Below are 72,089 nucleotides of genomic sequence, written 5' to 3'. Positions count from 1 at the left end.
AATGACAATGAATTGCTACTGTGAATTACAGTTGTCTCTGTGCCAGGAAAAGAGAGTCAGAATTACTCTATAGACTGTTAGGGCACTTACCTAGGATGTGAGGGACCCAAGTTAAAGTCCCTACTCCAATTACTATTTATAAAGAGTGGAACAGTTCAACAGGCGAGATTGAGAGACACCCAAATAATACATGTTTAAAAGTCTCTGCTCAAAGTTGTATATTGGCACACAGCTACTCTTATTTGAACCTTTTGTAAACATAAATTATCACTTTGTTCTTTGGTAGTGGCTTGTAGCTTAAGTATTAATAAAACTAATGGATTTTAATATTGGGAATTTTCTGAAAGGCATGTTTGTACGTTGTATTCAAAATTTTTCACAGTTGTATAATTTAATTCCTTTAACTTTGTATTCACAAAAGTTAAAACATTAATTATCTTCTGTAAAAATTTTGCAGACAACTTTATGCTATAATTATAAACAATTGTATTTTGCCAGTATTAATAGTTCAAGGGAAACATCTTGTAATTCATCTAAGCAGGTCAGGTTGTTTGTAAAACGAAGATTAGAGTACTTCCATTTTCAGTCTTGTTCTTCTAGGAAAGCTTTTATTTTAATATTCTTGACCAATCCTTATGCCAAGCAAGTAAATTAGATTTTCTTGTTAACATTGGTAGTCTGCCCTTTCAGTGACTACTTATTAGGTATGCATTTGCGTAACATCTTAATATTTTCTGCTTAGATTAAAGAAGTGTCTTATGTTATAGATAAGGAAATAACAAAAATGAACAGCCCACTGCTGCTTTATTGGTCATCCCTGGAGGAAAAGGACTTATTGTCAAAGTAATTTTCATGTCAAGATTTGCAGATTTCTTAATCATCTGATTACAGAAGAATCCTTGCCAATGTAGACAATAGAAACAAACAGCATGTTGTCTTTGAAGGAGCAACATAATTTAAATTTGACATGGCCCACATTTATTTAGAGAACTTAATATTTTCTTTTAATAACAAAAATGGATCATAGTTAATTTACTTTTTTTAATCTTACCTCATCATGTATTCTTAGTGCTAAAAGTCAGTGGTTGGTTTAGAGATTTAGAATACCTGCTCCCGTAAAGTCATCCCATATATAATGGACAGAAATGATTATAAAAATCAATGTACTGTATTTGTACAGATTTCATTATAACAAGCGTTTATTAGGTGGAGGTCACTATAGCTATTGAATATAGCTTGCATGGCTTAGATTACAAACAAAATTATTTCTCAAATTTATGCAGTCTGTTCCAGATAAAAGACTTGTAAAAGTAATTCAAACAAAGGCCTGCTTTCACAAATTGACTTCTGACACAGTGATGGTAAAAAGAAAACTGAGGGTTGGGGGCACAGAGGAAACATTGGATGAAAAGTTCACTAATCTTACTTAGCATGTATACAGTTTGTGTCACATTCAAAGTTTTATTTAGGCTTGGAAGGATTAGATTTTTTTTAGGTAAATCTCTGTAAATGACAATTTTACACACACACCCCACATCCTCCTCCCTCTCCCCCTCACCCAAACTGGTGAAAAAATATTTCCATCAATGATGATCGAAATTTCCATATAGGCTAAGTGAGAACTGCTGCTTGAGAACTTATTGCAGTTTGATTTAAGCATTTGTATATTTTGAGATGATTTGTGTTTTAATAGCTATAAAGCTTTAACTGTTCAAATCTCAACATCTGCTGTCATTAAATAATTGTCACCTCTTTTGCCTGATCATAATTTCCCTCAACTGTGAACACTTAAACAGATTAAAAATAAAAATGCTTTAAAAATAAACACTGATATTATCTCTCAAAATTATTTTTAAAAAAATCAAATTCTGCCAAGCCTAGTTATTTTTCTGATTGATGAAGAGGAAAAATAAAGATTGAGAGTTGTTTGTAGGGCCACTTTGGCTAGTGTTGTTAACAGTGGCTGGCAGAAGAAAAATGGCTTCAAAGGGTAAATCCCTTTTTCTCATGTACATTTTGAATTGTGTTCAGAATGGGAACTTATTTTTGGCAAATACCAAAAGTCATGCAGTAACTTATGACTGACAATATTTTGCTTATTGTGAAGTAAATCTCCTGGTAAATCTCCTGGAATTATCCGTTCTAAATTTGAAATTTAACCAGGAAGAGCAGACTGTAACTATTCTTAACTCACTTTTTCTTTAATAGCTTTTAAACAGAGTAATGTGGAGAGAGATACGTCTTGTGTTAAGATATTATTTTATCTTTTTGCGAGAGACCTGAAATGAAAAGGGAATTCCTGGGTTTTGTCATTTAAGAAGGCTAGTGGAGAAGAAGAGTAGAATTCTTGAAAAGCTGTACCAAGGAGAAATATACCTAATAATGAATGAAAGTCTACCATGTTGTATTGGTTGGGGTTTTTTGTTTTTTGTTTTTTGTTTTTTTTTTCCCCTGAGCCTCATAAAGAAACAGGATAGTAACCAAATTCAAGAAACAGATGAAAATCTAATTGTCAACTCATGAAAAGAAGAATATTTCCATTTTAGTAACTGAAAGAAACAAATAGATTTTTAGGCTAGTCACATCTAAATATTATAACAGTATGGTTAGTAATTAAATAACTTGAGTGCTTCTTATTAACTCAGTACTGGTTATGTCTGGGGTAAAACTGAGATGAGTGTTAGCCCAGGATATACAGTACTGATCAAGTTAAGAATCCTCCCCACTAAATGATCTAAATACACTTTACTGCAATCACAATGAAGGGAGAAACCCCTAGTGAGCTGTGGTTTAACAATACATACACTACTACAATCAAAACCACTCACAGAATCTGAGTGATAAACAGTATATTTGTGGTGTAGTGCTTGTAGATATGTATGATGCATTGTCCTGTTACCTTTTGGATACTTATACTTTTTCCCCTTACAGAATTGCAAAAATAAAAAGACTGATCTTGAAATTATAGTTTAACGATGTGACTGGTAATTAATGCAAAAGTTAAGGGTTGTTTAACGTTTTAATTTGTATTATAACTATTAATTATAATTACTTAAATTAACCATTACATTTATAGATGATCAAACACTGGCAGCAAAACTTGATTTTTGCTTTCACCTCTAGCTCTTACAAGGAACATAATCCTATTCTGAATTTTAAAGAATATATAAAAATGGTTTAACAGTCTTTCTAGTGTAATTATACGCATTGGTAACTGCAGTACAACAATGGTAAACGTCCAAGCGAGATGACTTGAGTTTTTTTTAGATAGAAGTTGAGTCACAGGCCATTGGATGAAGAGTTAAGGCTTTACAGTCAGATAGTTGTCAAACTGTTTTGTCTGAACAAAATGTAAAGTTTAAAGTAAATTAAATCCAAGATATAAATTTTGATTATTCTGTTTAATAATGAAGGGATTAACATTCACATGATAAATGTTTTAGCTGTAGACTTTAATCCTCTTTGCAACTGAAAAGAAGCATCACAATAGGGAAAAATTATATGAACATATTGATAGAGGAGCATGTATGTTTTCTTCATTGATTAGTTTATATTAGTTATGGAGTTTCAACTTTTTGTGGATTTAATTTGATTTGTTGTAACAACAAAATGAATTCATGTGAACACAGTATTAAGTATTACAGCAGTGTATATGGGGAAATGAGTTTCTCATGTGAAAGGTAATCATGGAACATGAATGGCCCTAAATCTTTTCTTATCCCTAAAGCCTCTTCTTTATTTCTTACATGACTGCATTATTATTTTTTTTTTTTTTTGGAACAGCTTTTAGTTTCCTTAAAAGATAGCATTATACCATGTTTATCCTAAAGCCTTGGTCAGATCCACAGATTCAAAACATTTCTTTGAGACTTCATCAAAAAATAAGCAAAGCAGATGCTTAGCAAAAGAATATTCACCATAGAGCTGATTTTGCTTTTACTGTAACTTTGGGACATGTTGCACTCTACAAAATTATGATTCTTCTGCTCAATGCAAGTTTAAAAATAGGTATTTTGAAAAACAAAGTGCTTCACAGGTATTCATGGAAGCTATAAAAAAAAAAGTGTCCTACCTTTTGTTTGTAAGATGTTAAATTGAAACTAATCTTAATAGGTTATAAATATAGCATGTATGCAAGAGGGAATTTTTCAGGAACTGCCTTATGCTGAAACAAGTCGTCTTTTTGTTTTCAGAAATTCCATGGGTGACACTCTGAGGTTGGTCAGTGGAGTTCAGCACCCTGGCTCTGCCGGAGGACTCTATGAAACAACTCAGCACTTCAATGACATCAAAGAGCATCTTCATATAGTAAAGAGGGACATCGAGCATTTAGTACAGCGAAATATGGTAATTTGTGTACTACTAGTGTAAAGAATGGCTGCAGAAATTCAGCATATGGCTTAGTGAAATGTTGGGAAAAGTCAGCATGTAATTTACTGAACAATTAATCTTTCATTAAGCTGCTCTACTGAAACTGTTTTGCCTTAACTACATGATCAGTGTTTTGATCAGATAGGCATAAAAAGCATGATATTTTTAACTGCCTTAACTTGAAATCACGTTTATTATGTGTATGCAAATCTTGTATTAATATAAATGGCCAGTTAAATGCACAACTGCCCCTTTGAGCATGCACAGTTCTCAATGTTTGCTGTTGTGGTAAATGCACACTCAAACACAAACGTTCAGAATCTGATCAAAAATAAATGTGTGACCATTCAGAAGATAATTCCTCAGACTGAAAAAAATAAAAATTCTAGTGTAAATTGCATGAAGAGGACCTACGGCAATTGTCATAGCTAATACTTATTAGACTTATAATAATTAGAAAACCCTTTTTATTATAGAGGTACCTGTATGTGCATGGGGGGCACATACACTATTTTTATCATATTTACAAAGCAAGGGCTGCCATCGTTTAAAAACCCCGGCTGTAAGAAGCTATGTGGGAATTGCCTTCAAATACTGCATGTTAGTTGCTTTAATATGGTCGTTTGAATATTTACCTATACAATAGCCTGGAATTTGTTACCTGTGGAATCACTCAGTCTTGGTGGGGTGCGTGCGTGTGTGGTGGTGGTGGTGGTGGTGTTTTTGTTTTTTTGAATTATGCAATGTTTTCTTTGTAAGCTGGGAACATTGATTCAAATGACTTCCTATTTGTCCATCTAATGTATTTTTAGCAGAGCTCCATCCGTAATAGGCCTGTTCTGTCTTTGGTAACAGGCCTGAGATGCATTCAGAGTATGAATACATCTCAGATATTTTTTGGCCATGCCATATTTCATTTCTGTATTTACAAAGCAAAAACACTTGGACTTTCTGGAAAACTGAAAGAAAAGGTTAGCACCTTTTGTCCCACAACCTGATGTGTTCCCCTAACAGTGGCACATTATTTTTCTTTTCACCAGTTTCTAAGACCATAAGTAACTGGCTTCAGCATGTCCTTCAGTATTAACATCATTTGCAGACTTCCCAGCTGCCTCTATTGCTGCAAGGAAAGTCTAAGCATGATGTGCTTTAACTTGGAGAGTGTCTATTTTGCATAGAGCTCAGGCCATCGGAACTTCCCAACTACGATCCAGATTTGATAATTCAAGGCCCCTTCACCACTGTTGCGCTCAAATGGCTTACAAGACCTGCAAGAAATTATTTTTTAATTATTATGTCTGAGGTGCTTAACTAAACATATCCTTGTACTCCCAGCCTCCAAGTAACTTCAATCTGCTCAGCTCTTGTACACAAAAATAAAAATTAAAATAAAGTTACATCTTGAGTCTCCTACCCACACACTCCTTCACTTTCCCCTGTTCTTTCTGTAAACACATATGTGCAACTTTCTTTTGAAAATGTTGTTGTTTTTTAAAATAGCAGTCTTAAAAATTCAGTTGGCATCTTTCTGCATTATCTTAACAAATTTTTGCTTTCTAGCCATCAAATGAGAAACCAAAGTGTCCAGAATTGCCACCATTTCCATCATGCCTATCTACAACTCACTTCTTCATTTTTGTAGCAGTTCAAACAGTGTTATTCATCGGTTATATCATGTATAGGTAAGTTACTCTTTAAAAGATTGCTAAATATCTTTATTTAAAAGTTCTAATTTTAAGTACAGTTAAAGTGACACGATCATATTAATCATTGTAGTCAAAACAAACTTGTATTATTAAGTTAGATTTTTTAAAAAATTTTTATTATATATTTGCACACACTATCGATTTTTTTCCAGGCTGACAAGTTAAAATAGCATAGTCAGCTTTCCTCTTTTGATGTGTATATCCCTTAGCACAGTGCTACATTGTTAGATTCCTCTGCCATGTTTGAGTTTTTTTAACTATTTCAGTTAAACTTTCTCAAAATACGCTAATTAAAACTTTTTTTATGTATTGGGCTTGGTTTTCTAAAACGTTTTGTTTTGTTTTTGGCAGAGGAAGTTGGGTTGTTTTTTTTTTGTTTTTTTTTTTAATAAAACCTAAATTTTGGGTTGAATATTCTGTTAACCAGTCTGATTAATGTCCCTGATCGTGCCATGCTTGCAATGTAATTGAAGCTTTATTGGAAAAAAAAAACAAAACAAAACAATATTGCTTATATGAGTAGCCTTCTCACCTAATGAAATGTACTAAGTTTTTTGCATCATCTCCTGCTTTTTTTCTTTTTACCTTTTTAGGAGTCAGCAAGAAGCAGCAGCTAAAAAGTTCTTTTGATGATCTGTTCCTTTTGTGTGTATATGCCTGCTGTATGTATACACAGAATATTACATAAGTCTGTAAATGAGGGAAATTCTAGTGTTTAAAATGCTTCAATATTGTAAATTATTGAATTTTTGCTAAACAATAAGTTCTTGTTTAAAACGTTAATACTGTGGTTAAAAACAGCCTTTAGAGCAATGGAGCAAGTACAAAGGAAAACTGTGGATCTTTTTCTTTTTTTTTTTTTTTAAACGTTTCTGGTAGATACTGGGACTTGACCATGGTATTCCTATTGTTTTATCAATATGTTTCCAAGGTAGAGAATTGGGGCATAGAGGGCCAGTCGCTGTTGCTGAGTATTTCACGTCCAATGATTTGTGCAGAAAAATATATTTAAGCATCCTGACGTGAGATTTCTTTTAAATAAAAAAAAATTGCATTCCTCTAATTTTGAGAAAAAAACATTGTTATAAATATTTTATTTGCCATTTGGATTTCAGTTTGGCAATGGTTTAGTGGCTTGTAGATCTAAATTTCACAAGAGTTTGTAGAAATAACTTGGTAATTTGTGAACCCTCAAAGCCAAAGGCCTTTAATCACAGTCTGACTATTAGCTGCTGAAGTGTAGAACAAAGGCTCTCTCTATGCAGAACAAGCAAACAAAGACTTGTGTCTTACGAGACAATGAGAGAAAACAATACATTCTAATAGAGTAGAGGTCCTTTAAGCAGTTGTGTGGGGATTGTTAAGGTTATAGTAGTTTCATGACTGACCGTAATTCTGTAAAATAGTTAATGGAACCTTTCTGACAAAGAGATAATATTGCTGATATTTCTTAAACTCCAATTGAGATGAGGGCATATTTAAATTGACAAATGCTTTTATTTTTGTAAGTTGTTTCATGAATCTAATAGAAATATCGCAGTGGAGACTCTGGTTAATATTTTACATAGTAAGTGTTGAAAACTAGAAGTTTTGTGTACACGTTTCCTACTTCCTCACAAGCCGTAGTCGCAGATGTGTTTTGCTGTTAGTCCAGCAACTCTTACTGAACCAGTATTGTGTGAGTTAACTAAGTGTTCAGTCTGATGGATTTGAAGATTGTTTAACATTGCTTATCATGTGAACATTTTGCTTCAGAGACAAAGTGGAACAGATGCTCAAATTAGTAATAAGAAAAGGATTCACGCTACTTTGTTTACATATCCATAGTAATCTGTTCTTGAGTAGCTCTCCTACAGAGTTAAGGTATTTCTAAGTTTCTGCAAGGCACATGATGAAAACTGAATGTTGGGACTGTTCTTTTTTTAATTACAGAATGTGTTTGTCTCAATACCTGCAGAAATTGTCAAGAACTTAATGTATGTAATTTTGACTCCTTTGGAGGAGGCTACACATGCTGTCAATTTCAATGTCATGAAAAGCTATTGGTTAGTATTGTCCCTGAGAATTTGAGAAATAATAAATCTATGCAATATATTTTTGTTACTTTAAAAATTAAACTATCATATAAATGTGGATATCTATGCTATACCAATAAAGTGTGATTAGATCCATTCCACACCTATTTGTATAGCTAAAGTATGTGATACACAAGTAAATTTATCAAACTATGCCATTTATAAATTATGGGAAGGCTTTGTTTGCATCAGTGATAGGAGAAACTACTGCCCCGCACTGATCTACATAGATAAAGACAAGTCAGTGGCAGAACCCTTGCTACAGCCTAGAATAACACAAGGCAGCAATTAATCTGCTCTCTTCTCTCACACCAGTAAGTATTTACAGATGCCTTGGACTAAACTAAATTAATGAAGAAAATGCCAGTGTTTTATCAGATCGTTGTACTGTAGTTCATTATCTTTACAACAATGCACAGTATTATTTCTTTCACCTCTGGCGCTGGAACATGGTCAAACAAACAATCTACCACTTTCATGATAGATAAATAGTTTGTATGTTCTGCTGAAAGAATAGATCTCATATGGTCCTACATTTGGTAAAATAATGTACAGTTCTTAAAGATATCTTCCAATTAATACCTTCTTGTTTCTCCATTTTGTGAATCTCTCAACTATGATTTATTCAATTTGAAAATTAAAATGTTGAAGCAACCAATGGTATTGTATCTTGTGTTGGGAAGAGGAAAACACTGGGGGAAACTTTTGCAGTTTCTGAATTAGCTCACTATCTAAAATTATCTACACTCTCATGTTAAATTAAAATGCATTGATGCTGCGGATGGACCTGATCCCACAGGAAACAATAGCAGTTTGCCATTGACTTCTGTGGAAACAGAAGGCCCAAAATGTGCACCTTTCAAAAGGTGATCGCATCTAATTCTGGCAATGAAACAATTCATGGGTTATCCTTGCTACTTGCTGGAGAGATGGAAAGTATAAAACATCTTGGTAGTTACTTGACTTTACTCTCATTCCTACCATGACTTTAAACTGTGGCTTTTTCGTCAGACTATCTTGTTAGCTAAAATACTGTTTCATTAGTGCCACTAAGTACTGCAATGTTGTGTACAAACACACTTGCTTTTTTCAAACAGGAATTGAATCTTAGAGAGATGAAAAAACTTGGAATCTAATTTTAACAGTTTAAGGGGCAAATTAGCCTGGTCTGAGTCTTAAAATTGAGTGTAGCATGATAAATGGCACATGGAAATGGAAAGAGAATCTCAGCACAAGACATCTGAGCCCTTTAAGCAAAATGCAAAATAACGGTTATTTAAATTGACTGTTTCCTATTTGAGAGACTTTGACTTGTATTGATGTATAATTACTGTAACACTGAAAAGGTTGTCCACCTGTTTTGAAAGTGAAGAACATAACCTTATTTGAATAAAGATACATATTTTAGTAAATGTTTTCCCTCTGAATTTGGTACAGTAACTCCTCACTTAACGTCGTAGTTGAGTTCCTGAAAAATGCTACTTTCAGCAAAATCCAATTTCCCCATAATAATTTATGTAAATTGTAGGGGAGGGGTAAAGTTCTAGGGAAATTTTTTTCACCAGGCAAAAGACATTATATATATATATACACACACACACACACACACACACTATATGTTTTAAACAAACAATTTAATATTATACACAGCTATGATGACTGAGTTGGTGGAGTCAGAAGGTGGGATATTTCCCAGAGAATGCCTTGCTGCTAAATGATGAATTAGCACTCAGCTGAGTTCTCAAGGGTTAACATGTTGTTAATGTAGCCTCACACTCTACAAGGCAGCAGGAATGGAGGAAGAAGACCCAATGGAGGCATGGCAGTGGCCGCAAACATTCCTTGCAGAAACTGAACCCAGGCAGATGTACCCACACTGTCCGCTGGAGCGCACCACTCCCTCTACTTTCCAAAGTGCTGAGGGTGGGAGGGTGTGTGTGTGTTGGGGGACGGAGGGGGAGCATCTCTACACATACCTCTGGAGCGATCGATCCAGCGGGGTTGATTATCATGTCTAGTGAAGACACGATAAATCGACTGGTGAGCACTCTCCCGTTGACTCCAGTACTCCACCGGAGTGAGAAGCGTAGGTGGAGTCGACGTGGGAGCGGCAACAGTCAACCTACCAGTGAAGACACCACGGTAAGTAGATCTAAATACATCAACTTCAGCTACACTATTTTCATAGCTGAAGTTGTGTAACTTAGACCAACTTAGCTCGCCCCGCACTCAGTGTAGACCAGGCCTCTATGTGTGAGACAAAAAGAGACATGCATTGCCCCTCTAAGTAGGCCAGCCCCACTCTTAAGTACACTGCCTTCTTAAGTAGATCAACAAGTTGAGACAGCAGCGGCTGCCAGAAAGCTCCCTCCGTCCTGAGCCCTGTCCTGTCCCGCGCGTGGAGATGGGGTACAGGAGTGGGGGGGAGAGGGACACCCTGACATCAGCACCCCTTTTCCCCCACTCCCACCCCCTGAACAGCAAGCAGGAGGCTCCCAGGAGCAGCTCCACGGCGGAGGACAGGAGCAGCACATGGCAGTGGAGTGTGGGACACCTGAATGGCCAGTCAGTTGATAGCCTGTTGGGTGGCTGTGGCACAGGAACTTATGGGGGCTGCCAGCTCACCCTGGTTCCAACCCCCCCGTCCAAGCTTGCTCCAATGGGCCGTTCTTCCTGCAAGCGGTGGACAAAGCAGGCGGCTGCCAAACAAGGGAGCATTGCGCAGCTTTAAACAAGCATGTTCTCTAATTGATCAGCGACGTAACAATGGGATGACGTTAAGTGAGGAGTTACGGTATAGCAGTCAATGAAGTCGCTTCAAAAAAATGTTCATTCTATTCCTCATGGTGTCACGTGGCATAACTTGTTGGAAAATTTCCTGGGCAGGCAAACTGTAAAAATTCTCTAACTGCTGTTGCTGCTTGGCAGAGATTGGATGCTGTCTGGGATTAGGGGCTCAGTGTTTTTAATTTACAGTGAAATGCTGATCATGAGTGTATCAAGTCCTTAGTGCCCATTGGTCTGGGCACTGAAATTCCACCAATTTGTCTCTTGGTTTAATAATACAAAATGCTTACAATGAGGATTAACTACACTAATTCTAGTATCAATTCATTCTGTGGAAAGGAACTAATATCCTTTTTATCATGTTCTGTTAGCTATAGCTACAAATCTTAGCATTTGACTACTCTCAATCTACTTCAGATCTGCCATTGATTACAGTAGTAGAGTTACACAGAAATTTAGGATTGAATATGGCCTTTCTGTATCAGCTAAACATTTAGTTCCTGATTTCTGCTTTCACTTAAACCAGTGTAACTCCACTGCCATGACAGTATAAGTGAGATAGGAGTTACTTGTCTGTCTCATTTAAGATATGCAGTAAGAAGAACAATGCAGGGTGGTGTTAGGGTGCCGAGTGGTATTACTGCCTGTTAGGTAGAATAAATAAGATTAATGACTATGTTTAATTCACACACAATCATGCATCTAAGTTGACAGTTTTGGCCCAATAAGTGTTTTCATTGAGCTTCATAACAAACATCTTTTAAAGAGAAGCTGGAATAGTTCACACCTCTCTGCTGTTTCATTCTGTCAAAGACGAAGACCTCTTCTGCACTAGAAAGTCGTACTACTTCCTCTTTACATGTATAATTAGATGGCTATGGATAAAATGGTACAAACCTCCCTAGTGTGGATGTAGTTATTGGTCTAAATGTGCTTTATACCAATATAGCTATTCCTGTATGGGAAAGGGGATAGCTACTAGTAGGAGGCTTTATATATATAATATACTGGTATAGCAGTGTCCAATCTTGTACTGGGACTGGTATGACTATTGGTTTTAAAAAAATCCAACCGCTAACAGATAGTTATATTAGTACCACTTTGAATATAGACTGCTCCAAGGTCTACATTGGTTTGCAACAGGGCTGTCAAGTGATTGAAAAAATTGTTAAACAATAATAGAATACCATTTATTTAAATATTTTTGATGTTTTCTACATTTTCAAATGTATTTCCGTTATAACAGAGAATAAAAAATGTACAGAGCTCACTTTATATTTTTTATTACAAATATTTGCACTGTCATAAAGGAAATAGTATTCACCTAATACAAGTACTGTAGTGCAATCTCCTTATCGTGAAAGTTGAACTTACAAATGTAGAATTATGTAAAAAAAAATGCATTCAAAAATAAAACACTATAAAACTTTAGCGCTCACAAGTCCAATCAGTCCTATTTCGTGTGTCTGCCAATCGTTCAGACAAACAAGTTTGTTTACATTGGCAGGAGATAATGCTGCCCGCTTCTTGTTCACAGTGTCACCTGAAAGCGAGAACAAGTGTTCTCATGGCACTGTTGTAGATGGAGTCACAAGATATTTCTGTGCCAGATGCACTAAAGATTCATATGTTCCTTCATGCTTCAACCACCATTCCAGAGCACATGCTTCTATGCTGATGACAGGTTCTACTTGATAACGATCCAAAGCAATTCGGACTGACACATGTTCGTTTTCATCGTCTGAGTCAGATGCCACCTTCAGAAGGTTGATTTTCTTTTTTGGTGGATCGTGTTCTGTAGTTTCCACATTGGAGTGTTGCTTTTTTAAGACTTCTGAAAGCATGCTCCACAGATCATCCCTCTCAGATTTTGGAAGGCAAAAATGTTAGAGAGTTAATACTACTTAATCTTCCAGTGCATCAAAGCTTTTAAGGATGGATGAGGAAACTATATATACCACAACTACATATACCAAACCACAAGATGGTAAACCACTTTAGATAGTAGGTGATCAGGCTCTTTCCAATGAGGAAACAATCTATTACCACTTCCTGAAAATGCTTCGCTTTGACAGCATAATTCTTCTTATCCAGAGCTTTCTTAAACCACACCTATGGCTTGCTGTCTCTCTGCTAGATGTTTGGTAAGGTAAGGCACCACCTGGGTCTTAAAGGACTTGAAACAATTGTCGTCCAACATGTTGATGATTGTTTGTTTCATGTTTACAAAGCAAGCTAAGACTGATAATTTTGCACCCTGTTCAACTCCACAGCCAAGGACCTTGAAGAGAAAAGGCAGTATCCTGTTAGCTCTCTCTAGGATGTGACTGGAATGATAAGAAACAATGATTATCTTCATCCATTCTAACTCCTGCTAGCCTTAACAACTGGCCAGTCATAGTTGGTAATACTGAAGACTATTGAAAGATCTAGCAGTGTTAGCAAGGGCAGCTGTCCTGATTGGCTACTGTCCGTAACTTCAGGATGCCAATTCGGCATGCTCTTTCTCAAATAGTAGGGAGTGGTTGCATCCCACATTTGATGCCCTGACACCTAAGTGGCTCTTCCACATCCTAGAGAGAGTATGTTGCTTTTACTACAGTAGAGCATATTCAAGTGCTGGTGTTAGAAAACATCTAAGACTTTGAACAAGCTATAGAATAAGGAGTTTTGCGTTACAGCTATAGAAGAAGCCAAGAGATCCTTCTTCAGTGCGCTTGTGACCACAGTGCAGAGCCAGCAGAGGACAAAATTGGGAAGGCCAATGGAGAGCAAGGTTTCTGAGAAGAGTAAATGCTAATTTATATCAAGTAGGTCCCAAAATATTTCTCTTCCCTTACCTTAAAAATATTAATTCCTTTAAAGTCTGTGAATGAAGATTACAGAGGTTTAAAATGTTGCAATAGAATTGATGTTCTGTGTGCAGTGGAATGTAAGAACTTAAGGGGTGACATGATTACAGTCCGTAAGTATCTCTGTGGGGAACAAATTTGATAACAGGCTCTTGAATGTAGCAGAGAGAAGTATAACCTGATCCAATGGCTGGAAGTTGAGAGACACAAACTGGAAATAAGGTAACTTTTTAATGGTGAGAGTAATTGACCATGAGTATAATTTACTAATGGTCATGGTGGATTCTTCATCACTGACTATTTTGAAATCAAGATTGGATGTTTTTTTCTTAAAGCTACAGTGTAGGAATTTTTTGGGGGAAACTTCTTCGGCAGGTGTTATACAGAAGGTCAGACTAGATCATCACAATGGTCCCTTGTGGCCTTGGACACTCTGAATCTAAGTTTGTTTACTTGCTGCACCACTTAGGTTTTTGTTCCTGTTTGACACTCATCTCCACTCATTAAATGGAGTATCTATGTCTGGATGTAGTGCTTTGTTAGCATGCTGTGGGTGAAGCCTACATCTGGATCAAATACACCTCCCATTTTAACACACAAGTAAGTCTTTAAGATTATAAGAGAAGGTTTCAGAAGTTTCACTCCTTGGTATTATACTGTACTTTGTTTTAGAATATATTTTCTGTTTACTCTGAGTTCTGTTTCCACTTGTAAGAATGATGAGGAATCTAACTCTTCTAAAATTCAAGTGTAATTAAGTATTTAACTCTTCACCTGTTCCTCACCTCTTGGCAACAGAGAGCTACAGTGGGATTTCTTCACATCTGATGTATATTAGCTATGGTGTTTTCCAGTTCTGGTTAAGTATGAAGGTTTATTTAAGACAAGATAGGCTGTTTGTTCATGCCTGAATCTAGGTCTATCAAGTGCTTAGACTAAAATTAGGGAGTAGGGATTGTGACACACTAGTATGGGAAGACAAGGGGGTAAAGTAAACTTCCATATTTATGTTCTTTAAGTTTCCTTATCCTGCCCACTGCTTTGTATATACTGCCAGAATTAAAGTTAAGAATATGTCCCTTGAATCATTTTCACTATATGTTTGCTCCACTTCTGTGGAACCTAAACTTGGGCAAGCAGCATTAACTTCTCACTGACTTAACCCATGAAAAGGCCTGGTGATCACCCTTTACTGTTAGAATCGCTTGAGCATAACTGCTAGTTTTAAAGGGCTCTTAAGTTTTTGAGTTATGAGCATTAATTACCCCTAAACATTTTTATGGTCCGTCCAGTCCTGCAAAGGTCATGCCTCTCCAGACCCCAGGGCTTATGGAGGGGTCCTCAGGAAGTCACCGTTCTATCAGTCTTCCTCATTTCTTGTGCTGAGACCCCTTTATGGGCCTGGAACAGGGGTGAGGATATTGCTCTGTGTGCCAACCCCTGCTTCCCTCTCTCTGGTCTCATCTGACTATGGTGATTAAATTGCCAAAATGCCCTCTCTCAACCTCCATTTGCATAGCTGTCCTTTGCCTCTGCTTTGCTGCTTGCTCTATGCAGGGCTTGGGGGCATTGTTAGCAGAAATCGCTGACAAAGTGATGTGTGAGGGATATGGGTGTTAGAGGCACCTAGGAAGCAGAGTTTGGAGGGAGCTAGAGTAGGGCTTTGTTGAACCAAAGACCTCTGCTGGTTTAGTGTTTCCTCCCTGTATCAGTTACCAATGAATCGGGGTAACTTTCTAACAGGCCTCAGAAGTGGCTTGTTGCCTTTATACGTGGAAACTAAGGGAAAATGGTACTTCACAGTATTTAGCAAAAAGGCAGTTGGGGAGCAACGCTGTAGGCCACCGTGGTGAGTGTTGAAGAAGGAGACTAGAGAACCTTACATTTCCCATTCCTCACTCCTCCCCGTGCAGCATGCACTTCTGTTCTCCACAGCCCAGCTGCAGAGGCAATGTTTCATGTTTCTGAAAGCCAGTCTTGTCAGGTGCTTGAGCAGTGATGGTCAGCATGCGTATAATCTAGAGAGGAATAGCTGGGCAGAAATTTTCAGCAGTAGAAAAATGTTAGGAACGAATACAATCAGAGATGGTCTCTTACTTCCGTCCTCATGCCCATCTACTAAATGGCATTGTGCCCGTTCATGCATTTTTGACTGGTTTATTACAGCACAGGCTCCAGGGACTTAGACAAGCAGCCTACATAAAATTAAATGACTTTTTGTGTCCCACAGGAAGCTCCTTCTCCACACTGAACTGGCTAGTGTTACATGTCTCTTCTATATTTTGATGTTTACTTTTATTGCTTTAGGGATCAGTATGGCTCTTTCTTGTTCTCTTGCAAATCCAAGGTGTCTTTCACTCCAGGCATCCCTTCCCCAATTTAATATATTGTTACCTCTTAACGTCTGAGCTGCAAGCTGCATCACTACTACAAAACAGCATGACATTAACGGCAAAAAGACACTTAAGTTTTGAAGCACCTCTGTTCTGCTATAGGGGTAATCAAAGGCTATATAATAGAAACCCTCCTCCCTGGCTAGGCTAGGAACATTATTCTTGTAGACCTCCCAGCCTTTTTCTTGTCTAGTGAAGGCTCAGATCAAGAACTGGAAGTTGAAGCTAAATGTATTCAGACTTGAAATAAAGTGCAAAATTCTTACAGGGTAATTGATTGTTAGAACAGCTTACTTAGGGATGTGGTAGATTGAAATCAAAACTGGATGTCTTTCTAAAAGATATGCTCTAGCTCAATGAAATTATGGGCTTGATGCAGGGAATACTGCGTGAAATTCTGTGGCCTGTGTTATGCAAGGAGGTCAGACTAATGATCATAATGGTCACTTCTGGCCTTAAAAATCTATGAATCTCCTACCTGGCTGCAAGTGTGGTCACCAGCTAAGCCATGGCTAAACAGAGTAAAAAAGCAGAGACCAAAAGACATCCTTTAAAAATTGAAAGTCAAATCTTACTGAGGAAAATAGAAAGGAACATAAACTCTGGAAGTCAAGTGTAAAAGGACAGCATCAGATCGAGGTACAGGTGTATAATTAGGCAGGCCAAAAAAAAGAATTTGAAGAGCAACTAGCAAAAGACACAAAACTAACAGGAAAAAAATTAAGTACGTTAGGCACAGGAAGCCTGCCAAACAATCATTGGAACCACTGGATAATTGAGGTGCTAAAGGAGCACTCAAGGAGGACACGGCCATTGTGGAGAAGCTAAATTAATTCTTTGCATCGGTCTTCACTGCAGAGGATGGTGGGGAGATTCCCACACCTGAGCCATTCTTTTTAGGGGACAAATCTGCAGAACTGTCCCAGATTGAGGTGTCAAAAGAGAAGGTATTGGAGCAAATTGATAAAATCAAGTATGAGTGGTACATCCACTCCTGTACTAGATGACTGAGGAATAGCTAATGTGATGCCATTTTTTAAAAAAGGCTCCAGAGGCGATCCTGGCGATTCCAGGCCAGTAAGCATAACTTCAGTACCAGGCAAATTGGTTGAAACTATAGTAAAGAACAGAATTACCAGATGCACAGATGAACACAATTTGTTGAGGAAGAGTCAACACAGCTTTTGTAAAAGAAAATCATGTCTCGCCCATTGATTAGAATTCCTTAAAGCAGTCGACAAATGTGTGGACAAGAATATTCCAATGAACATAGTGTACTTGGACTTTCAGAAAGCCTTTGGCAAGGTCCCTCCTTCAAAGGCTCTGAAGTCATAGGATAAGAGGGAAGGTCCTCTCATGGATCAGTAACTAGTTTAAAAGGAAAGAGAGTAGGAACAAATGATCAATTTTCAGAATGGAGAGGGGTAAATGGTGGTGGCCCCCAAGGATCTAGTACGGGTGCCAGTGTTGTCAATATATTCATAAGTAGTCTTGGTAAATGATGATATGGCAAAATTTGGAGAAGATAGAAAATTACTCAAGATAATCAAGTCCAAAACGCACTGTGAAGATTTACAAAGTTTCTCATGAAACTGGGTGACTGAGCAAGAAAATGGATTTATCAACATTAAATTTCATCTGCCAAAGTAATGCACATGGGGAAAAACATCCCAATTATACATAAAAAATGATGAGGTCTAAATTAGCTGTTGCCACTCAGGAAAGATCTTGGAGTCATTGTAGCCAGTTCTGAAAATATCTGCTCAGTAGACAGCAGAAGGCCAAAAAGTTTAGGAATCATTAGGAAAGGGATAGATAATAAGACAGTAGGTACACCTCCACCCTGATATAATGCTGTCCTCGGGAGCCAAAAAATCTTACCGCATTATATGTGAAACCGTGTTATATCGAACTTGCTTTGATCCACTGGAGAGCGCAGCCCCACCCCTCCGGAGCACTGCTTTACCGCATTATATCCGAATTCATGTTATATCGTGTCACGTTATATCGAAGTAGAGGTGTATAATACCACTATATAAATCCATGCTATGCCCACATCTTGAATGCTGCATGCAGTTCTAGTCATCCTATCTCAAAAAAGATGTTAGAAATGGGAGGGAACAAAAAATGTTTTAAAGGTATGGAATTAGCTTCTATCTATGGGAATAAAAAGACCATCGGAACTGGTCATTCTTGAAAAGAAATGATTGAGGGGGGGTATGACCGAGGTTGTTAAACAGGGGTGCAATGGTGTGAGAAGTGGTATAGAAGAAGTTTTGATTTTAATGCTCTACAGTAAAACACAGACACCAGGGGTTCACCCAAAGATCAATAGAGCAGGTTGAAAAAAACAAAGGAAACCTTTCTTCACCACAGTTGCACAGTCAACCTGTGACTCATTGCCAGAGCGATATGTGAGGCCTAAAAATTAAACTGGTGTCAGAAAAGAATGTAGATAAGTTCATGGAAGTGTAGCGTGCATCAAGGGCTATTGACGATGAACGTCAGGGATCAATCCCATGTTCTGGATCCCTAAACTCTGACTGCCAGAGGCTTGGGACTTGACAGCACGGGATAGAAATCATAGATCACTAGGGTTGGAAGAGACGCTCCAGGAGGCATTGGTCCAAACCTCTGCTTCCAACACAGGACCAATCCCAAGACAAGATTTTTTGCCCCAGATCCCTAAATGCTTTCCTCCAAGGAATTAAACTCACAACCCCTGGGTTGCAGGCCAATGTGCAACCATGAGCTATACCTCCCCCCACCCTCAATCTTTTCCCTACTGGAAATTGAACCGAGGCCGTTCGGCAGTGAATTAGTGCCAAATCTAAACCACATAGCACCAGGGCTAGATCACTATTAATTACTCTGTTCTGATCATTTCTTCTGAAGTCTTGGCATTGGCCACTGTCAGAAAACGATTACTGGCTGCTGGACCAGTGGTGTCTACCCAGTATTAGTATTGCTTGTTCTGAACATAACTAGAAGACTTCCCTCCCTGAATGAGTAACGTCTCAAAGGTGCTTATTTGTACTCCTAGGTTAGGAGGTCTATGCTCCAATCAATCAACTGCTGGCCTGTTAGATAGGTGGGATGCAGGAATCTAATTCTAATCTGCCTCTGCCACCAACTCAGCTGAATAGCCTGGGGGTTAGCCAACCTTAAAACGATGTTGACGACATTGAGACTTTTGTATCCTGCCATCCCTTATCTTTTCCCGCACCTAAAAGTAGTGAGAATGGTAACTATGCAATTGTCTGAGACTGCTGACATGTGACCAACAGAGCTATGAGATGGCTACACATGCTCATGTAAGTGTTATATTTTGTTAGATGCTGTTCATTAGCTTCCTACTCAGATTTGGAACCTTACGTATATGAACCTGAAAGCTAGATGAACCCTCTAAGCTGAGTACCAGCTTAAGATTATAGGCTGCCACCACCCAGAATTTCGTCCTGTCACTTGGTCCCAAACTCCCTGGGGGACCCCAAGGACTCAGTTGCCCTGATCTCCTAAAAGGAGAAATAAACATTCTCCCCCACCTCTCTCCCCCAGAATTTCCTCCTGGGCCTAACTTGGGAGTTACTGATGCACCTCTTATACAATACAGATACACAGAAGCAGGTCACTCCTCTCTTCCACATCAAGAGACAAACCGAGACAAGGAAACAGAAATTCTATCTCTCTTCCCCCTTAGCTTCTTCCCGCCCTGGGACACTAGGAGAGTGAAACACAGAGAGCAGTTTTTCCCCTCCCCTCTGTCTTTCCTTTTTCCCACCAATTTCCTGGTGGGTCAACTAGAAAAAAAAATCAACAGGTCTTAAAAAGCAAAACTTTTAATAAAAAAAGAAAGAAAGAATAGAATAACAGTTCTCTGTAATCTAGATGGTAAGATACAGGGTTTTCAACTTATAAAAAATGAATAAACAATAGAAAAGGGATAAACAGCCTTATCCAAAAACAATACAATTTAAAGTACTTATAGCCAAATACACATGAAGACTCCACCAGCCAGAGAGGTTGTGTTATGTTCAACAGCAGCTCCTTTAGGTCTTTGAGGAGTGATACTACCGAACGCAGAAGGACAGTGACCAAAAAGAGATTTGAAACAAAAAAAATGGGAAGAAGTCTGTATCTTTAGGGTTTTAAATATAGATGTGGCAGCGAAGTCACTGGTGGGAAGGAAACATCCATCACATGGCTCATAGTCTCAAGTGGTCTTCGTACATAATTGGATTGCTATCACTGTGCACCAGAGCCCGCAAATGCTTCTTCCCTAAGAGGAAGATGGGCTGCAGAGTGTTGACAGCCTGCTTCTGAGAGGTCATCTCCTGTCTTGACTCTCATGATATGCTCTTATGTACATTAATAAACAGAGGACAGGTCTTACTTGATCTTAACAAAGAGAAAGGGAGTGCTTTCTAGGGCTGCTCTTCCAGAAGCAGCGTGGTGAGATTTTTCTTGTACCAATACATCTGAATTTGCTCTATCACAGTAAGCTACTCCAAGCAAAACTAGAGAACTCCAGGTTCTTAGCTTCAGAGTACATCAGCTAACTGCCTGAAGAATAAAATGCCCTATTCAGGTTAAGATGCACTAGTCATCATGGTATTTGAGTACCCAAATCCCTGCAGAGCTGCCAGACCAGAGAAAACTTGTGCAAGGGATTCAGAACACCAACTCTGTTGCAGCAATCTGGGCACTTTGCAGGGGTGGGACAAAGATCTTCTAGCCAGATGTTCTGCAAAGTGTACAGAACCATAGGCCTATGAACCCACTTATGCAGGACCTAGTAAAACTGATATTTCTGCTGTGTCCTGCTGAAACATGCCACCTGCTGTAGATTGGGGATGAAGACCATTCCTCAGCTCCATATGCATTTGTCTGGACTGTGCACTCTACCGGGATTTTACCCTTTAACAGCAGCCATGATCCATTTTGGAAGCAACTTCCCTTCTGTGATGGGCATTGTGATGCCTATCTATAGAATCTGTAAAGGTGCTATGTAAATGTAAGACATTAATTACTATTTTTGCTTATTGCTACTCTCTTCTGTGTAATGTGGGCTCATAATAATTTAGAGATTTGCAACTGTATCAGTGCAAGTTCTTAAGTCCTTTGTCAAAGCAAAAGTGATGTTTCCTATCCTGCATGTATCTGTACTCTGGCCAATGAACAGAGCAGGTTGGTTCTCCTCCCTCCCCCCACCCCCATTTGCAAACTGTGACTAAATAATGAGTTTTATTCATTATTTGGCAAACAGTTTGTGCATCAGTTTCACATCAGTTTCAGTCTGTGGCTTCCTCCTGAGCTGCAACTGGTCCAAATTTTCTATTCAAACTGTGATAGGTCACCTAATTTGCATGTTGTTGTTTCTTGGTCCCTGATTGGATGACTAAAACTTTTGGAAAGTACTTGGGACACAGTTTTGCAAGGGGCTGAATAAACCAGCCAAGCAGAAGGCAATTCTTACTCCCAAAGAATTCAGTTATGCAGGACCTTAAAGGGGAGCATAATGTTTACAAAATGATTTCAGGCTTTAAAAAGCAAGTTTCGTAAATCTTTTCAGTAGATCAAATGTATTTTGTTTGATTTTAAATTCTCCTAAGTAATATTTATCTGTTTTCAAAAGGAAAGTTAAAGTCTGATTAATCACAGATAATCCAGGATAACTAGACATCCTGCACTTTTTTTTTTTAGTAGCAGGGAGCGCTTTAATTAGAAAGGTACTAATGTAGATTAGGGCATTAACTGAACTGGACTCCTCCCATATTGCCAATGAAATGACGACTGCATTGGGAGAGCCATTTTGATAATCAGAGCTCAAAAATATTTCATTAAACAGTACCCAATAATCCTCGGTGTGATTGTTAAAATACACCCACAGTATGCAAGACATTTGAGAGACACACATAATTTCCTGTCCCCAAAGAATTTGCAATCTTAAGTGCCAGCTCCTGAAAACCCTTCTATGAGTATATCCAACTCACACAACTAATTCCACTGAAGTCAATGGGCTCATTCAGGTGAGTAAGAGTGTGCAAGACCAGTCCTAAAGCGACAATTTTCAGACAAAGGATAGCAATGCTGTAATCTAGCTGAACAAAATACATTTCATTTTACCTGGCTAAGAAACTTCAGCACTAAATATTCCATCCAGTGCCAATCAAAATGATAGTATATATAGAGAAAGTATAGTGCCATAAGCAAATCAGAATGGTGGAGAAAAATGGGAAGAAATCTTTTTTTTTTTTTTTTTAAGGGAAGAAATTATGATCACACTAAGGATTCGTTCATCTGTCACAGAAACCAACCATTTAAAAGGCTTGAAAAAGCAGATGAAGAAAACCCCTATTGTACTGTACTTTCTGTCCCATGGGATAAAAATATTAATGGATAAAAGGATTGATTTTTGTTTAATGACGAATCCTAGTTTTCAAATCTCATTGGACTGTGTACATCCAACAGGATTTGCTGCTCAGTAGCCTGAATTTTACAATTCTGCTGTGATCATGGAATCAACCAAGTCTTATTTTAATTCAGATACTGTGTGTTCTGATGAAGGCTCTTTGGTCTCAATATAATTGAGGGTTTCAAGACTAAAGAAATCAAAATGCTATTGTGAACTATGTGAATTTTTCTGTATTTACAATTAGCTTAAGGTATTAATATTAAAAGTAGGGAGCTGCATCTAATGACTTTTTGGAGTAATCTGAACCATCTGCCTCTCAATACTAAGGAGTTCACCACTTTAATCCAGATTATGGCTGACGAACTGTTTTTGGCATCCACTTCTCACTAGCATTGTGCCCTTGAAGAGCTGCTGAGGCTGTAGAAATTCCCTTGGTGATAAACGTATTGTTGTCTTTCGGGAGCCTTTTTTGGTTTGGTTTTGTGTTTGAATTTTCTTGGGAAGAAAATGGCTTTCTTAATGAAAAGCATGTTGAGCAACCAGGTAAAGAATTTAGGACTTGGTGGTGGAGGTGAGGAAAACAAAGAAGAAAGTGGTCCTTCCGACCCAGCTGCAGCAGCAGGAATGACTAGAGAGGAATATGAGGAATATCAAAAGCAAATTGTTGAGGAGAAGTGAGTACATATTCCCTTATTATCAATGTGTGACTAATTCATGATGACTTGGCTCATCTGAGAATAACCTCAGAAAAAGTCAGTACATTGTCTCCTTTCCCCACATTCCTATTTTTAAGCATAGGGAACGTTGCCTTGCTGAACAGCCTCTCCAAAACGAAAACTCATCTAGCTGCAAATTGTAAGATGTTTTGTATCATGGTTTCATCCTTCACCCTTATTTCCAATCCTCCCCAGCTCCCTACACACTCACCTACACATCTTGTGCTGGTGTTGCTTTCTGCTTCCATATGGGCAAGAGAATTTATTTCATGTTTGTTTATTTCTGTAGGTTTAATGGTGTAAATGCTGGTTGAATCTAAGAATGCAGTGGTTAATGCTGAAAATCACATGATCTACCATCTTAAAACCCTAATCTGATATGCTTAAAATATTTAATCTCCCCCATTTATCATTCCAAAAATTGAGGACAGGGTAAGAACAAAGAATGTAAAGCTGGTAATGTTTATTCGAAGGATGCTGATGATTGCAATCCGTAACCACATTCTGACAAGTAAAATGCAGAGGCACTGTTTACATAGCAGATATAAAGTAAAATAATGGGTTTCAAGCAGGTAGGAGTTTAAACCCTGCATAATTATAAAGAAAGACAATTGAATTCTAAATCTCCACTGCATCTAGTTCACTAATGATCAATTACATAATGGTTGTCTAAATCCTACATTTAAGATGATTATAGGTGAAAGGTTAATAACTTACAGAATTTAAGAGGTATCCAGGTCTGTATTTAGCAGCAGCAACTTCAGTCATAAAATTCTGAATAAATATAACCTGTTTGTAAACACACTTCACAATGCTACTTTCTTTTGTGGTACATTACAGAGGAGGAGATTACTTTTTCTTTTCAATCAGCCTGCAAAAAGATGCTGTGCCGGAATAGATAAGCAAAGCAAGAAATCTGGAGAGGAGAAAAGATTCGGAAGAGAAAAGCATGTTATTTCAATCATGTTTTGAAGTCTGCTGTATTTGTTAAATATGAATTTGTGCTATACGTCAATAACTGAACAATAGTCCTTCCAGCACAGGCAAGAATATAGGGGAACTGTAATGAAATGGTTGTGTTTTTGCACAGAAAACTGAATGATGGAACTGGGCACTGCACTGGTTCTGTAATTGAATGTCAGTTCATCCTGGAAACATGATCACAGATGCAACATCTGGTTTTAGTGACCGCCTCCTAATTTTACTCAGTTTTACAGCTGCATAGGTTGATGATCAAAGAGGTTAAGTGACTTGCCCAAGGTCACCCAGTGAGTCACAGGCTCAGACTGGATTAGAACCCCTGATGTGACCCCCATTGTCTCCATTATTTTTGTTTAGCCTCTAACCAACGCTGCTTAAGTTAAAAATGTAAAAATGCATCAGTCACCATTCATCAGGAAGGCATGTAAACGAGCAAATGAGAGACTTGTTAAAAGCGAAAGGGTCCTCTAATGAGTCACACAATCCATTCTCCTGCATCATAAGAAGGTTGATTTCACTATTCATGATAGATGGGCATCAATTCTAGCCTTGATTTTCTAGAACTTCATCTCTGAAGTCGCACTTTGACCCCATCTTCTTTATAAAGATTTGAAGATAGTAATTTCCCACTTATTTATTGCTATCTACAAGTATGTGATGGATGTAAAAATGCAGAAAGAGAATCTCTTATTATTGTACACAGACAGGCTACTAGAGTATTGGGATGACTTTAGGTGAGAAAATGTATGCTGAATATCAGAAAAAGTTCCTGAGTGAGATCTATTTGGCTATGGAATAGCTTTTCAAGTGGATGCTTAAAACTAGCGTATATGAAACTCTAGAATATGTTCCACAGAAAATAATGTTGCACCAGCAAGAGGGTGAACTACATGACCTAATAGATATGTCACAGTTGTTGTGAATCTACAACAGCCCATTAATCTCTAGTGGACAGGGATAGGAAACTGCATGGCAGGCAATTGCACATTATGTATGCAGGTTTTTAACTTTAAAGGAAGTTTTTCTGCTAAATCCATGTATATTGTTTTGAAGCTTATGGTTAAGATTCGATCAAACCACTTTTGCTATATGTACAAAAAACCAAACATTTCATGAAAAATATTCATGAAAATTAAGAAGTTTGGAGAATGTTGGGGGATGGAAGGGGATTTTCTCAACCAGCTGTAGTGCTATCAACTTTACAGCTGAAAATATAAACAATCTAACCAAAAGTTACAGTGAATTTTTTTGAAATCATAGTCAAATTTTACCTTGATTCAGTAAAATGGCCGTTCATAAATTTGGCAGTGACAAATATCTGTTTACCCCTTATTTGGCTTCAGTCTTGGAAGGTATTTGATAGAAATGACCAAATCCTGGAGTAGCATCCCTATAAAATATTGCTTGGAAGGAATAGTCATGTGAGGGGTAAACAGACCTATGACCGCTTTTTTTTTTTTTTCTGTTGCGCTCCCATTAAATTTGTGGTGATATAGCTGCCTCCCTTCAACAGGTATATTGTTACTGAACGGAGGATAAGTTTTTCCCTCTCAGATTATCAGGGAAAGATTTGAACATTCAGATTCTGTTGTACAGAGCTCTCCATTGATCTCAGGGATAAATCAATGCAAGATCCAGCCAAGTAGAGAGAACAAAACTGGAGGAGAGACCAAAACATCACTTATGTCATTAGACTTGTCCTTCATTTCTTATAGAGATTAATGACCTACTAGACTAGCACAGGCCTGGTAGTCAGGGACTCCTGACTTCTAGTGCAACCTCTAACCATGACTCCATTTGTAGCTTTGGACCAGTAACTTAACTTTTTGTGTCTCAAGTTTCCCTGTAAAATGGGCATAATACTAGCCTACCTCCCATAGGTGCCGTGAAGCTGATTAGCAAATGTCTGGAAAGAGCTCTACATATGTTCCTTGTTGTTTGTTTAGTTTGATACAGACTGTGCTGTGTTAAAGCATAAAATTGGATGAGAATGACTTCAGCCTGTAGTTTTCTGTAGCTGAGTAATTAGTTCCGTGACAATGACAAGCTGTCACATGATGGGTTTCTGGTTACACATCTATTATTTTGATTTTTAGGATGGAGAGAGATGCAGCCTTTACACAAAAAAAGGCAGAGAGAGCCTGTCTGAGGGTTCATCTGAGAGAAAAGTACAGGCTTCCTAAGGTAAGATGAAGTCACAATCATGACCTAGTTCACAGGCCAATTTTAAAACAGTTACAGTCAGACCTGCTGTCTGGCTGGGGAGGTTTCCATACCCATGTCATCTTCCAACAAATGTGCACATTGGGACTATTGAGTCTCTTGTCCAAAGAGATTCTTATGCTACACTACACTTCACATAACACAAAAATGGAGGAAGGCTAGCTCCAGGTTCTCAAAGGCAGCTAGTGATTTTCAGTGCCTCCATTTTAGGTGCCCAACCTGAGATGCTTTAAAGCAGGGGTTCTCAAATTGGGGGTCGGGACCCCTTAGGAGGTCACGAGGTTATTACATGGGGGGTCTTGAGCTGTCAGCCTCCACCCCAAACTCCGCTTTGTCTCCAGCATTTATAATGGTGTTAAATATATTAAAAAGTGTTTTTAATGTATAAGGGGAGGTCGTACTCAAAGGCTTGCTGTGTGAAAGGGGTCACCAGTACAAAAGTCTGAGAACCCCTGCTTTAAAGGGACTTGATTTTTAAAGGGTGCTCAGATAAATCTTCATCAAGTTTGGCACTCAAAATTGCTAGTCACCCTTGAAAACCCTGTCTCGTTAAGGTGTGAGGATTGAGCTTCAGAAATCTCTTTTATTCCTGGAAGAGATGGCTGAAAACGTTCCATCAGTATGGTTTTTCAAGAAAATTGGTGTTTGATAAAATGAAATTTTTGGCAAAATGTGTCTGCTTTAGAAAACTTTGATGTTTTTGTCAAATCTTTTGGTTTTTCCAAGGAAAAGTCAAAATCCATGGGGGAGGGAGGGGGCATTCACTCTAATTCCTGGCTCTTCCACAGCCTGCCTCTTGCTTTGGGACCCAGTATAGTATCACTTCATCTCTCTGTGCCCAAGTTTCTCCACTTTACCTCGCAGGATTATTGTGAGGCTTCATTGATTAATACTTGTATGAGCTACTTCAGATGGGCAGCTCTATAGGAGTGAAAATATTTTAATGATAAAATAGTGTTACTGAAATAATTTTTAAAAATAATATTGTGGTTTCTTACTCCCATTGTCCCACCTACAATAATGGGGGTGAACGGTCCTTTGCAATATTACTGGCTATCACCACAATTAAATATTTGGGGTAGAATTTTCAAACGCACCTAGGTGATTTAGAAGCCCAAGTTCCTCTTTTTTTTTTTTTTTAAAAAAATTATTTTTGTGACAAACACATTGTGGAGGCTAAATTCCACTGATTTTTTAATGAGCCTTCAGCTCATAAGTGTGTTGGTCATTTCTGAAAATGGGATATAAGTTCTTTTGAAAATGTTACCCTTTGTTCTTGGTATGTATGATTAAGCAGAAAAGGGGAGCATAAGTTTTGTGGGTGAGACTTGTGTGGCTTTAGATTCCTGTTACTCTCAGTGAGAGAATTTTGGAAGGTCTGTAAGCAGAGTTCTTTGGCAGCAAAAGAAAAGAGGAAGTTGGAGCTGAATTGGCATTTGCAGCCTTTTTTAAATTTAAAGCTTCATATAGAGGCTATATACCAAGCATTGCTGCTGGACTATTGTATTACAGAGTCTGCAGTTAAATTACATGATTTAGCTAAGAATTAATTATTAGGTTTTAACAGCTGTACTTGTACTGTAAATATGGGGGAATGAGTGTGTTTCTAGCTTTGTTCTGTACTGCACTGAACAGAGGGCCAGTGCTCAGCGAGAAACACACAACATTAAAAGCAGCAGAGAATCCTGTGGCACCTTATAGACTAACAGACGTTTTGGAGCATGAGCTTCCGTGGGTGAATACCCACTTTGTCTGATGCATGTGACGAAGTGGGTATTCACCCACGGAAGCTCATGCTCCAAAACGTATGTTAGTCTATAACGTGCCACAGGATTTTCTGCTGCTTTTACAGATCCAGACTAACACGGCTACCCCTCTGATACTTGACACAATAACATTGAAAACTAGGGCTTTCAGCATTTTAATGGCATTGCAAACTCCCCTTCAGTGTTTTAGGTTCAACCCCCCTGAACCTTTTGAAGGCTGAGTTTCATTTATTTTGCCGTTCTTATAAGGTCAGAAGTTTGTTGCAATGGGTAGTCCCTCCTTCTCCCATCCCTGTCCCTAATGCCACTAATCAAATATTAACTGAGAAACCAAAAGGCAACCCCAAAAGAAGTAAAAGCTGTCAAGCCACAAAGACATCTGGAACATTGCTAACAGCCTGGGCAAGCTGTGATGGCTTCAGGAGCATTTTAGATAGCATGGTTAACCCTTATGACAGTGGCATTTCCCAGACTGGTATCCAAATGAATATGTAGAAAGATGTATATATGTCTGACCATAGAGTTAAGTCAATGTGAAATCATAGTATCTGAAATAGTTGCTCAGAAAATTGACAGGGATTCATTGATACTCCAGCCTGTTCTTTCTGACTTTGTGCCTGGCCTCCTCCAGTGGCTACCAATCTGACCCAAGTATGTGATTCATCTCCACTAATCAGAACTTGCAACCACACCTTCTTTTTCTTTTCTAGTCAGTTCTGAGTTCATAGTTGTAGCATTTTGCTATGGTTTCAGCCTGTGGAAAGTAGCAAAATGTATTTATTTCCTTCTACGTTTCTGTGAGACAAGGCCTTAGAGATCACTGTGGAATATTGTGGACCATAAGTCACTGCCACCTGCTGAGGTGGAGAAGACTGGGGGGGTTTCCACAGTGCTTGGGGTAACTGCGCTAGTAATCAATTTTTTCTGATACTGAACTTATTTTTTTCGCTTATTAGTGGACTTGTCTGGTGGGTTAGGAGAGCTCTGCAGGAAGATCTAAAGATTGCTTTGGTTAACTTAATTTGCCAATTCTCTGCTTGAAATTTCAGCTTTTATTGCCTTTGCTCTAAAAGACTGATTTGTCCTCATCGGTAATATGTATTTTCCCCTTGATTCCCTAGTCAACCCTCTTTCTGAAGGCTACGAAGCCCTACAAATAATTCTGGGTCACTCAGCCTTCCTGGGGAGCTAATAGCTCTGTGAACAGCTACACTAGACTACGCATGGATGTAATGCTTAGTTTCTTCACCTCAAGCCCTTTTGTACTGGATATTTCTGTGTACTGTGAGAGCAACTGACTCCTTAAAGTTTAAAAAACAGCTTTACATCTTCATTTCCTCATGCAAAGGTCTGAGTTTACATTACAACACAGATCTGCTCTTCCAAGACTGCCTTGTAATAAAAGTATTTTTCTGACCACAGTTTAACCAGACCAGGAATCAACTCCATATCTTATACAGAATCAAACATCTGCTGCATCAAACAGTACTACAATGGTAAAATCTTTACACTTTTTGCCTAGTGCAAAAAGATGAATGGTTCTCTGGCATATTCCATATAAAGTGAATGCATGGACAGTGGGTGGTATAGCAATATGAATTACAATTGTCTTTGTAATTTTAATGTCAGACCCTTTGAAATGAATGTATTAATCCTCATGACACTTACCATAATTGAGTCACTGTTACCTCCTGCTCCCCACATCTGTTTGTTGTATCCATCTATTGTCTCTCATTTTATACTTGTTTCCCCACCTGGAGGGCCTTCCAGGATCAGATCCGTTAATTGTGCCTCATTAGATTTGTATATGCCTTTGTACTTAGCACATTTAGAATAGAATGAGATGAAGCAAGTTCTAAAATGCTGTTGATATAGGACTCAGTCCAGCAGTTTTTGATCATGTGTTTCCAGTGGGGCTATTTGTGTAATTTAAGGCTGCATGAACAGGCCCATAATAGAAAGGGCATTGGGGAGCCATGTAAATGGGGCTCCATGCAGGTGCATTGGGGTCTAGTAGTCCATATTAATTGTGAGCCTAACTGTGGGAAAGTGGATAGAAGGTTAAAAATGGTTAAATTGCCTGTAACAGGCAGAGTTGGTCATCTGTTGCTTTTTCCCATCAACATTTGTTGTTATAGATGATTGGACCATTTTATAAACTTCCATCCACATTCCCACAATTAGGCTCACAGTTCAGGCAGGTCTGTGAGATGCCAATAAGATCACTTAACAGCATTTTAAAGATTCCTAGAGAGATTCTCTTTCCATGTTGGATAAAATAGCCATTGTGTGCAAATATAACATACAAGGATTTTTGGTCCTCAACTATACCAAATTTCTGAGATTTTTAGACAGATTAATACTCTCAGATTTTAAGGTCAGAAGGGACCATCGTGATCATCTAGTCTGGCCTTCTGCACATTGCAGGCCACAGAATCTCATCCATCCACTCCTGTAATAGACCTCTAACCTCTAGCTGAGTTACTGAAGTCCTCAAATCATGATTTAAAGACTTCAAGTTACAGAGAATCCACCATTTATACTAGTTTAAACCTGCAGGAAACTTGTACCCCATGCTGCAGAGGAAGGCAAAAAACCCTCAGGGTCTCAGCCAATCTGACCCAGGGGAAAATTCCTTCCTGAACCCAAATATACCTTTCAGTTAGGGGCATATTCCTTTGTCAAGAGTTCCTCTGGATGGCATCAACTGGCACCTTCTTGGAACAGGGGGCATTGTCTTGAGTTCTCTGCTTCGTGTTCTCCTCTGGATCCCGTGTTTGATCCTGTGATCTGTACCCACATCCCTGTCTTTCATTCTCTGTCTCTTGTAATCAGCTGAGTTTCTGGCTCTGTGGCCCTTCTCTCACCTGAGAGGGTGGGCTTTCTTTTGTTTTGGTGGACTCTACCCTCGACCCAGGATTCCAACAGGCTGAATCAAGATACATTTTATCGAACATATGACTGTTGAGTCAAGGCCTTATAAGTAAAGTTCTAGTAACTAGTGCAGTGTATGTAAATGTCAGGTTATTGTAGCAATAAACGCATAGCATTTTCCTGAAGTTTTCTTTTACTGGGTAAAGGAATTTATCTGGGATGATGGCCCTATTAAATGTTGAGAAGTCTCCATGCAACTTTGTTCTCTATATTAACTAAGCAGCAATAACGAAATTAGCAATCAACAGGGAGTTCAACACATTCAAAATGCCCTCAACTAACAAATTATTAATCCACCAAGGTACTTCATTCATAATTGCTCAGGGTTACTATCACAGAGGTTATGTAACAGCAGGGAATAAAGAGTCAGCCATGGGCCCATCGGCAACCACCTTATTAAGGCCCAACTTAAAGAAAATTTAAGAAAAAAATCTTCCCATGAGCTGTCAGCTCTTGTAATTTTAACTTTGCCAAAGCACGGATTTGGGAATGGATTTTTCTGGGAAGAAAAAATAAGTCTATGGCATCTTCTTTCCTGTGCAAAAAGAATGTGCTAACTACTGAAATGGGTAAGGAAAATGCAGGATGTCAGCAATAAATCTAATGCAGTTGAGCCCCTCTTCTATTAAACCCTCTTATCCGAATGCGTCTGTTATCCTAATTTAGATTACATTCTTCTGTGAGCATCGCTTACCTGGAAAAACTCCCACTTTTATTGACACTTCCATTTACCAGAATAAATTCCATTACCTCCGTTTTAGTTGGATAAATGGGGTTTTTACTGTAATAGCATAACCATTGCTGAAGGATACCAATAGAGATGGTCAGAAAATAATATCACACTTAAAAAAAAAAAAAAAAGTTCTATTTTCCATGATTTCGAACAGATTAATTTTTTGGTTTTCATGGATTTTTCACAATATTTTTACTAACATTTTATAAAAATGTCTTATTTAAGAAAAACAGTGTATTCTTTGTGGTGAAAAAAAGTGGGGGAGTCTATTTTCTATAATGTCTTAAAAACAATTTTGATAAAATTTGTCTAAAATATAGATTAGAATCATGGCAAGTTTCACCAAAACAACAGAAGAAAAAAAATCTGTCAATTTTTTTCCTCAAAACTATTTGTAAAAAGGCCATTATTTCTTTCAAATCTTTTTGTGTGGAAAAATTTCCATCAGTTCTAGCTAGCAGTATGAGACTTCTTGCCATGAGTTTTGTTCTTGCTTATTTGAGAACAATAAGAAAGATTTAACCTGATCAGAGTTGATAAAAATACTGAAGTCACTTAGTGTCCCTTCTTTGCTTTGATCTGGAAGGTGACGGAAAAAAATAAACATACTGGAAGAGTTAGACAAGAGGTTTTTTAGCAGGTTTTTGTTGGGGGCGTTTTTTGTTGCCCAAACTTATCTGATTTAAAAACAATTTTGGAATTTAGTGAGAATCATGGCAGGGGAGTTAAATATAAATGTCTGCCTTGTTTATGTATTGTTCGGGTTTCCCCAATATATCAATGAGGTACAAGAAGAAGTTTCTTGTTCTGGCAGAGGTGCATTTTGATGTGCTTCCTAAAATGGCTCTGTGGTTCCTTGGCTAAAATGCCAAATGTTGTCATTATTGTTGTTATTAATTACTTGAATTGTGGTAGCACCTTCGAGATCTCGTTAGTGTCCAAGATCCTATTGCATGGAGCTGCTTGGAAATTTGACAATTTTTTCATCAAAACTTGCCAATTCATCAAAATCGAAACTTTGTGAAACAGGGACAAATATCCAGACTTGAAAAGAGTCAATTTTTTTTATTGTAAAAAATAATAATTTGGTTTTGACATTTTTTGACACAACTTTTCATTTCAACGTTTAAGCTAACTAGCCTGAAAAAAATGTTTTAAAAAATCTAAATCTAAACAAGCATTTCAAAATTATTGAAACAATGTTTCAATTAATCCAAAACAAAATAAGTATTCATTAATATTTTTTAGATTTGGGTATTTTGTCCTGATTCAAAACAGGAAAAATTTAAGTCTTAAAAATATTCATAGGACAGAAAAACTATTTCCAACACAACTCTACTATTGTGCTTGGTGCTGTCCATACACCAAACAAAAAAAACAGTCCCTATCCAAAAGAGCTTCCGATCTAAAAATTTTAGCCACCTTATAACCCTTTCTAAAGTGGCATTCAACTCTTCAGTGTATCAGGTACTTCCTTTATCACCATATACATAAACTACTGTTTTCCTGTTTTCTGTGAAGGTAAGGCACAAGGTAAGCAGTGGCCTGTCACTTTCCCTGGTTGGTAAAATTGGGAATGAGAGACCTGCACAGGTCTTGTGAGTTTTTGCATGAATGTTTGTTTTTATAGCTAAAAGTCAGGAAGCAGAACTTGAGTAAATTTTCACCAACTAAAGTTTTCCCATTAAGAATGCTGTAGTAATGTTCATTGTGCAACAAAATAAAGGCCTTTTTCGTGGAGATTCTTCACCCACTGTTAAGAGGTCTGCAGTTTCATGCTACAGGACTATGATTGAGACCCAAAGTGCTGTTCAAACATGGTGACATTGTTCAAACCAATCTTTCATTGCTCTGAAAAATGGACCACACCTGGTAGCTGTTTGACTCCCTCTAACAACTCGCTGGGGTATTCTACGCTGACATAAATCACAGGAGTCGATCAGCAAAACTAAACTTATCAAGCAGATTTCTTAAAACAATTCCAGTTCCACTGCATGTCATGAGTGTTGATTGCTTTAGGAGGCCCATCACCCACCTCTGTACTTTTAACCACTGTTACTTGCAATTGTAAGAGAACCTTCTGCAATAATCTGGCTTAATGTGAGTAGGTAAACTGTCTTGTTTAAGAAATTTACTGTTGCCACTTCTCAGTCTCCCTGAAGAATATTATAACATTCATTAGACCACCACACAGCCACAAATTCATCAAGGCCTTGTTGGATCTTGTATCCTTAAGCAGTCTGGAGGGCAGCCTGTATGTCTTCATTTGCTTTCTTTCCCAGGGGGAGGCACTTTTTGGTAGCTCTTTTGTGTGCCACTGTCTCCACCCTGACTCTGTATTTGATGGCGCTAATGTGGCTGGAGGGAGTTGGATAGTATAGTTGGAGAAAAAAAATTGAAATAATTCCCTAAGGCATTCATGAGCACAAAGCATTTTAAGAAAGTTGCAATCTGTGGGCTTGACACAGTTACCCAGGGCTGCATGTGGGATTTTGGAGAGTCCTGCATCATTCATAGATCTCCAGTGGTCTGCTAGAAAAATAAATAAAACCCTACTGGTGTACCATCACACTCTCTCAGAGAAACAGCACCCTAACTACTGAAATAGCCTCTTTGAGAGCCTTCCCAAGGCAAAAATATTGTAAGGAAATTTACATACACTTTGCACAGCTTCAGCTAATATTTTAACGTCATTCAAAAACTTCTGTTTTTTGCATAAAAACCTGAGACTGCTGGTGTATGAATTAAATGGAAAATTTAAAAACATGTTCCCTAACCTATTTCTGAACTATATTTTACACATCTATCTCCTACAAAAAAAAGTAACTTAGTTATAGCCACCTCTGCCCAATGGTTTAAAGAATTTCCTTCCAAACCATCAAAAATGTTTGTTTTTTTAAACAAACAAAACAAAAAAAGCTGGGAACCTAACCACAAAGTAGTTAAAACTGGTCTGTCAGTTAGAAAACAAAACCACATCGCTTCAGAAAATGATTATAAACATACACATGTATTATTTAAAAAGCAAATATAAATCTGTGTATTGTATGTAGTGCAGTTAGATAGTCTATTAGTGATCTTTAGCCATTAAAGGCCCTCTGGTGACCTTTTCATAACATTACATCACTCTTACTTTAAAGCATAACCAACTGTTGGTACGTAAAATTCATCAGCTTTAAAAGCAAATAGCCCTGTTTAAAAAAAAAAAAAAAATTAAAGTATCAAACTTGCAGCTTCATAAAATTATGCCATCTTTCTTCATATGACTTGGCAAACCTTGTTCATTACCAGATGTAAAACCAATTTTTAAGGATCCAATCTATCATTTAAAATATATATCCTTCTCTATAACTGAAAACTTACTGACTGACTTTAATTGCTCTGTGAAATCAGTGAAAACTGCTGCTGTCAAATGTGGTAGGATTATTTTTAAATTACATTGTGTAAAAATGAAATTGGCCTTCTTTGTTTGTCACCTACTCCCTTTCAGCTCTTCAGTATTGAATGATACATCTGTGAACTATTAGAAAGCAAAAATTTTGTATTAGCCCTTAGACTAGGATATTCAAAGGATCCTAAACTTAAAATCACACTTATCTCACTTGTGGCTTTTCATTGGATTTCTCCATTGTAATAACAACACTAACACTTCTTAAGTCTTAGATTCATAGTTTCCAAGGTCAGAAGGGACCATTGTAATCATCTAGTCTGATCTCTTACATAACACAGGCCATAGAACTTCCCCAAAGTAATTCCGAGAGCAGATCTAGAAAAATATCTAATCGTGACTTAAAAATGTCCAGGATATAAAATCTACCATGACCATTGGTTAATTGTTCCAATGGTTAATTATGCTCTTTGTTAAAAATGTGTGCCTCATTTCTAGTCTGAATTTGTCTAGCTTCAACTTCCAGACATTGGATTGTTATACCTTTCTCTGCTGGACTGAGGAGCCCATTATTAAATATTTGTTCCCCATGTAAGTACTTGTAAACTGTGACCAAGTCGCACATTAACTTCTTTTTGTTAAAATAGATAGAGCTCCTTTGAGGGTCTCACTATAAGGCAGATTTTCTAATCTTTTAATAATTTTTGTGGCTCTTCTCTGAACCCTCTCCAATTATCAGCATCCTTCTTGAATTGTGGGCACCAGAACTAGACACAGTACTCCAGCAATGGTTGTACCAGTGCCAAATTCAAGGTAAAATAACATCTTTACTACTCAAGATTCCCATTTTTGCTTCCAAGGATTGCAGTAGTCCTTTTGGCCAAAAAGTCGCAGTGGGAGCTCATCTTCAGCTGATTATCTGCTGCCACCCCCGGTTACTGTTTCTTAGGATAGAGTCCCTCATCCTGTAAGTATGACCTACGTTATTTGCTCCCAGATGTACACATTCAGTCACATTTAAAACACACACTGTTTGCTGGAACCCAGCTTACCAAGCTATGCAGACTGCTCTGTATCAGTGATCTGTCATATTGATTATTTACCACTCCCCCAATTTTTTTGTTATCTGCAAACTTTATCAGAGATTATTTTATATTTTCTTCCAGGTCAGTGATAAAAATGTCCAATAGTGTAGGACCAAGAACCGATCGCCATGGGACCCCACTAGAAACACATCACTATTACCTTTATCAACCAAACTTATAATCTCATCAAAAAAGGTATTTAATTAGTTTGACATGATCTGTTTTCCCTAAGACCATGTTGACAGGCATTAATTATATTACCCTCCTTTAGTTCTTTATTCATTGAATCCCATATTAGCTGTTCCATTATCTTGCCTGGGATCAATGTCAGATTGACATGCCCATAATTACCTAGGTCATCCCATTTACCTTTTTTAACTATTGGTGCAACATTAGCTTTCTTCCAGCCCTCTGTAACTTCCCCAGTGCTTCAAGAATTATCGAAAATCAGCATTAATGGCCCAGCAACCTAACTTGCATCCAAGAGTTTTAAAAGAGCTGGCTGTCTGGACAATCTGATTTAAAAATGTCTAACTGCTGTTTAATGTCCTCCAGAGATATTAGCGGAATGCAGAGTGTTACCAGATTATATGACTGTATAATCTGTTCCCTCCTCCACCCCCACCCTCCAAATACAGAACAGAAATATTTATGGAATGTTTCTGCCTTTTCTGCTTGATTATTGATCATTCTACATTTCCATCTAGTAATGGATCAATACCACTCTTAGGAGTCTTTTTGTTGGTAATATTCTTTAAAAACTCCTTTTTATTGTCCTTAGCTCTGTTTGCCGTAGATTTCTCCTTGTGTCCCTGTATTTCCTTTATCGATTTTCTACAGTTCCTTGGCTTCTGATTTATATTCATTACTATCAGCTTCACTTTTCTTCCTTTTGTTGTACATTATTTTCTTATAGCTGCCTTCACTTCCCCTCTAAACCAGGTCACTTTTTTTTTAACCAGCACAGCCTTATTCCTCGATTATGGAATTGTGTCTTTTGAGGCATCTAGTAAAATGTTCTTAAACAATTACCAATTAGTCACATTTTTCTGATTAATTCCTGCTACCGACTGATTTACCTCATAATTGTTTTCAAGTTGCAGAGATTTTTGTGTAATGTATTGGTGTACATTTCCAACTTACGCAAAATTCAAGTTACACAAGGCTTTCCGGAACAGAACAATTGTGTAAGTTGGGGGGCGTCTGTAGGTTATAACCATGATTTTAATATTCCAAAAGTGTGAATCATCCCACTAGGTTTCAGTAATACCAACTAGATCAAATTTATGCTCAGAAATGAACAAATACAATTCTTGTTTGTTACCAGGCTCCTAGCACTGGTGTAGTCAAAGAATTTTTTTATGTCCCTGCAGCCCCCGGGGAGTGTGAGAGGGGGACAACAGAGGGTCTCTGCACACTGCCCCTGCCTGCAAGCACCACCCCCACAGTTCCCATTGCCCACCCCCTGGGACATGCCGGTTGCTTCCACTAGCAACACAGGGCCAGGGCAGGCAGGGAGCCTGCCTTAGCTTTGCTGTGCTGCCAACCAGAAGCCACCTGAGGTAAGCACTGCCCAGCCAGAGCCTGCTCCCCTCGCCCTCTCCTGCCCCCAAACTCCCTCTCAGTCTGCACCCCCCTGCCCCAGCCCTCAACCCCCTCCCACATCCAAACTCCCTCCCAGAACCTGCACCCTGCACCCCAATCCCCTGTCCCAGCCCTGAGCCCCCTCCTGCACCCAGACTCCCTCCCACAGCTTGCACCATGCCCCTCTCCTGTCCCCCAACCCATGCCCCAGGCTCAGCCCGAATCCACCTCCACACTCCAAACCCCTCGGCCCCAGCCCAGAGCCTGCACCTTCTCCCAGAACCCTTGCCCCAGCCCAGTGAAAATCAGTGAGGGTAGGGGGGGAGGAGGAGGGATGGAATGAGCAGGGAAGGGCCTCGGAGAAGGGTTGGGGGCAGGGATGGGGCTTCGGAGAAGGGGCGAGGCAGGGCTACGGGGCAAGGGTGTTTGGGTTTCTGTGATTAGACTGCTGGCAACCCTAGTAATATGTAGGCCATGATGCTGCAGTAATCTCTAAACAGGTGGTCTCCTCTCCCCTCACACACTCCTATGTCCAAAATCCCAGTGAGCCCAATGGATGTCTCCAGTGCTCATTGTAGGATTCTGGCCTCATTTTTCATTCAGTCCTTTCTGATCAAACTTCCAATCACAATAGTGGGAGTTCTGCCCAAGTAAGGGCAGAAGCTCTGAGTCAGCAAAACAGTTAAGCACATGCTTTGCTGAATTGGGGCCTAACTGGATAAGTGTTGCAAGATTCACCATTTTGGATCTGCGTGTCTACATGATCTATTATTTTCTTGGTTGTAACCCAACTTTCCTCCCCCTGATCATAGAAAAAAAATATAAATTATACATTGGAAAAAACAAAGAATTAGAATCAAACTATCTCCCCCACAAAAGCATACCCCTTCATTATCCTTCTAAAGCACTGCATAATACTTTCACAGAGGTAATAACAGCAGCCCAAATTGCATTAACCAGGTGGAAACATTGGCCTGAATCTAAATAACAAGCTATTGAACTGAAAGGCGTAAATTTTTAACAATGTCAAAAAGTATCCTAAGGTGTAAATAAAATAATGAACGTCAAGATTAAAAAGGGCCCCCACATTAGTGCACAACTTAAAGCTCCATGCTATTTGGACCAGATTTATAGGAGAAAACAGTTCCTTAATGAACCTTAATCCTATTAACAGAATTGTCAGCTTAGATTTGTCACTGAAAAGATGTTTTCATCCATGAGAGGTATGATTTGCTGACAACTTTTGCCTCTCCACAGTAGTCAGCATATCACCTATTTCCAAGGTAAGATCTGTCTCTTCTGCATGTTTTTAATACTGTCAACTGGATTCAGCTTAATAATTGATTTTTTTTTACCCAACACTGGGATTGGTCTCAGTTGAGTATTTCTTACCCACACATATGGTCCCACTGAAGTCTCAAGTTTGTAGGATTAGGCCTTAAAAAGGTGATGAAAATAGGAGATACCTCATGAGTTGCATTTAAAAAGCTCATCATTTGAGGAAAGTTCCTGTTACCCTAACTTAGGTTATGACCTCCAAAATTGTGTACTAAATAGTGTCTCTTTTCAAACATCATCATAATGGGACTGTTAGGGTAATTTGAGCAATTGATATAAATATACAGCTAACCTGAGATATTTGATCAGCCAAGGTAATTCCAAAACCAACCACAAAATGCCAGTAACAAAAGGAATTTATTTTAAAGATGGTCAACAATGAAAACAAAATTAGGTCTACTATTTTTTTTATAATATATTCAGAGAGTCTTTTTAAAAAAAAAAAAGTTGAATGAGAAGTTGCTGCTTGTTACTTACTTTAGAAAGTCAGGCCTGTGTCTCTTGGTTTTCTTCAAAGACTTCATGGATGACTGGAGAGTTGCGAGGATTATGTTGTTAGAGAAAGCAAGCAAGGTGAAACCTTGATGATGCATGAGGGGAAGCAATTCTTATTCAGACTGTTTAAAATGTTGTTGTCTGACACCTATGTGACTCAATGGACTGAATAAGAGTTTGAAGAAAAGCTCTTTGGGTAAAAAAAAAAAAAAAATCTATAGTTTCCCACTTCAATTGAAGGATGAGAAAGTTCTAGATTTATATGTCTGGCTCTTCTAAGAAAGACTTTCAGCAAAATAGAGAAGACAGGACTTGGCATTCCTAATATTTATAAGGTAAAATAACAAAATTAAAGCACCAGGCATAATGAGACCCGAGTCCTGATTCGGGGGTTCTGGGGGCTAAGATATAAATATTTAATAATGATGATGAGGCACTTTGGGACTGCATGCACAGAGGAGCCAAGAAACTTGGAGGTGATTATCTCTCTCTGCACAGGAAGAGAAAGCATAGTGGTAAGGGAAGTAATCAGTAGTCCGCAAAGAATCCTCTGTGAGATAGGGGAAGAGCACAGCTCTCTGCTTTAAACATTGCATTGGGGGGACCTGATTCACCACCAGCTAACTTCAGTGTTATGCTGGTGTAACAGTGGAAGAACAGTGTGGATTCAATACCTTGACTACTAAGCTTTGTTACACTGTAGATATGTGACTGTGTGCTGCCAACTGTGATTTGTCTAGAAAAATAGATTGAAAATTCAAAGACATTGATGAAACTAACATTTTAATTTTAAATTATACCAAATCTGATTCTAAAAAATGTTTTTGCATCTCTGAATTTGACAACTGAGCAGCACCTGAGATGTCAATTCTCAGTGTTATGTTCCAGTATTTGTTTTATAGCTGTTAGTTAGACAGAGATGGTATTGCATTATTATTTTTAATTAAGGCACAGCCAGGGAGAGAATCCAACATACTGCGTCCTGTGCTAGATCAAGAGATGCATCGTTTTACTTCTGTTGGACTTCTGTATCAGAAAGGGTTTGTTTTTAAATGTAGGCCTAGACTGGGTTCTGCTTTACACCAGTGTAAATCAAACTAACTCTTATTTTTTTGTCATAGTAGTGCCTAGTGGCTCAACTGAGATCCCATTGCACTGAGCTGCACTGTACAGACATATAGTAAGAGACCATCTCTGCCCGGCAAAGTTCTCAGTCCCAATAGATGAGAGACAGAGTGGGAAAGGACAATGGAGGTAAGACAAGCTGCCCAAGACTAGTGGCAGAGATGGGAATGTAGCCCAGGTGTCCTAAATCCCAATCCAGTGCCTTATTCACTGGCATCTCTAGCACTACCAACCACAAAAGTCTTCATGAAGTTTGGATTTACACTGTTGTAACTGGCATCCAAATCTGGTTTGGAGTCATCGTCATCCCTTATCCACTGGTGCCCTATTCTTCTTTTCTCCTCAGGAGTGTAATCTCCCCTCTGAAAAGTGAACTGGGTTGTTTTCACCTTGGACAGTGCTTTTCCTTGGCTCCCACCTGTGTTGTGTTATTGAACGCCCAGTAATAAGACCATGGAGTGGAATTTTCAGCTCTAATTTTTTTGTGTTTATCTCTTGCACATTTAAAGCCCAGACTGGCGAACTCAAATCAGTAACTGTACATCTCACTACTCATTGTGCCCAGGTCGTTTGGAAGTGGCTAGAAAATCGTTGTTGCCTTACCCCTCCTCCCAAAAAAACTGGAGGGGGGATGGGGAGATGATATCTCTCTAGCGTTACATGAATGGCTTACCGCTTCTTTAAAAAGAAGGTCTGAGGTGGCAGGGAGGAACCAGGTGGAACAATTGTAGGAAAAATTAGGAGATCTAGGCAAAATGTCAGAATGAAATGGTCAAGGGAGAGGGGAAGAATTGTGGGACTTTGTCAGTTTCTTGAATTTTTGTCATGAATATTTTTAGAAGTGAAACGTAAATCCCCCCCCCCAGCTTTTATGTAAGACTTTGCAAAATATCCTTCTAAGCACCATCTGGACTGCAGCTGAAATGTACAGTATAATCTAATCTCCACACTTTCACTGTCCATTGACGTTGCTTTGGCAGATTCCTGGTTGCTGGGTATGAAGAGTCTCTCAGTCATTGCCACTCGAAGGAAAAGGTTTACAGATATCATTAACCATCATCCATATAACAGGCTCATTATAAAATGATGCACTTACATTCTCTTTTTTTAAGTTCAAAAAGAAATACGTTTTCCTCTTACAATGCATGGAGAACCAAAGAAACATGTCATTAGTTACATGCAGCCTCATAATCCCTAAAAACCTTTTTGTTTTTTGAAGCCAGACTATCACTGACTCAATTTAATAACTCCACTATTCTCAAAACAAGGGATTTGCTAAATGTTATGCTGCATGCTACATAATCTCGTTCTACCTCATATTGTCAAAGCACAAAGGGAAACTTTCCTGAAGCAGAGAATTTGGAGCATTGAGTTTTCAGAGAACTGTCTGTACAAAACACATACTGGACTCCCTTGCAGGGCCAAATCCTCTCTTCAGGCCCTGGCCTAGCAGAACAGATGTAGCTCTTCTGTAGAAAGAGAAGTAAGATTTGGGGATTCCATGCAGGCTCTACACACCAGTTGTGCGCCATGAAGCTCTGCAGGGGTGGGAGGTGAGATCTTTCTCCATCACAAAGAGAGTTTGTGGGGAGAAGGGCTAGTGGATCTATAAATCTACCAGGCATTCTTCTCCACAAAAAGGTGTAACTGCAACCCTAAGGCTACAGCAGTGCCATAGTGCCTGGGAGTGCAGAATTGCTTCCCCTCAGCAATCCCAGCACACAGCCACGGCCCTAATGAAGTCAGATTTTGAATGCAACTTTCATTGTAGGTGCAGATTCACTCTAATTGGAATTGCCCATTGCACAGCACTGAAACAACCCTGAATTCTGCTCAGTTTCACCGTATCCAAGCATCGCTGTACGTTAGGCACAGGCAAATCACATGACAAGATAAACCTAAATGTAGTCTTTTGCTTTATGATATTGAGGAGATCATTTGGCTCCCCTATGGATTAGTCTGTGATCTTTTGTCCCTTTGGCTTTGATTTTAAATAGAATTGATCAGACTGAATGGTTAGACTAGATGCTTGCTAATTACACTGATGTATAAGGTCCATAATCAGGGCTCTGGCTTAGAGCAGATGCTGCTTTAAAGGAAGTAGGCTAAGGCAAAACAGTGGCTAATGTCCTCTATACTCTCAGAAGTGCAAGTCCTCAAGTGAGTGTTGAAAAGCACTTGCAGAGTCATGTAGAAAGTAGTGTGTGATTCATCAGCAGACCACAAGCCTTCAAGTAACATTATGTTTTTCCCAGTTAAAATATTGAAGTCTATGCTTTCCTCACCAGTGAAAACAATGCTTTCACCTATTTATCTTAGGATTTTATACTGGCACCTATTCATAGTGTCTGAGCACCTTCCATGTTAAATCATGAAAAAGAATTCGCTGGCCAGGACTGGTGGATTTTGGTATGAATGTATTACAAAGGATATTTTCATTTTTTTTCAGCAGGTTCTAAAATGAATTTGCTATTAAGACTAAGACTTTCAAAACAGGATGCTAAAGTTGACCACCTAATTCTGTATATAGACACCTGAATGATAGAACTGATTTTTTTAAGTGTTGGGCACCAGCTAGCTCCCACTGAAAAATTTGGTCTGATTTTCTAATAGAAATAATAAAGGATTTGTTCTATCAGACTTATGCAAATCAGTAGAATCCAGATATCTAAACTAAATTTCCATTAAACAATCAAAGTGGGAAAACTGGAGCTCTGAGAAGCTGCCTTGAAAGGAAGGATGAGGTTTATATTCTTCTTAGTTTACCATTGGTAGTCTATTCCCTACTGGAATTCTAAGCAAGATTAACAGCCACAGGGCCAAATACAGATTTGGTGTAAGCAGTTGCAATTCCCCTGACTTCACTAGAATTGTACTTGCTTGCATCACTTCTAAATTTGGCCCACTATAGTCAGACACTAGTTGAATCCAAAAAATTGCCTCCTGAAACCAGACTTCAAACATTTCAACAGTCCAGGATCTTCAGTCCTGGGATTTTGGTTCAACCCCACCATTGACTGTGTAGAGGTGGGCTGAGTGTACTATATACACATCTGCGTGTACGGGTTTAATATACAGTAATTCATTATGGAGTAGTATTAATGTATTTATTGCCACAGTTCTGAAGGTTGGGAAATCTATGCCTGCCTAGTTAATGGGAATTTGCCTAATTTTTAGGGTAACTTTTGTCATCTGAAGTCTGCCCTCATCCACCTCTACTACTGGTTGGGAAGAACCTCAAGAAGTAAAACTCCTTTTGTAGCAAAAGTTTCCTTATTAACACATTAACTCTATAAAGAATATTTGTTATAATATTGTTGCTGTCTTCAACAGATCTAGTGGTGGCAAATCATATTCCTATTGTTTCTTGCAAGCAGTCACGAGATGGCATGTTGATTTTATTTGCATCATATTAACTCTGGTCTTGCCTAGGCTATTTTAACAGCATATGAAAAAAATCAGATTTGAGGTAAACAAAGCTAAGAGTTTTTCATGTGACAATATATTTGAAACAGTAAATAATGATTTAAGCAATTGGGTAAGCCTATCTGACCTCCCTTGTTATAGAACTGAGACTGAATGTCCACTGCACATGTGCATTCTTTCATTCATTTTTATACTGATTCATTCATACAGTCATTCAGATACCGGAACCCCCTCACTCTCTGAAACACCTCTGCTGACGGCACTACTGCTTGTGCAGATTGGGCCTTAGCCACTGTCATGCTTCATTTTGAAGATATAATGAGGCATTAATGCTTATCTTTGATGTGTGAACTGTGTCGAAATATCCTGCTCTTCTGAATGCTGAACCCATCAGAATTCACCATAAAATTTGAACAAAATGGCCATTGTTTGAAAAATTGACATAGTCCCATTGGCAAGGCTTTTCAGCAGGCAAGCAGGAAACAAGCGTGTATAGTATTCACTGCATTTCGTTCCCTTTAATTGCTTAACTAGTTTCTTCCCTTGTTTCTCGTTTGCATTCTCAGCCTTACGCCCAAATTCCACCCTCTCTTTTGTTGTCTAAGTCCTCCCATTACCCCACTTAACGATGCTGCAACCAGTGCTCTGATTATGCACAATACAGCCCCTCGCTTTCAGCTTGTCATAGACCAGGGGCGGGCAAACTTTTTGGTGTGAAGGCTGCATCAGGTTCCAGAAATTGTATGGAGGGCCCGTTAGAGGCAAACAGGCAGGCGCGGTCCTGCTGCCGCCCCCTATCTGAGCCCCCTTGCTCTCTGTCCTCTGACCACCCCAGGATCCCCTGCCCCTAACTGCCCCCCGCCGCCCCATCCAACCCCACCTCCTTCCTGACTGCTCCCCCAGGACCCCTGCCCCATCCAACCACCCCTTCTTCCTAACCACCCGTAACTTCCCCCACTGCCCCATCCAGCCCTCCCTTTTCTTCATGATGCCCCCCCCCCACAGCCCCTGCCCCATCCAACCACTCCTTCTCCCTGACCGCCCCTGGAACCTCTGCCCCCATTCAACCCCCCCTGTTCCCTGCCTTCTGACCGTCCCAACCCCAATCCACACTCCCGGCCCCTGACCACCCCCGAACTCCCCTGCCCTCTATCCAACCCTCCTGCCCCCTTACCACGCTGCCTGGAACACCGGTGGCTGACGACACGGATGCACCATGACAGGCAGCCGCAACGCCCAGCTGGAGCCAGCCACGCGCCTGGAGCATAGAGCACTGGGTCAGGCCGAACTCTGCAGCTGTGCTGCCCCAGGAGCTTGCTGCCCAGAGGACTGCGCTGGTGGTGGAGTGAGCTGAGGCTGCAGGGGTGGGGGAACAGCAGGGAAGGGGCCGGGGGCAAGCCTCTCAGCCAGGAGCTCAGGGGCCGGGGAGAAGGGTCCCGTGGGCCGGATGTGGCCCGCAGGCAGTAGTTTGTCCACCTCTGTCATAGACAGATGCTGACTGAAGACCTAAATATAGTTTTTGTATATTTGGTTTAAGGAAGATGGAGAAGAATTTGTCCAATTATTTTATCCTATATAGGATCTAATACCACCCTCATCACTGAAGTATGTGAGCGCCTTCTCATGCTGATGTGCTTTTTTGAGGAGCCTTTGGTAGAAGAAGTTTTGTTCTTAAGGCTTGTTTACCCATGGATTAGTTCCTGATTAACTCCATGTGTGGACATTCTTATTCTAGCATAAAAGTACCGTGTTCCTGTTTAGCAAACACTGAAACACTTAGACAATCCCTAAGATTCCTTGTGTTATGAGAAGGAGTAAATAAAATTTCCTTATTTACTTTCTCCACACCAGTCATGATTTTATAGACCTCTATCATATCCCCCCTTAGTCGTCGTCTTTTTTCTAAGCTGAAAAGTCCAAGTCTTATTAGTCTCTCCTCGTATGGAAGCCATTCCATACCCCTGATAATTTTTGTTGCCCTTTTCTGAACCTTTTCCAATTCCAATATATCTTTTTTGAGATGGGGCGCCCTCATCTGCATGCAGTATTCAAGATGTGAGCATACCATGGATTTGTACAGATGCAATATGGTATTTTCTGTCTTATTATCTATCCCTTTCTTAATGATGCCCAATATTCTGTTCACTTTTTTGACTGACGCTATACATTGAGTGGATGTTTCCAGAGAACTGTCCACAATGACTCCAACATCTCTTTCTTGAGTGGTAACAGCTAATTTAGATTTCATCATTTTATATGTATAGTTGGGATTATGCTTTCCAGTGTGCATTACTTTGCATTTATCAACATTGAATTTCATCTACCACTTTGTTGCCTAGTCACCCAGTTTTGAGAGATCTTTTGTAGCTCTTCGTAGCCTGCCTGGAAGGATCTGAGTAGTTTTGTATCATCTGCAAATTTTGCCACTTCACCATTTACCCCTTTTTCCAGATAATTTATGAATATGTTGAACAGTACTGGTCCCAGTACAGACCCCAAGGGACACCATTATTTACCTCTCTCCATTCTGAAAATGGACAATTTATTCCTATCCTTTGTTTCCTGTCTTTTAACCAGTCACCAATCCATGAGAGGACCTTCCCTCTTATCCCATGACAGCTTACTTTGCTTAACAGCCTTTGGTGAGGGACCTTGTCAAAAGCTTTCTGAAAATCTAAATACACTATATCCGCTGGATCCCTTTGTCCACATGCTTGTTGACCCCCTCAAAGAATTTCAGTAGATTGATGAGGCATGATTTCCCTTTATAGAAACCATGTTGACTCTTCCCCAATAAATTATATTAATCTATGTGTCTGACAATTGTGTTCTTTATTATAGTTTCAACCAGTTTTCCCAGTACTGAAGTCAGACTTACTGGCCTGTAATTACCCAGGTCACCTTTTTGAGGAGCTCTTTTTAAAAATTGTCATCACATTACCTCCAGTCATTTGGTACAGAAGCCGATTTAAATGATAGGTTACAAACTACAGTTAGTAATTCTGAAATTTCACATTTGAGTTCCTTCAGAACTCTTGGGTGAATGCCATTGGGTCCGGGTGACTTATTACTGTTTAGTTTATCAGTTTGTTCCAAAACCTTCTCTGACACCTCAATCTGGGACAGTTCCTCAGATTTGTCACCTAAAAAGAATGGCTCAGGTTTGGGAATCTCCCTCACATCCTCAACCGTGAAGACTGACGCAAAGAACTAATTTAGTTTCTCCACAATGGCCTTATTGTCCTTGAGTGCTCCTTTAGCATCTCGATTTTCCAGTGGCTTCTGATGTACTTTAAAAAATGTTGCTATTACTTTTTGAGTCTTTGGCTAGCTGTTCTTCAAATTATTTTTGGTCTTCCTAATCACATTTTTACACTGCGTTTGCCAGAGTTTATGCTCTTTCCATTTTCTGCACTAGGATTTAACTTCCACTTTTTAAAGGATGCCTTTTTGCCTCTCAATGCTTTTTTTACTTTGTTGTTGAGCCACCGTGGCTCTTTTTTGGTTCTCTTACTATGTTTTTTAATTTGGGGTATGTATTTAAGTTGAGCCTCTATTATGGTATCTTTAAAAAGTTTCCATGCAGCTTGCAGGAATTTTACTTTTGATGCTGTGCCTTTTAATTTCTGTTTAACTAACTACCTCGTTTTTGTGTAGTTCCCCTTTCTGAAATTAAATGCTACAGTGTTGGGCTACTGTGGTGTTTTGTATTAAATACAAATTTTAATTATATTATGGTCACTATTACTAAGCAGTCCACCTATATTCACCTCTTGGACCTGATCCTGTGCTCTACGTAGGACTAAATCAAGAATTGCCTCTCCTCTGGTGGGTTCCAGGATTAGCTGCTCCAAGAAGCAGTCATTTAAGGTGTCAAGAAACCCATCCCGAGGTGACATGTACCCAGTCAATCTGGAGATAGTTGAAATCCCCCATTATTATTATTACTGAGCTTTTTATTTTTATAGCCTCTCTAATCTCCCTGAGCATTTCACAGTCACTATCACCATCCTGGTGAGGTGGTCGGTAATATATCCCTACGGCTATATTCTTATAATTAGAGCATAGAATTATTATCCATAGAGATTCCATGATACAGTTTGGTTCATTCAAGGTTTTTTTTACTTCATTTGATTCTATGCTTTCTTTCACATATAGTACCACTCCCCCACCAGCATGACCTCTTCTGTCCTCCAGATATATTTTTTACCCTTGTTTTACTGTGTCCCACTGATATTCCTCATTCTACCAAGTTTCTGTGATGACTATTATATCAATATCCTCATTGAGGACGAGGCACTCTAGTTAACCCATCTTATTATTTAGACGTCTAGCATTGGCATATAAGTGTTAGGATACAGGTATTCAGGCCTGTCTGCAAAGGCCTATACTTTTAAGAATTTAGGCGTTTTCTTATCACTTTGCAATCTTTGCAAAAGGTATTTGTAACTTTTCACTTACTTCTTTAAATCACTTACTTCTATATTTAGTTCTTTAAGGTAGTGTTCTTTGTCTCTAACAACTCAGCCACCAAGTACAATTAGTGCCACGCAGCTGCCTTAACCTGTGCTGTCTTTACCATGAGACTGTTCAAAAGGCAGTAAAACATTTGTCTCCATCAATTCAATTTGTCACTCCAAAAATTCCAGTGGAATACAGCAGACCTCCATCATACTTTGTCCCAAACAAAACAATACAAAACAAAACACCAAAAACATTTCACATGAGTATCCAAAGTACCCTCCGTTAAAACTTCAGAAAAACAAAAGTGTGAAAAGGCAGGGGGAGAGGAGGGGAAGAGGTGGAAAGAAACCAATTAAGCCTGTCAGATCAGTTTAAAGTACAGGCTACCAGCAGCAAATTAAGTAAACTGAGAGAAAGAAGGAGGAAAAGAAGAAAAGGATATAGTTGGCTCTGAAGCAAGAATAGGCTCCCTGGGTTGAAACAGTTGGGAACCCTTACCCCCAGGTTCTCATCCTGGCTCTGGGAGAAGAGTAGGGGTTGTTATGTACTCCTACAAACCCTGCCATTTTTCACTTTGAAACTTTTTTTCCCCCACTCTCCCAGGACCAAGTCCCAGCTCCTGTCTCTAAAGGTGGTCTGTTAACTCTGCTTCAGACTCTAAACCCTGTTGTGCCAAATCATCTTTAACCTCCCTAACTAATTTACAACCCTTCAGCAGCCCCTGCTGAAACAGCACCAAACTTGAAAGGTTACTGGCAGCTTCCCATAATGCTGCCCTTACTTCAAACCTCTTACAAGTGGACTGAAGTGCCTCCTTTCCCTGAAAGGCATCCAGTCCCAATGAGCAGGGACCTTCTTTTACTACCCATAATGCCAAAGGAGGGTGGTCTCCTCAGCCAACCCCATCCCTCTGGGTTCCCTAACACTTCCTTCATTTCCTTTTTTAATCTCATCCCATGCTGACCCCTGCACCTGGTATGGGCCCTGGTTCTTCCTTATCCATTTATCCAAAAAATCCTTTACCCTGGCTTGCCAGAACCCGCAACTACCATCACGAGAGTTCACTATACCCCCTCCAAACAGCTGCGTGGACTGTTGGGGAGGGGGACTTACAGGCTGCCATTCACCTATCCAATGCGATGCATCCGAGTTACGGCACCAAGATGTTAGGGGGCTTATTCCTTCACCTTCTTACTTCCCTGGTCCTTCTCGCATGAGCAAAGAGCAACAATACCTGAAGTCCAAAGGCGCAAACAATTCGATGTTTATTGGGGTGAACTTCCAGCAAGCATGATTCCAGTTTCCTTCCTCAGTGTCCCACTCCCAGCTCTGACACCACAGAGCCGTCCCTGCTCCCATTCCCCCCTTAGCAAAACATGGATTCCAATTCCCCCACCCCCGTTCCTTGTTCCCATTCCTCCCCTTACTTCCTGATTGACTGAAGACTATATAGTAAAACTTGAGTTCTGTTAGCTATACCTTAACCAATCATTTTACTGAAATTTAACTAACCAATCCTAACATACTGTAACATGGTTATTTAACCAAATTATATCCTACCACCTGGGCCAGCTCTAGGCACCAGCAAACCAAGCATGTGCTTGTAGCGGCACATTTTCAGGGGCGGCTTTCCAGCCATCTTTTTGTTTTTGTTTTGTTTCTATAACTAGCTAAGTGATAAGAATACACCTAAATTCTTAAAGTATAGGCCTTTGCAGACAGGTCTGAATAACTATATCCTAACAATAAGCACTAAAAAGCTTGTCGCTTTTTAGCCGTCTGCCATTATATGATGTAACTGAATGAGACTTTTTTTTCATTGGACTGTTTTTCATCAGCTGCTACCTGTATTTTATCATCTTCCATCCTCTCATTCTTATTAGGACCCAGGGAATCTCCATTTATAGATACTCCACTAAGTGATGTCTCTGTCTAAACCACATGCTCCTCCGCACCTGTCAGCTTTCCCTTAGAAAAGTGATTGCATGGGAACTGCAGATATCATTTACAGCTTGGAAAGAAACAGATCAGAAAAAGTGACTTACTGCGTTTCTAATTTGGGGGTAGGGATGTGACAGCCCAGCATAATGTTACAATGGCCAAATTCTAAAGGGCAATCCCCATCCTCAGCACAACCACCACCACTATTCCTCTGATCGGAGGCCTTTTCTGACGGTCCGAGGAAATACAAATATATTTTTTCCAGCTTTCACTTGCACTGTGCAAACTGGCACATAGGCTTTGTTTTCAGGATCTAATAGATACTTTGTAAGTATTGCGACAAAAAAATGACAGCACAATTTCTGTAAAGCTAATGACATCTGGACCACCTGCACCATAAACTTCTTAGCCTAGAAAATATTTAAAAATATAGCTTCATATCATCTGTAGGTCACAGCTGAAAGAATAAGCTTCCAAAAGTGAGTTATACTGCAGGTTAGCTATGGGAGTTGCACCACGTTGATTTTGATGGATGATGTTGATATAGATAGATCACACTCACAGGGTACCAACTTATCACCTCCATTAATAGTGATGGCCAAGATTTTCAAAAGTGTCAAGTGATTGAGTGCTTCAATTTTTGATCGTTACTTGAAACACTTTACAGGGATCTATTTTCAGAGGGCACGTGCTCAACATTTTCTGAAAATCAGGCCTCTTTATGGTTTCCTAGGCTAGACACCGAAATGTACTTGTTGTGTCTAAAAATCTTGACTGAAGTGCCCATGGATTGCTTCTATTCCCACTGAATGGAATAACTCCCACTGACTTCAATAGGCAATAGATCAGGATGTATATTAACAAAGGCACCGTGCTGTCGTAACGGAATGTACTATGTTTGTTTTTCTTCACAGAGTGAAATGGATGAGAACCAGATACAAATGGCTGGTGATGATGTGGATTTACCAGAAGACCTCCAGAAAATGGTGGCAGAGGATCAAGTAGAAGAAGAAGACAAGGAGTCTATCCTTGGACAGTTGCAGAACATTCAGAATATGGATATAGACTCTATTAAAGAAAAAGCTCAAGCCACTTTCACTGAAATAAAGCAAGCAGCTGAACAGAAATGTTGTATCATGTGAAAGAGAAACCAGGGCTTGAGAGTTTTTTTGTGAACCATATGAATACAATACTGTATCATGGGGGTTGCTGCACGGTACAAGCAAAATTGATGGAATGCCATATAGTTACAAAGCAATATGTGTATATATGTGAGAGAGAGAAAGAGAGAGAGAGAGAGAGAGACTTCTAAACCTCCAGATTTAAATCAATGTAAGCAATGTACCTGCTTAAATAGCACTAATCTAGAGCTGGTCAGCATTTTTCAAACAAATTTTTTCCATGGAAAAATAGCATTTTCAAAAACATTTCTCATGAAAAATTGTCAAATTATTTTTTGCAAAAGGTGCTGCCTTTTTTCCAAAAAAATTATTGAAAACATCATAAAGCTTATAAGAAAGGTTTTCAATTTTTTAAACCAGAAATCGAGTCTTTGGTAAATGAAAAATGTCTATAACCACTGTTTTCAGAAAAAATAAATCATGAAAAAAGTTAAAAATGAAAACTGGCTCAGTTTCAAACTCTTCAAAACAAAAATAATATTGAAATTGACATTTTGCAAAACTAGATTTCCCTTTTTGACCACCTCTATGTTAAACATTAAAAAAAAATCGTGAAATTTATAACAATGAATCTAAGGCAAATGCTTTATGGATTTAGAACTTGCAGAAGATGCTGCACAATCACACAGCTCTGAATGAATATAGTGATTTTTGCGGTAAGTCAAAAATAGGTGGCTAGCGCAAGAGCCAGGAATAATGAACAATGCAAACTTCCTCCAATTTCTTTAACTGCTTCTCAGTCCTGAACTACAACACAAATTTACTATTACAGTAGTGGGTCTCTCCTGGATTGCCATTTGTGCCAAATGCTGTGAGTTTCTGATGTTGACAAATATCCAGCATAGGCTAAACTGAGATTATTAAATGAAATGAATTTGGTTCTTATTCTACAGGTGAAAGATGCCAAGTATTATCATTATCAGCTCCCAGACCTCCAGAAGTGACAGGTAAGTATTTTAACTCATGGTGTCACATTATACTCCTGCAATCATCTTTGTTGTGCATTTTATACTGTATACATGTGGTATGTTAGCAATTAATCTGATTGAAGTCTGGGATTTGCACAACTTGAATAGCAACTTTGTTTCTTTTTCAGCTGTTGTTTTTTTTTCTCTCCTATTTCTCATGCTTTCCTGTAACTAAGTTGCAGTTATTAGCCACTGTAGAATATATTTTACTTCTCATGAAATGTGCTACTTATAAATCTTAGAACAAAGAATCAGTGAGATCAGAAAAGAAGAACCAGTGCAATTGTTAGACACGAGTATTTATCTTACCTGCAGTTTTGCAGATATTTACAGTGGGTTAAATCCTAAATTCTTTACTCAAGACAAGTTTCTGAGCAGCTACACCAGTGTCAATGCTGAATAATTCCACTGACTTGCTTCTGATTAACACTAATGTAATAGCAGAATCCAGCCCTTAGGTTTTAGTCTTGACTCAAGCAAAACTTTCATCAATGTCAACCAGAGACTTGCCTGAGTAAAGCCTAAGTAAATGCCAAGAGCCTGATTTTACCTGACTACAGGACCAAATTCCAAAGTCCTTATTCAGCCTTTTTTTTTCTAAAAGAGCCTATAATAAGAGACATTAAATTAGGGACTATGAGATAACTCATTGATAGCTAGTGCAAAGCATAGTCTTGTGTTTAAGGCAGTGAACTGCGTGGGACTGAAGATCAGATTCAGTGCCTGGTTCTGTCACAGACTTCCCGTATGCCCTTAGGCAAATCAAGTACTCTTTCTGTGCTGGAGTTCTCCACCTGTAACACAGGGATAACAACACTTCTCTGTCATAAGAATACACTTCTTAATGCTCAATACTACGGTGACATGAGCTGTGTAATTCCTTGGACAGATATGAAATTGACAAATATTCTACGATGTGTGTACCTGGATTAATGCTATTTGAGAGGTTTATATGTCTCTCTCTCTCTCTTTGCCCCCTCCCCCTTAAGTAAAGGATTAATTTAGGATGATCAAATGCATTAAAATATGGTCGCTTTTTCATTGTGAACACACAGGCCAAACCTCATCTCACTTATCTTCCTTGAAATGGCCAAAGGCAGCTTTAAAGTGGACTTCGGATGGGAGATTCATTAATTGTTCAACCCCCCCACCCCCAGTCATCCAGTTTTTAATTACTTCTTCCCAACAGCTTCCACCTTTAACATTGGACTAATGGGTTTATTTGAGTTAGAACTGGCCTCTGTGGGATCAGCCTCCTGAATCCCCTAGGGGAGGAGTGCCTTGTGTCTTTCACTATCTAAAACATGGTCAATGAAGGAGCTTTGTTGAGAAGCTCCAAAGGAATTCCTGTTTGACTGTCTTCAGAAAGGTGGTGTGGTTGCTTTGAAATGGGACTGTCAGCGGGTGGGTATAGTATGGAAGTAGCTGGGCATTCTCAGAGTCCAAAGGTGGGTACAGAGAAACACCTGCCTCTCTATTATTGAACATTTAAAGGGATTCTGTCAACTTAAACCAGATCTGGTAAACACGTTTCTTTTCTTATGTTACTAATCATACCCTAGGTACCAAATGTGAAAGATTCTTTAAAATCTAGTGTACCTGTCTTTGCTGATGCTCTCTTTACCTGTTGCATATCCCTTGGCTTGGCACTGAATATCAAAGAAGCCAGTTTCACTTTGAGGATTTGGTGCAGCACTGATTGGATTGCAATGTTTTTATTGATTTAAACACAGTGGTTTTAATTAGAATTTAAAAGCATTGAAGAGACATTTATATTGATCCTAAGCATTAGTTTTATAAAGTTTTGCTTTCACAAAATGTATATTTTGCTCAATTTAAGAGGGCAACATCCCCTTGGAATATAAAGTTCTTCCCCCTTTATTCTAGCCCCCGACTTGAATAAATGTAATAAAAATGTACTTCACCAGCTTTATGAACAACAGCATATAACATTTTATTGAACCAGAAAACATTCATGTGAATGGCTCCTGACAGTTTACTCATCCCATGTATGTAAGAAAGAGGAATTAAAAGACCTCAGTAGGGGTTTGATCCTGCACCATTCAGGTCAATGGGAGTTTTCCATTCAAGTAGGATCAATTTCTAAGGATGGGTTAATTCCCTAAATTTAATATATTCGCTTGCCTCCCAGACCACTCCATTTTGTTAGCAGTGTCAAGGCTTTGGCGTTGTATCAGTGCTTGCATTTAGCCCGCAAGCTTTCCAATATGGTGCTTAAGAAGCAATACCTTAGGTGCTTTATCACAGGAAACAATAGACTAGATAAGTTCATCCAAAACTTTTACAAGTTTATCATCCCAGCAAGGGTTATAATACCTTCCCCCATCCACAGTGCAGCTCCAGTTGCACAAAGGGATTGAGAGCACTATATGGCTTCAAATGTTCATTGCTATAAATATCATATCAAGGGCCATTTTTGTATTCATTTGGGGGAGTATATTCAAATATTATATCTGTGTATTTTTTATTTATTTTCTGCAACCACATTTTCTAACCCTTCGTAATTTTAAATAGGTTACCTTTTTCTGTGGAGTGGGAAAATGTAGGTGATCTTACTTAAAATGTGTTTGTTTCCCAGCACTTGCTTCAGAAAATCTGCTCTGATTAGTTAAGGTTATTTAGAGAGTTTAGCAAAAAATTACAGCAATGTTTACGTATTTAATACATCAGTCTTGGCCAGAGCGGCGCCAGGGTTTTTGGCGCCCTAGGCGGGGGTCCTTCCGCGCTCCCGGTCGTTGGCAGCAATTCAGCGGTGGGGGGGGGTCTTTCCACACTCCCGGTCTTCAGGGCACTTTGGTGGCGGGTCCCTGAGCAAGTGAAGGACCCGCCGCAGAATTGCCGCCACTGACCCAGAGCACGGAAGGACCCTCTGCTGTCGAATTGCTGCTGCGGGTGGCAAAATGCCGCCCTCCCAAATCCTGGTGCCCTAGGCGACCTCCTAGGTCGCCTAAATGGAAGCGCCAGCCCTGGTCTTGGCTGCTGAGCAGTTAGGAAAGATTTGAAGGTCAGGGATGGGTTTATGAGGGACGAAAGAGACTCAGGATATTGCACCCAGTCTATTTTTCTTAGCATTATGTACATAATATTGTTTCCATGGTTTCTTTGAAGGTAGATAGTAGCAGGAAAAATGTACACAGCTGTAGCCCCACTTCGAGACCCTCCCATCAAAGTAATCATAGTTCAAGCCACTGACTATACTACTCCTTTCACATCAACTGTCCCCAGCTCTGTGTTTTTCTGTGTCTCAATCCCTCACCAAACAGAGAGAAAAACCCTTTAAGGTTGAAGTTATCAGTCATAAACTCCCAGGCAGGTGTCAATCAAGTCCAAACACACACCAAGGTGGCATCAATCTGATATTGCCTGGCTTCTCAGAAGGGGCACTTTATTTTAATTTAATATATGTGAAAGGAACTTCTGCCTTTAAGAATTATGTAAGTTCCCCATAAATCTTAGGTCCTGAGTTTTTAAAGGTGACCCCAGCTTTTTAGGTCCTTTTTGCTTTTCTTTGATGTTTAATGAAGGTCTAAAATGTTTTTTTTAGCAGTAAATAAATAAAAGGTCACTGAAAGGGAGACTTTCCCTATTTGTTTTTTTCCATTAAAAATTCAGGTCCTCTCTAGCATGAGAACATTGTGTGAGCCCAAAGATTGAAAGTTGAGCAACTACAGATTGATTGAGAGACACCTGCAACTGACTGTGGAGCTTGAAATGGGTGCAGGGCTGTGCCTGCACATAATTAATTGCAGGATATGGACCTGAGAGGAGGGGAGATTTGAATCAAGGTGTTGGCCATGTCTACATGCAAAAGTTGTAGTGTTTTAACCATATTGATATAATTAAAGTGGCACAGTGCACCTGGAGTGGATGCAGTTATACCTGTATATCTTATTCCTATATAAGCAGGAGGGAAAGATATATCTGTAAAAGGCATATTTGTCCCTTATAACTGAGTCTACACAAGGGGTTGTCTCAGTATAACTACACCGGTAAAAAAAAAAAAAGACACATCCCTAGCCAACGTGGTACAAAAATGGTATGTAGACCTTGACTCCTAGAATTTCAACAGCCTCTAACTCCAATGACTTCAGTTAACGTTTCTGGGGAAAGAAAGCATTTGCTAAAGACTCAGTACCCTCCTTCAATTATGGTGGGAGATCTAACAATAGAAACCTGCTGCATCCCCCAACAAGTCCTCAAACAAGACCAGATGAATCTGACCTATCATTCCCAATACTGATAAGGTAAGAAAACAGTTAGAAAGTAGAAGAAGAAAACCTTTCCTCTCCTCTTTGTCAAGAATCACAAATGGTACAAACCCAAAGTTTTAAAAGCCCTTTGCAGGTGACTTTTAGGACAATCACTGAGAAGGCTACAGTGCATTTAAAGACTTCTCTTAGAAAAAGGAGGGCATCTTCAACACAATGTTTCAATGAATTTATAATTTTTTGTATCTTAACTGCTTTGGCAACACAGGTAACACATCTCATGGAAATGGGCTACAGTCTTGACCCAGGCAGCAGTTGCATTTATTATCAATGGGAGTTCAGCCCAGGTCAGGCATACAAGACTGGTTTCAAAATATGGCAAAGATGATGTAAGTAAAGAGAAGGAAAAAAATTGTATATTTATTACAGGTAATTTATAAACCATGCTTCCCGAAACGTGTGCAATCAGCATTATAAAAGCATTAGAAAAATCAGCTGTGGACTCTGATATATTATAGTAACCAGATGATTACAGATACACACTGTATGACACCTGGTGTATCCGTTAGAAATATGAAAAAAGATTAAAATTGGAATGTTTAAAGCCTCTCAAAATATATACTACTCCTTCTGATGTGAAGTTGACCATGCTTAACCCTGTACAGGTAATCAAGCTGTTGGTAGCAAGTTTGTCTCTGAGTCAAGTGTTGCAGGTTCAAGTACAGTACAGGAACTTTGGCTCACACCCACTGTGGCCACTGTAGGAGGTACTATAGTACTAGATGTGTCATCCCTCATCTAGCATGTTTAAATTGACTATCTCCTGGGCCTCAAGGTGGAAGTTAAAAATCCAGCAGTATGCAGAAAAGAAGAAAGGAAAACCTCTGGCTGTGTGTGATGGGGTGGACTTAGGCCCAAAGGCCCCCTGCTGGAAGCCTCAGGGTCCTGCCATACTCATCCCAGGTAAGAAGCCATGGAAAGGTCCTCTAAGCAGACTAGAGTGGCAGCGGGCAATAAGGGCCCAGGAGGGCCCTATAAAAAGGAGCTACAGCACTGGAGACAGCCAGTTCCTTGCTGGAGCTACAAGAGTGCAGAGGGACTCCTGGCTGGCAAAGGTAAGACCAACCCAATGGACAGCTCAGTGCTAGTAGGGACCAGGGAAGCAAGGAAGAACTCCTGGCTGGCTACTGGGTATGAGCTTAGAAGAGCCCTGAGCTAAGGGTAAGGCATTAGTGAAGGCTGGGGCCATGGAAAAGTGGCCCAGGGAACTGAAGATAGTTTTACTAAAGGGACATGGTGGTGCATGGCTGCTGTTCTTAGAATTCCTGGGCTGGACAAGAGTAGTGGGTAAGCTTACCCCCTCCACACACATCCCCATAGGCCACTGGAGAAGGGCCTCCAATTGGACATCAGTAAACTCCCAGAAAGGGACTGAACTGTCAGGAGGCCCAGGTGAAGACTAGGGCCAAAACAGGCTAAGAAAGCAAAACCATTGTCTCCAGCGAGGAAGCCCTGGGGGTACAGCCTGATGGCAGGGCTGGGACTGGGTGAAAGACCATGGACACACCCAACCAGAGCGGGCGCTCATGAGAGGCAGGTGCCAACCCTGTTACAGTGTGTTCAACATTTCCTCTCTAAATTTCTTGAAAACAGATGCTAATCTCTATGGCTGTGGGTCAGCTATTGCTAAGCTCATAATAGCTACTCCATTTGCCTATGTATTTGCTGCAATACCAGTAACTAGGGGCCTTGTTCTTTGAGGGGCTTAGAATCCTCAACTTCTGCTGCAGCTGAGACCTGTGTTTAGTAATGTTCAACCTTTCAAACATGGAGACTAAATATACTAATTAGTTCTCAAACTATCCAACACCCTAATCCTCCCTGCAAATGATTCTCCCTCCCACCGAGGGAACTGGCTCACTCCCAGCCTCTGACCCAGCCCCACCCTCACCATTTAGCAATCCAATCTGACCCCTCCTATGCGTTATTTTCTTGACTTAAAATGCTGCTCCTGCTACACAATTTACCTGCTCTCACGCTTTCCCCAACCAGTTCCTTCTCATTTGGAGAGGGCATACATTCACATCGCAATCGCCTGCGTGTTCATACTTTAGGTCAATTTTTTCCAACCATTCTGACCTTACGCGTGCCCTCGACAATTCCGGGTACAAACCGACTGTGACATGTAAACCTCTAAGCATTAATGTACCAGCACTAGATCGTGATAGCCTGTCAACACACAGCAAAGTAATAATACGTGTTTTGAGGCGCAGCACTCTGCCTCCCAACCTTCCCTGGGGACACCCATAGCACACCCAAATCCCTTTGGATTTCTTAAAACAAGTGAGAAATGAGATACCTATGTCCGGCCTTACCCCCGCCTCTTGCAATCCCACTAGACTTATTCTCCTGAAGAGAGAGCAGTTCTCCTTGGCTACAAGAATTAGCCTCTCTCCCCGCTTCGCCCTACTCTCCCACTCCGACTAACAGGGGTTCTACAACCTATCTCTCTTACTGAGGATAAAACAAGGGAACCACATGAGTATAAGATTCAAACACGCGTTCATACTAGCAAGAAATCTTTTTAATAAAAGAAAGGAACCACCACAGTAAGAATTATCTCTGTAACTTCAAGAATGTAAATATTACAGGGTCCTATAGTTTACAGACACAGAGGAAAAACCCGTTCCTCCAGTACCAATACAAAATCAACCATATTCCCAGCAACTACACATATAAACCCAGTTAACCAAGCAAGATCTCCTACAATTGCAATTAGAGTAATACAAACAAAAGGCCTAAAATTGCCATTTTCACTACTATTTAACAAGAATCTTAGAGAGCCTACCCTAGCCTCAATGTCTGGAATCCCTCTCATATCCCCTCCACTCGATCATCGAGAAAAGACACACACAACAGAAACAAAGGACCCACAACCCAAAACTTCCCTCACACTTAGCAGGGTATCGATAGAGTATCGTTGTCCTCCTGATTGATCTCTGGTCAGGGTGTTTAGCATTCCCTGTTTGTTCCAACCTCCTTTCCAGGTGAATAGAGACAATGTTAACCGTTCAACAGTTTGGCTACCAAGACTTTTTTAAGATACTTTGGATACCATATTATGACACAGTGCTGAGTTTTGTGGAAGAGATGGGCTGGCCAGGTGAAATACTCATAGTTACAAGACCAGTTGTGTCTCTGCGTGGGCAATTGATGGCTCTTAGGGTCACATGGCCTTTGCCTTTTTTTTCATCTTGCTTTGTTGGATTCTTATCCACATAGTGTCAGGACTAACATTTAGATGACCAGACCATCCAATGGGCCTCGCATCTACACTCATTTTCTTGATTCATTGATGAAGACTCATAGTGTTTGATTGATTTATGGAATTTTTACTGGCCTGCTGCGCAGCCTGACTGCATCTCCCTTTTTTTCCCAACTGGAGTTGGGATGGCCAGTGGAGTAGTTACCTATATTGACATATTTGTCAAAATTCAATAGGTTTGAAGAAAACTTAACTGATTTCAGTACATACTGTTGTACTTATGAAGATCTCCTGCAAACAATCATTGTTCCATCCAGGTAAGAGACAGCCAGCAAACAGAGCTGTAACAGGGGAGTTTCAGAGGGAGTTTGTTTGGAAGCAGGTTTTGTATTGTTTGTGGATTGTATTGTGTAGTTTGTGTGTGTGTGGAGGCTGCTAGGGGCCATGTGCTGGAAAGCGGCTGAGCCCTGATTAGGGGGCGGGCTTACCAGCTTAGGGGTCCTATCCTAGTAGCGTCAGCCGTCAGGCAGCAGCACGACAGCTGCCGCGGCACAGCAGCCAGCAAACAGCCGCTGTAAACAGGGGAAGTTTTCAGAGAAAGTTGACAGGGGGAGGTTGCAGGCGGAGACTAAGACAGAAGAAGCAGGCTTAGTTAAGGGTAGTGGGTGGTGCTCTGGCGCGTTTGGTGCCTGTTGGGGTTTGGTTGTGTTTGTGTGGTCTCAGACTACAGGCACTAGGTGGGAAGGTAGACTGATACAGAGGCAGCAGTGAAAGACACAATGAGATGACTGGATGTGGAAGCTGCGGCATGTACCTGATCCTGGGAGGAGGTACTGAAAAGGCATTTCATCTGCATGAAGTGCCGCCTGACAGCGCTGATGGCCAGAAAAGATCCGAGGACTGGAGATGCAGGTGGAAATCTGGTTGCATTTAGAAGTGGGTTTTGAGCAGATGATGGACCAGACATGAGGGGCTGAAGGGAATAAGCTCAGACATGCAGTTGGGAAGGCAGGACCACAGAATTCTGAGGAGAAGACGCTTGGGTGGGAAAGTGGACGGTGGAAGCATGTGACTAAGAGAACCAGGCAGAAGGAAACAGACGGGCCAGTGAGGAGAAATAGAGCTCAGAACAGGTTTGCAAGAGTGGAAAATGAAGAAGGGGCACCGCAGGTGGTCACTGCAGAAGAAGGGCCAAGGAAAAGAGAAGAGCCATTAGTCCGCCGAAGGAGGGGAGGGAGTCAATGGAGGCAACCCAATATCGTCGCTGGGAGGATTGCCAAGGGTAATAGGAATCGAGAGACTTGCAGCTAGTGGGTGCAGGGGATAAGAAGAGACTCACACTGTCCACCGGAAGGCAAGGGCAGGTCTAGCGGTGATCTGGAGACTCCTTACTGGAGAAGAAAATAGACAGGCCTGTACTAGAGCTGATGGGAGATACAGAAGAGTGTGCTGTCTGCCGGGGGGTAAGATACAAGATGTGGCCGCTGAGGCGAAAGGATCTAGCTGGAGCGGGAAAGAATCCGTTGATTGTCCTTGCATGTGGGACAAATCGATAGCGGCTAAGATTACTCACTGGAATGTATCAGGGAGACTATGCAGATTGGGGAACGCTTGAAGCAAATCGAGGCTCAGGTGATCTTCAGTAAGATTCCTGCCGGTTCCCATAGAGAAGGGCGACAGGTGTGACAAGATTATGGCCGATCAAAGATGGTCAGGCAGTGGCTTAATAGGCTTTGGGATGTATGGTCATTTGGAATTGCATTACGGACAGAAGATGTTCTTCGGATGACTCACCTGAAGTAAGGAGGGCAAATAGACTTCTAGGATGGAGGATCGCCCAACTGATTAAGAGACACTTTTAACCTAGATGGGGAGATGGTTTGGGAGATGTCCAGAGATCTCCACGCCGGAATTTAACCTGACGGGAAGTAAACAAACGTAAGAGGGGATTAGCCGTGGACAGAAGAAATAGACATATGAGGAAGGGTAGTGTAGATACCAGTCTACAGGTGATGTTGGTGGTAGAATGTCGTGTGCCTAACCGGGTAAAGAACGTCAGTGAAGCCAAACGCCAAAAATTAAAATGTTCTGGTTCACTATGCGAGGAGCCTAGGTAACAAATGGAGGAATGGAGCTTCTGGTGCTGGAAGTGAAAACCGGATATTTATAAGGATAACAGAAACATGGTGGAATAGTATCATGACTGGAGTACAGGTATGAAGAGTATGTGCTGTTTAGGACAGCACCAATAAAGGCAAAGGTGGTGGAGTGCTTGTACGTCAGATGAGGTTAACTGTAAGAATGAGAAGTGAGGAATGGACAAGACAGAGTCTGTCTGGCAAATTCTACACTGGGAAGAAGCTACAGAGCCCTGAGATAGTGCTTGGGGTGTGCTACAGACCACCGGGATCTGATTTGGATATGATAAAGCCTCTTTAATTGTTTTAAAATGAAGTAACACTAATGGGAATGTGTGATCATTGGCAGACTTTAACTTCCAGATATGATGAAGGACAGTGCTATAGCATAAATAGGGCTAGATTTTATTTCGGATGTGATAGCAGATGGATTTCTTCATGAAAGTAGTTGAAGAAGCAACAAGAGGGGATGCAATTTTAGATTGGTTTTTGGTGAGCAGTGAGGACTCATAGAAGAAATGGTTGTAGAGACAACCTTGGTTCGAGTGATTCATGAGCTAATTCAGTTTCAAAACTAGATGGAAGGCTACAAATAGATCTGGGAACTAGGGTTTTGACTTTTCAAGGGCTAACTTTTAAAAGAATTAGGAAATGTTAGGGAAGTGGATTGGACTGAAACTTGTGGATTCTAAACACGGAGAGGCCTGGAATTCCTTTTAAGTCTCAGCTGCAGAACTACAGAAAGCCTGCATCCCAAGAAAGGGAACATAGGCGAGTTGTAGACCAGCTGGATGAGCAAGCATTTTCAAAGAGTGATTAAGATAAGCAGAAGCTACAAGGAGTGGAAGAAAGGTGGATTGCAGGGAAGTACCTTAGTGGGGGAGGTCCAAAAAAAACCATGGTTAAGGGATAAAGTTTTTTGGGGAAAGGAAGGCTAAAAGCCATGTAGAGTTGGACCTTGCCAAAGGGAATTAAAAAACAATAGTAAAGGTTATAAGTCATATAAATAGAAGAAAAAAAGAAGAGAAGGTGACCGTAAAACACGGGATGGAATGGAGGTTTAAGGATAACCTAGGCATGGCCATATCTACAATAAGTACTTTGACTCAGCCTTAATAAGGCATATGAGGAGTTTAGGGATGATGGAAGATGACAAAGGAATGAGGATATGGGTGGAATATTACCACCCTCTGAGTAGAAGCACCTTGAACAGCTTAATGGGAAAAATTGGACGGGCCCAGACAATCTTCATCCAGAATATAAAGGAAACTGGTGCATGAAATTGCGACCATAGTAAGAATTTTTAAAATAATCGTAAACTAGGGTGTACGTATGACTGGAGAATTGCTAACGTTGTTCCTATCTTCAAGAAAAAGGGAGAAAAAAGTGATCCGAGTAATTATTAGGCTGTTAGTTTGACATCTGTAGTATGTAAGGTTTGGAAAATTTGAAGAGCAAGTAGTTAGGACATTGAAGGTCAATGTAATTGGGAAAATTACAAACATGGTTTTACTAAAGGTAAGATCATTGCCAAACCAACCTGATCTCCTTTCTTCCAGAAGGTGAAGATTATTTAGACAAAGGAAATGGCAGTAGATTCTAATTTTACCTTGATTTCAGTAAGGCATTTGACCGGTTCCACACGGGCAATTATAGTTAACTGGAAAAGGATGGGATCAATTGAAAATTGTAAGGGATAAGGAACTGATTAAAGGGGAGACTCCAACGGTCATACTGCGGGTGAACTGTCGGGCTGGAAGGAGGTTAAACTAGTGGAGTTCCTCAAGGATCGGTTTTGGGAAGCCAATCTTATTAACCTTTTTATTACTGAAACTTGGCACAAAGAGCGAGAATGTGCTTATACAGTTTTGGGCGGATGACACAAAGCCTGGGGGTATTGCTACAGAGTAGGACTGAGTATCATACGAGGATCTTGGATGCCTTGTAATGAGCATAGTAATAGATGAAATTTAATAGTGAAAGTGCAAGGTCATGCAGTTAGGGAGTTCAATAATAAGAATTTTTAGATATACATTGGGACATCAGTTGGAAAGAGACAGAGGAGGAGAAGGATTGGAGCATTCGGTTGATCAGGATGACTATGAGTCGCATGCGATTGGCCGTTAAAGCAAATGCGTTTAGGATGTCAGTCAGGCGAGGTCATTTCCAGCAAAGATTAGGAGGTGTTAGTACCGGTATAAGGCACTGGTGAGCCCTCATTTCTGGAATATTGTGTGATTCTGGTCTCCCCCTGTTAAGAAGGATGAATTCAAACTGGAAAGGTATCAGAGACGGGCTACTAGGATGATCCCGAGAATGGAATCCTGGCCTATGAAAGGAGAACTCATAAGAGTTGGCTTCGTTTAGCCTAGCAAAGAAGGCTGGCGGGGTTTGCATATGCTTGCTCTTTATAAATATATCAGGGATTACATTAGGGAGGAGAGGAATTCATTTAAGCTTAGTACCATGTAGGCACAAGAACAATGGTACAAACTGAATTTGGAAGTTTAGACTTTGAAAAGACGAAGGTTTCTAACCATTAAGGAGTGAAGTTCTGGAACAGCCTCCAAGGGGAGTATGGGGGCTAAAGACATAATCGGCTTTAATAGATACAGCTTGATAAGTTTATGGAAGGGTACTATTGTATAGGATGTTTAATTTGGGCAATGATCTTTGATTATCGAGCAGATAAGTCTGCCCAGTGGTCTGTGATGGGAATGTTGGATGGGATGGGATCTGAGTTTCTGCAGAGAATTCTTTCCTGAGTGCTGGCTGGTGTCTTGCCCACATGCTCCAGGGTTAGCCTGATCGCCATATTTGGGGTTGGGAAGGAATTTTCTCCAGGGCAGATGGCAGGGGCCCCTGGAGGTTTTTCACCTTCCTCCTGCAGCATGGGCAGGTCACTTGCTGGTGGATCTCTGCGCTTTGAGGTCTTCAAACCATCAATCGAAGATTCAATAACTCGGACATAGGGTTAGGGGTTTTGTTATGAAGTGAATGGGTAGCGGTTCTGTGGCCTGCTTTGTGCAGGAGGGTCAGACTAGATAATCATCTTGGTCCCTTCTGACCTATGAGTCTATGAGTCTATAATCTTTTTGTCAGTGCACTCAGGTTCAAATGTTTATTGGCTGATGCAAGTTTGGTGCTGTCGTTCACAGGTTAATTTTGCTAAGTGTGTTGTTTGGCAGCTTTTTTGGAATTGGTGGACTTCAAACACTTCTAAACAGAATTGAATGCATATGACTGTTTTAAAGTGGGGCACCTGTCACACGAATATCGACCCCTAGAAGGATAGCCAGTAACTATGTTGTTTAAAAATGTTTCCCAGGGGGCTGGGCAGGGATTCTGGACCTCCTACCAAAGTATGAGGCTGCTTTTTAGGAGGAAGCAGAGAGAGGTTCCCTGGGGAAGGGTAAAAGGGGAAGTGTGAGTTTGATCTTTCCTTCTGCTTTTCTACAGTGCTCACTATAGTACTTTTGATTACAAATATTTGCACTGTAAAAATGACAATAGTATTTTTCAATTCATCTCATACAAGTACTTTAGTGCAATCTCTATCATGAAAGTGCAATTTATAAAGGTAGATTTTTTTTGTTGCATAACTGCTCTCCAAAACAAAACAATGTAAAACTTTAAAGCCTACAAGTCTAGTTAGTCCTACTTCTTGTTCAGCCAATCACTAAGAGAAACACGTTTGTTTATATGTATAGGAGATAATGCTGCCCGCTTCTTATTTACATCACCTGAAAGTGAGAACAGGCATTCGCATGGCACTTTTGTAGCCGGCATTGCATGGTACAGTATTTATGGCCAAATATAATAAACATTCATATGCCTCTTCATGCTTCAACCACCATTCCAGAGGACATGCTTCCATGCTGATGATGCTTGTTTTAAAAAAATACATTAGTTAAATGTGACCGAACACCTTGAAGGAGAATTGTATGTCTCCTGCTCCATGGTTTTGCCCTCATTCTGCCATATATTTAGTGTTATGGTAGTCTCAGATGATGACCCAGCGTATATTGTTTGATTTAAGAACCCTTTCATTGCAGATTTGACAAAGCACAAAGAAGTTCCAATATCAAATTTCTAAAGATAGCTACAGCACTGACCCAAGGTTTAAGAATCTGAAGTGCCTTCCAAAATCTGAGAGGCTTGAGGTATGGAACATGGTTTCAGAAATCTTAAAAGAGAAACACTCTGATGCAGAAACTACAGAACCTGAACCACCAGAAAAGAAAATCAACTTTCTGCTGGTGGCATCTGACTCAGATTATGAAAATGAACATGTGTCAGTCCGCACTGCTTTGGATCATTGTCGAGCAGAACCCGTCATCAGTATGGACACATGTCCTCTGGAATGGTGGTTGAAGCATGAAGGGACATATGAATCTTTAGCACATCTGGTATGTAAATATCTTGAGATGCCGGCTACAACATTGCCATGAGAATGCCTGTTCTCACTTTCAGGTGACCTTGTAAACAAGAAGTGGGAAGCATTATCTCCTGCAAATATTAAAAAAAACTTGTTTGTCTGAGTGATTGTCTGACCAAGAAGTAGGACTCAGTGGACATGAAGGCCCTAAAGTTTTATATTTTAATTTTGAATGCAGGATTTTTTTGTACATTTATAAGTTCAACTTTCATGAGAGAGAGTGCACTATTGTATTTTTTATGAGATCAATTGAAAAATACTATTGTTTTTTGCAATGCAAATATTTGTAATCAAAAATATAAAGTGAGCACTGTATACTTTGTATTCTGTTGTAATTGAAATAGATATTTGAAAATGTAGAAAACATCCAAAATATTTAAATAAATGGTATTCTATTTTTTAAAAAATTATTTTCGATTAATCATGCTATTAATCACTTAACATCCCTAATATTTTTTGAAAAACAAATGTTATAAAAGTTGAAGAAAAAATGTCCATCTTTTTGCCACTGAGCACGACAAAATGACTGATGCGCCCAGGGGGTTGGATTCTTCCCCTCCTTCTCCTTTTGCCACTCTGTCACTTTTCAAATCTTCATCAACTTTGGAACAGTTAGATTGACACACAGAAAAAATGGGAGTGCACGAAAATCCTAGACAGCATTAGCGCTATTGTCCTCAGTGTCAAGGAAAAGAAAAGAGTGGGAAAAGAGACCAAAAACTGGGGGCGAAAATAGATATGTTGGCTTTATCCTAAAAAAGGAATAAAAAAGGAAAAAAGATTGAGATAAAAAAATTTCAGCCAGCTCCTTGAGACTTATTCCAGACAAGAGTTCCAGTACACTCCGGCTCCTCAGTGCCTGAAACACTTCCAGATGTCTGAACAAGCATCCCGTACCAGAACTGACTACAAAACTTTAGATGCAGACAGTATCCAGATATTAGCTTCCTCCAATCTGGCCAGTTTATTAATAGTAAAAAAGGCTTTGAAATTCCTTATAAGAACATAAGGATGGCATACTGGGTCTGACCAATGGTCCATCAGGCCCAGTTTCCTGTGTTCTAACAGTGGGCAGTGCCAGGTGCTTCAGAGGGAATAAACAGAAAAGGCCAGTTTTTGAGTGATCTATCCTCTGTCCAGTCCCAGCTTCTGGCAGTCTGGCATTTAGGAAATCCCCTGAGCATGGGGTTGCATCCCTGAGCTTTGATGGACCTATCTTCCTTGTGCATGAATGGTGCTGTATGTAGAACCAAAGGAGAGTCTGGCATTACCTGCTGTGTAATTTACATTCCTCAGTTCAACTGTTTGAACTGATCCTGCAGCCCTTACTCTGATGAGTGCAGGCTTCGGCAACAGGCCTTCACTTGGGTTTCTTTATATTGTCTCGTGTTGAGTACATTCTTTGTGGTTTAATGTAATGTCACAAAAGTTATGTTTATCAATGAAAACTGACTGCTCTTGGGTTTTAGAGAATGGACAATGTTCTTATGATTAATGGAAGTATAAAGTGTGTTTTTAAAAAATAGAATTAGTTGGATGATGGCATCAATTTTATGTGGAGAGATTTGACAAATTAAATCTTTCTGCTTCCCAAGGATATGGTTTGTTCTGATTGCTCCGAGGGGAGAAAGGCAGAACTGTACAATGGTGCTGGAAGCATTTCATCATTAAAATAAAATAAACCTATATTTTATTTTAAAGTCAGGTTAAAAGTGAAAGTAATCGAAACATAAGGGACCTGATTCTCACATACATAGTGGTATAACGGGACCTCAATTTATATTCAGTAAGGCCCCTTTATGCAACCAGAATGGGGCAAATGAGAATCAAGCCCACAATTTGATGTGGTCTGTGTTCATCAAGGACCAAATCCTGCTTCCTTTGGCCTTGTCTACCTGTCAAATACAACCCTATCAATCATATCCCTTTAACCCACTGTGATGGGGCAAGGCCAGATGGCTACAGTAAAGTACTGAGAAACAGGTATGTTAGCCCCAGGCTAAACAAATCCCTAGGACCATGGTAACCAAATGGCAGTTGCTCCAGGTTAATCAAGGCACCTGGAGCCAATTAAGACCTTTCTAGAAGGCATGATATAGTACTTTAATTAGAAAACTGCAGCCATAGGGCAGGGGCCTAATCAGGGACCTGGGTTTAAAGGGAACTCACCCCGTCAGGGCAGGGGAGAGACCAGAGGAGAAGGAGTGTGAGTGAGGAGATGGGAAGCAAGAAGCATGAGAGTTGTACTGCTGGAGGATTAGGAGACAAGCTTTATCAGCTCCCCCCCCCCCACCCCCCCGCCCCCCCCCCCCCCCCCCCCCCCCCCCTCCCCCCCCCCCCCCCCCCCCCCCCCCCCCCCCCCCCCCCCCCCCCCCTGGAGGACGATCCTGTGCGTGAGGATAAAGAAGGTGTTTGGAGGGGCCTGGAGAAGTAGCCCAGGAGTATGTGCTGTTCAGCAGCTGGTTACAGGAGTACTATAGACAGCTGCAATCCACAGGGCCCTGGGCTGGAACCTGGAGTAGAGGGCAGGCCCAGGTTCCCCCCCAAACCTCCCAACTCCTGATCAGACACAGGAGGAGCTGACCCAGACTGTGGGGAAGATCACTGAGGTGAGCAAATCTGCCAAGAAGTGCAGGACCCACCAAGGTAGAGGAGGAACTTTGTCACACCACTTACAAATGGGAGCCCTGATCCTGCAAGGAGAATCACGCAGACTGACTTTGCATTCAAATGAAGTCTCACTGAAGCAAGGGGTCTATTTGTATGGTTCTCTTTACAGAATAGGGGCCCTGGGATGCAGTACAACTCCCAGTGACTCCAGTGGGAATCTTTGGTGGGAGTTTCATCCAGTTTGCAGTATAGACAGCTGCTTCATCATCTTTCTAAGATCATCTTGCTAAGAGGACCCCCTTCACATGTGGGCTTCCCCATGGAAGCTAACTCAGAAAAGCTAATATAGCCTCAGTCAAAGGAACTATACTGCTAGGAGCTAAAGACTTGGTACGGAGGCATCTGTCCTGTGTCTATCACCACTTGTGGATCTCCAGGGCTCTTCCAGGGTGGGAAGAGTTCCCTGCAGCTGAACTTCACTGACATCTCCCAAACATACCATTGGAGCAACTGGGCTGGAGCTCTGCAAAAGGCTCCTTGGAGATACACCCTCCCAGGGTTACTCTGCCACCGAAATAGATGATTCACCCTCAGACTGACAGTTTTGTTGTAACTGGCTTCCCTGCTGTGATTCTAATCATACCATAATCAGGGCCTCACGCATGTGGGTAGCTGGAGATTTCATATGTGCAAGGGAAGCAGAGTTTGGCCCTAAATCACTTTTTTTTATAAGATGTACAGTCTGCATTTTAGATATATAGACTGCAGAGATGACTGCTATATATAGCCTTCTAGACCTGCAATAGAAATAGATATAACATGGTAACAGTGAACACCCAGAGGCCTCAGTCAGTGATCAGCCTTTGTGCTAGGCTCCCCATCCTATAACTTTTATTTGGATATTCTCATTAATATATTTAGATGAAAAATTTAAAAAATGTGAGCCCAAGGTTTGGGCCTTGATTTCGTTACACGTAATTAAATTCAGTCTAAGAACCTTCAGTGACACAATGAGTGATAAAATTCAAAATTGTATTATGAGACTAAAGCAAGCATGTATTGAAATTGAAGTATAACAAATTAACGCTATATTTATACGCCCATTGCTAAGATGAAATAACACCAGAGGTGATCAGCCCTTTGAAGGACTGGGTGTAGGGTCCTTCCTTTAAGCTGTGTATGGGGCTGTCCATAAATTGGTAGCCACCCTATTTATAACAAACTACAATTAGCTAATGAATAGTAAATCTACCTTTTTTACTGTATCTCTTCTACTACTGCTATAGTTCATCTTCTGTTATAGTGATAGATGCCTGAAGGGGTTTCATTAAACAAATTATTTTTAATTCCTTACAAATGGGCTAGTCCATTTAATACCAAAGGTGTGCAATAATTGTGTGTGAAAAGCAGGGTGTTTGAACACTAGGGCTTAAGTGTGTAAGTGTATAAGGGTGTGGTTGTAAAAAGACAGTTTGGTTTGGCACAACCTGTTGTTTCCACCAAATTAGCCCTATGGGTAGTACAAATTTGACCTTGGTCATGCCTAGGTTGACAGATGTGTCAATAGGGGCCTTTTTTGCGTTTCCTATGTAATATTAAGGGGCGAGGAGGAATGGACTTGTGCCATTTTTTTAAAAAAAAAGCTTGATTTGATTTGTTTTTTCAAAATAAAATCTGCCTATTTTTTAAATTATAAAGTCCATTCTTATCTGGCCTAGAAGACTCTGGAAGACTGCAATACTAGGAGGATTATAACATCCCAGAAAGCAAGGATGAGAGAGGTGGTTATGTCCCCAAATTCTCACTTGCTGCACTACAAGTGTTCTTATTGAAGTCAGTGGGCCACTAATAATAGTAAAATTAAGCACATGCCATGAGTGTGGGCAGGGTCTCTTAACGGAGCGAGGAGCTGTTCTGGGAAGCCAGACTGAGACGCAGGTACTTGCTGGCCTGGCTGAAGAAGTTAGGCCTGCCTAGGTTACCATAAGGGGATTGCATGGACTGTTTGTTTTTGCAGTAGGAACAAAGCATTTAAGCGGAAAAATGGGTTTAAAAACCAAAGAACATTTTTTAGCTTTAGAAGGCTGTCTTGTCACTGTATTCACCCCTGGACACAGGCTCCTGAAGGGAAGAACTGCAGGTTCCACACCCTGTCAGATCTGGTGGGTAAGCCTGGGGGATCCATAGGGGACTACAGCCCCAGGGCCTGGTATGAGTGGAGGAGCTGTGAAATTCCATTCCAGAATAGATGAGCACATGAGGTCTGACACCTGGAAGATGCATTTGGAGAGACCAGAGTGGGGCAGCGGTACAGCTAACCCTGTAACTGTGACATCCATTATGTTGTATCTCTTGGCAACTATTGTTTAAAAGGTGAACTGCAAAGGATTGCTAATAACTGGATTTGATATAATATGGTTCTCCTCTAGCCCACCTATGAGCATGGGGCCTTCCCCCAAAAA

The 72,089-nt window shown here is 40.0% G+C and overlaps 2 protein-coding genes across 2 annotated transcripts in view; both read left to right on the top strand.

Annotated features, from left to right (window-relative positions):
• Window positions 1-9,564, top strand: part of LMAN1 (lectin, mannose binding 1) — a 35,321-nt gene extending 25,757 nt beyond the window's left edge. Inside the window, exons 11-13 of the mRNA XM_032776170.2 lie at window positions 4,194-4,347; window positions 5,932-6,053; window positions 6,671-9,564. Of these exons, the coding sequence (XP_032632061.1) occupies window positions 4,194-4,347; window positions 5,932-6,053; window positions 6,671-6,707 (313 nt within the window). The 3' untranslated portion in view covers window positions 6,708-9,564. The remainder of the gene's footprint in view (window positions 1-4,193; window positions 4,348-5,931; window positions 6,054-6,670) is intronic.
• Window positions 9,565-23,106: 13,542 nt separating this feature from the next.
• CPLX4 (complexin 4) lies at window positions 23,107-51,940 on the top strand. The gene is made up of 3 exons (XM_032776171.1): window positions 23,107-23,273; window positions 26,393-26,480; window positions 51,713-51,940. The coding sequence occupies exons 1-3, from the start codon at window positions 23,107-23,109 to the stop codon at window positions 51,938-51,940; spliced, it is 483 nt and encodes a 160-aa protein (XP_032632062.1).
• Window positions 51,941-72,089: the final 20,149 nt, after the last annotated feature.

The sequence above is a fragment of the Chelonoidis abingdonii genome, chromosome 6, assembly GCF_003597395.2.
Source record: "Chelonoidis abingdonii isolate Lonesome George chromosome 6, CheloAbing_2.0, whole genome shotgun sequence".
Lineage (NCBI taxonomy): Eukaryota > Metazoa > Chordata > Testudines > Testudinidae > Chelonoidis > Chelonoidis abingdonii.
This window is presented reverse-complemented; position numbering and strand designations above follow the sequence as displayed.

Coding starts and splice junctions, on each gene's coding strand:
- CPLX4 (XM_032776171.1), top strand. CDS start 23,107: ATGGCTTTCTTAATGAAAAGCATGTTGAGCAACCAGGTAAAGAATTTA. Junction 23,274..26,392: donor AAGCAAATTGTTGAGGAGAA/GTGAGTACATAT, acceptor TTTGATTTTTAG/GATGGAGAGAGATGCAGCCT. Junction 26,481..51,712: donor AAAAGTACAGGCTTCCTAAG/GTAAGATGAAGT, acceptor TTTTCTTCACAG/AGTGAAATGGATGAGAACCA.